At 38.0% G+C, this 72089-nt stretch overlaps 4 protein-coding genes across 7 annotated transcripts; 1 reads left to right on the top strand and 3 right to left on the bottom strand.

Annotated features, from left to right (window-relative positions):
• Positions 1 to 29022: 29022 nt before the first annotated feature.
• On the bottom strand, positions 29023 to 29861 carry LOC127090419 (ras-related protein RABE1c). The gene is made up of 2 exons (XM_051029398.1): positions 29618 to 29861; positions 29023 to 29492 (listed from the first exon to the last, which is right to left on the bottom strand). The coding sequence occupies exons 1-2, from the start codon at positions 29859 to 29861 to the stop codon at positions 29023 to 29025; spliced, it is 714 nt and encodes a 237-aa protein (XP_050885355.1).
• Positions 29862 to 34984: 5123 nt separating this feature from the next.
• LOC127090402 (uncharacterized) lies at positions 34985 to 37075 on the bottom strand. Its single transcript, XM_051029397.1, has 2 exons — positions 36468 to 37075; positions 34985 to 36297 (listed from the first exon to the last, which is right to left on the bottom strand). Exons 1-2 carry the CDS (start codon positions 36631 to 36633, stop codon positions 34985 to 34987), a joined length of 1479 nt encoding a protein of 492 aa, XP_050885354.1. The 5' UTR covers positions 36634 to 37075.
• Positions 37076 to 45784: 8709 nt separating this feature from the next.
• LOC127097051 (uncharacterized) lies at positions 45785 to 47469 on the top strand. Of its 4 annotated transcripts, none has more exons than XM_051035775.1 (4): positions 45785 to 46238; positions 46332 to 46453; positions 46875 to 46988; positions 47106 to 47469. In XM_051035775.1, exons 1-4 carry the CDS (start codon positions 46002 to 46004, stop codon positions 47161 to 47163), a joined length of 531 nt encoding a protein of 176 aa, XP_050891732.1. In that variant the 5' UTR covers positions 45785 to 46001; the 3' UTR covers positions 47164 to 47469. The 4 variants fall into 4 exon arrangements, with proteins under 4 accessions (XP_050891732.1, XP_050891672.1, XP_050891613.1 ...); XM_051035715.1 differs by having other exon boundaries at positions 45787 to 46238; positions 47070 to 47469; XM_051035656.1 differs by having other exon boundaries at positions 45787 to 46238; positions 46836 to 46988.
• A 393-nt stretch (positions 47470 to 47862) lies between these two features.
• Positions 47863 to 56443, bottom strand: LOC127096948 (probable translation initiation factor eIF-2B subunit delta). Its single transcript, XM_051035501.1, has 7 exons — positions 55727 to 56443; positions 51510 to 51644; positions 50765 to 51120; positions 48940 to 49684; positions 48727 to 48823; positions 48590 to 48644; positions 47863 to 48187 (listed from the first exon to the last, which is right to left on the bottom strand). Exons 1-7 carry the CDS (start codon positions 56214 to 56216, stop codon positions 48125 to 48127), a joined length of 1941 nt encoding a protein of 646 aa, XP_050891458.1. The 5' UTR covers positions 56217 to 56443; the 3' UTR covers positions 47863 to 48124.
• Between the last annotated feature and the right edge of the window lie 15646 nt (positions 56444 to 72089).

Raw genomic sequence — 72089 nt, 5'->3', positions numbered from 1 at the left:
CAACCGGAGGAGTCTGAACAGTAGGTACACCCCAAGGGAAAATAATGTTTCCAGCAGTAGCAGGGGCAGTGAGATTCGGATGAGAGAAGAAAGCACCCTCATTGGAAAAATGAGCAACAAAGTTTTGGGGCATTCCCCGAGGGTAGGCAGCAGCAAGCCTATTCATGTCAGCAGGGACCAATTGGTGGTTCCCATTAGTTGGTACTTCAGTCTCCACCGATGTTTCATGGTAGCACCAGCAGTAGTAGCAGGATTGGTCACCCCAGCAGCACGGGTGATGTTGTCATCAGCAGGATTAGCAGAGACAGGAGTCCTCTTAGTCTGGAGAAGTTCCAAGATGGCCTCCATGTTCCCTTGTGTAACACCCCAAAATTTGCCCTCCTCATTCATGCATTCATTTAGCATTTCATATTGCATTTCATCATGTCAATCAGAATTAGATCCGAAGAAAAAAAAAAGGAAAAAAAAAGGAAAAAAAAATTCTTTACAAAAAAAATAAATAAATAAATAAAATATAATAAAATATAATAAAAAAAATTTGGACTTGGGTCTCTCTCATTTGAGCCCACAAAACCATGAAATTCAGTCTATAAATAAATACCAAGGCTTCACTTGAGAAAAAGGAAGAGAAGCAAAATACTCTGAGGTTTCCTTGAAACCTGGAGAGAAACCTGACAGAGAACTCAGAGTAACCCCCAGGCAGCTCTGAAAAATTCAATCTGACTCACACACTTTCATTGCCTTGCAAACCCAGCCGTGCCATTTGATTTCAACTGGTCTCTCCCATCAGGTTTGCCTCATTCCCATGATTTTATGCTCTTAATTTGGATCATCTGAATGTATGAGGTATGATGGATGAATTTCATTATGTTTTTGCCCACGGGTTTAATTATGCATGAATGGGTGAAACCTATGCCTTGAATGTTTAATCACATGATTTCTGAAATGTATGCCACAGGGTTTGAGGTTTCTGAAACCATACTGTTATTCATGAAAAAAATGCTTATCGTGTTTCACTAACCCTTTTGTTGAGTTTTTGTGAGGGCTCACAGACTCTTGCAGAGATGGTTTGCATGGTTTTCCCACTTTATTTGTGGGATACCCCCTGGAGGTTCATTCCGATTACCTGTACTGACTCACTTTTCTTTGATGGCATTAGCTTGGGAGGTCCCTGGGTTTCTTACTCCTTTAATTGCTGTTACTTCGGATCTTCATCCGTGTGGTACTTTTACCTCTTTTCCGCATTTTATCGCTTTCTTAGCTGGAAGACCTCGATAGGAGACATTTGTTTTCTTTTGTTTATTTACTTCTGAGCCCCTTGTTGGCACATTTACTTTATACATGTTTGTTTTGTATGTGTTCGTATCCCTGCAGGTAGCGCGGTTCCTTCATCAAGGACTGCCTTTTTGCCCTTGAGCATCCCAAACCCTAAAACCCAAAGCAACACGTTTACTCCTTCTACTACAGGCGAGTAAGTCTCCAAAGGTCGAGCATCCGGTAGATTGCGTAGTGACGTCGTTCGTCCAAAACCCAATCCACAACCCCATAGTTAGCCGAACTACGTTTTGCTCTGATTCTCAGGCCAGATGAGATACGTAGGCATAAGACGCGATGTCTTAGCGAGCACACATCCCCCCAACCCATTGGTATAGTGTTGATCACACCAGAAGGGGGTTCATATGCCATTTGGTGCCAGAATAACTTTTCCTTGCACCAACAATGAAGCCGAATACGAAGCTTGTATCCTAAGACTTGAGGAAGCCGTCAATATACAGATTAAAACCCTGGATGTATACGGGGATTCAGCTTTGGTCATCAATCAAACCAACGGGAAATGGTGCTATGCTGGAACTACGTACCCAGAATTGACGTATCTCGGTCAGAGACGAATGAAGAAAGCATTTGGTCAGAAAGTGCGCCCTCGGGGGTATCAAGTTGGTGAATTGGTACTCAAAAGATTTCTTCCTCCTAACACAGATCACAGGGGCAAATGGACACCGAACTACGAGGGTCCATACGTGGTTAAATGAGTTTTCTCTGGCGGAGCTCTGATGCTGACAACCATGGATGGCGAAGACTTCCCGTCCCCTGTCAACTCAGACGCAGTTAAAAAAATACTTCGCATAAAATAGACCCGCTGGACGATAAAAAGAATAGTCCAGGCAAAAAAAGGGCATCCCGACGAACCAAAAAAAAGAGAATAAAGAGGTTCGGGCAAAAAATTAGGGATATAAAAAAAGAGTACACCCGGTGAGTCGAAAACCCAAAAGGGCGGCTCAGGCGAAAAATGGGTATCCCGGTGGATTGAAAACCCGAAAAAGAGGGCGATCCAGGCAAAAGTTAGGGAATAAGCAATCGACTGCGATCTGAGTTCATCAGTGTTATATCACCATTTCATTCAATCCGGCAATCTTCGAAGGTAAAAGATCGACTAATCATCCACTTCAGAAAGCAAGATGAGCAGAGCGTCTTGAGGACATACGAGTCATAGCAGAGTCGAAACTCAGTGGGACCCCGTATCCACATTGCCATTAGGATAGTTCTCTTTTTATAGCGATCACCTCTTTTCAGGGATCAGCTTCCTGATACCCTCGCCTATTCCTGGCACAAATTTTCTCCCCAGTAAGAGTCGAATAATTCAGTTAAAGAGCCTCTTTATTTTTCATTTATCAGTTTGTTTGCAAAAATGTCCGAATTTTTGATAAAACATATTGCATATGAACATAATGGTGGCTTTTGCAGATGATTCGCACAGGAAAACATTAAAATTGCTTTGAATGTGCTTAATCCCGAACGGTGAATTCAAACCGAGTAATTCCCCCGAGGCATACGTGTATTTTTGGTTGCAGGTCACAGGAACCGGATGCCAAGTCATGAATCCTCATCCCCAAGCGGTTGACAAAGTCTCTCCTCAGTAGAGCATGTTCCCCAACAGAGTTGACAGTATCCAGACTGTCTATCCCCAGTAGAGTTGACAGTATCCAGACTATATATCCCCAGCGAAGTTGACAGTGTCAGACTGTATCTTCCTAGCAACAGCGGAGTGGTTGCATACCCAACGGACAAGAGGGTGGTGTTCCCAGTGTTCATCTCATCCCCAGCAGATTATTTCTAACAGATTTGTTCTAATCCCCAGCTTGAGGATGATTAGCAAGTTCATATCCCCAGCAAAGGTCGTTTCCTATGACATTTCCCCAAGAAGTGTTTTCCCCACAGACTCTCCTCACAGAGCCTCGCCGAACAAAGTTTCCATAGTTGATACTCCCCCCGCAAGGTCAACTTTTCAAGAAGCCAATTTATTTTTGGTGGCTCATTGGTCCCGGCAGACGGATCATTCCCCACAGAGCATTCAAGGATTGATACAGCGATCTGTTCCCTACCGGAGTTTGCTTCCCCAAGCAGATTTCTTTTTACACCATGCATAACATTTGCATTTGCATGCATATTATATCAAGCATACACATAAGCTGATAAACAGGTTCTTCCAAGCAGACTGAAGAATTACTTTACAACCAAGGTCATGAGATCCAGCCAGAGGATCAAGCGTGAGTGATCCAGCCTGAGGGTCCATTTCAAAGATTCAGCCTGAGAATCGTGTTCCAGTGATCCGGCCTGAGGTTCATTTTGAAGATTCAGTCTGAGAATCGTTTTCCAATGATCCAGCCTGAGGGTCATTTTGAAGATTCAGCCTGAGAATCGTTTTCCAGTGATCCAGCCTGAGGGTCATTTTGAAGATTCAGCCTGAGAATCGTGTTCCAGTGATCCAGCCTGAGGGTCATTTCGAAGATTCAGCCTGAGAATCGTGTTCCAGTGAGCCAGCCTAAGGCTCAATTTGAAGATTCCCCAGTGAATTCGCCTACAAGCTTTATTTCCCCAGCAAGCCCAAGTCTAATTGAGGAGTCGTTACAACATGTTCTAGCCAGAAGATCGAAAATCGCAAAAATTCAGATCTAGCCAGAAGATCGAAGTAGATTCAGCCAGAGAATCGAAACAAAGAATATCTAGCCAGAAGATCGAAAATCGCAACAATTTAGATCTAGCCAGAAGATCGAAGTAGATTCATCCAGAGAATCGAAATAAAGAAGATCTAGCCAGAAGATCGAGAATCGCAACAATTCAGATCTAGCCAGAAGATCGAAGTAGATTCAGCCAGAGAATCAAAGGAAATAGATTCAGCCAGAGAATCGAAACGAAGGAGATTTAGCCAGAAGATCGAAGAAGATCTAGCCAGAAGATCAAAATTGTATCCAGCCCGAGGATCAAAATTAATATCCAACCAGAGGACTAAATTGAGTATAGGTTCAGCCAGAGGATCGAAACTCCAGATTAAGCCAGAGGATCGGAAGAAAAATAAACAGCACGGTGTATTTCCGCGTTTTTGTGGTGTTCTCGGAGCGCAAATTTTCGGTCTGTCTTTGGTATTCAATCACAGCTCACCCCGTTTGTCTGATAAGCTGTTCGCTTTCATCCTACTCGGTTTAGTTGATGATTGAATAGGGGCAACTGTAACACCCCAAAATTTGCCCTCCTCATTCATGCATTCATTTAGCATTTCATATTGCATTTCATCATGTCAATCAGAATTAGATCCGAAGAAAAAAAAATGAAAAAAAAAATGAAAAAAAAATAATAATAATAATTTTTTACAAAAAAAATAAATAAATAAAAATAATAATAAAAAAATAAATAAAATATAATAAAAAAATTTTGGACTTGGGTCTCTCTCATTTGAGCCCACAAAACCATGAAATTCAGTCTATAAATACCAAGGCTTCACTTGAGAAAAAGGAAGAGAAGCAAAATACTCTGAGGTTTCCTTGAAACCTGGAGAGAAACCTGACAGAGAACTCAGAGTAACCCCCAGGCAGCTCTGAAAAATTCAATCTGACTCACACACTTTCATTGCCTTGCAAACCCAGCCGTGCCATTTGATTTCAACCGGTCTCTCCCATCAGGTTTGCCTCATTCCCATGATTTTATGCTCTTAATTTGGATCATCTGAATGTATGAGGTATGATGGATGAATTTCATTATGTTTCTGCCCACGGGTTTAATTATGCATGAATGGGTGAAACCTATGCCTTGAATGTTTAATCACATGATTTCTGAAATGTATGCCACAGGGTTTGAGGTTTCTGAAACCATACTATTATTCATGAAAAAAATGCTTATCGTGTTTCACTAACCCTTTTGTTGAGTTTTTGTGAGGGCTCACAGACTCTTGCAGAGATGGTTTGCGTGGTTTTCCCACTTTATTTGTGGGATACCCCCTGGAGGTTCATTCTGATTACCTGTACTGACTCACTTTTCTTTGATGGCATTAGCTTGGGAGGTCCCTGGGTTTCTTACTCCTTTAATTGATGTTACTTCGGATCTTCATCCGTGTGGTACTTTTACCTCTTTTCCGCATTTTATCGCTTTCTTAGCTGGAAGACCTCGATAGGAGGCATTTGTTTTCTTTTGTTTATTTACTTTTGAGCCCCTTGTTGGCACATTTACTTTATACATGTTTGTTTTGTATGTGTTCGTATCCCTGCAGGTAGCGCGGTTCCTTCATCAAGGACTGCCTTTTTGCCCTTGAGCATCCCAAACCCTAAAACCCAAAGCAACACGTTTACTCCTTCTACTACAGGCGAGTAAGTCTCCAAAGGTCGAGCATCCGGTAGATTGCGTAGTGACGTCGTTCGTCCAAAACCCAATCCACCACCCCATAGTTAGCCGAACTACGTTTTGCTCTGATTCTCAGGCCAGATGAGATACGTAGGCATAAGACGCGATGTCTTAGCGAGCACACATCCCCCCAACCCATTGGTATAGTGTTGATCACACCGGAAGGGGGTTCATATGCCATTTGGTGCCAGAATAACTTTTCCCTGCACCAACAATGAAGCCGAATACGAAGCTTGTATCCTAAGACTTGAGGAAGCCGTCAATATACAGATTAAAACCCTGGATGTATACGGGGATTCAACTTTGGTCATCAATCAAACCAACAGGAAATGGTGCTATGCTGGAACTACGTACCCAGAATTGACGTATCTCGGTCAGAGACGAATGAAGAAAGCATTTGGTCAGAAAGTGCGCCCTCGGGGGTATCAAGTCGGTGAATTGGTACTCAAAAGATTTCTTCCTCCTAACACAGATCACAGGGGCAAATGGACACCGAACTACGAGGGTCCATACGTGGTTAAATGAGTTTTCTCTGGCGGAGCTCTGATGCTGACAACCATGGATGGCGAAGACTTCCCGTCCCCTGTCAACTCAGACGCAGTTAAAAAAATACTTCGCATAAAATAGACCCGCTGGACGATAAAAAGAATAGTCCAGGCAAAAAAAGGGCATCCCGACGAACCAAAAAAAAGAGAATAAAGAGGTTCGGGCAAAAAATTAGGGATATAAAAAAAGAGTACACCCGGTGAGTCGAAAACCCAAAAGGGCGGCTCAGGCAAAAATGGGTATCCCGGTGGATTGAAAACCCGAAAAAGGGGGCGATCCAGGCAAAAGTTAGGGAATAAGCGATCGACTGCGATCTGAGTTCATCAGTGTTATATCACCGTTTCATTCAATCCGGCAATCTTCGAAGGTAAAAGATCGACTAATCATCCACTTCAGAAAGCAAGATGAGCAGAGCGTCTTGAGGACATACGAGTCATAGCAGAGTCGAAACTCAGTGGGACCCCGTATCCACATTGCCATTAGGATAGTTCTCTTTTTATAGCGATCACCTCTTTTCAGGGATCAGTTTCCTGATACCCTCGCCTATTCCTGGCACAAATTTTCTCCCCAGTAAGAGTCGAATAATTCAGTTAAAGAACCTCTTTATTTTTCATTTATCAGTTTGTTTGCAAAAATGTCCGAATTTTTGATAAAACATATTGCATATGAACATAATGGTGGCTTTTGCAGATGATTCGCACAGGAAAACATTAAAATTGCTTTGAATGTGCTTAATCCCGAACGGTGAATTCAAACCGAGTAATTCCCCCGAGGCATACGTGTATTTTTGGTTGCAGGTCACAGGAACCGGATGCCAAGTCATGAATCCTCATCCCCAAGCGGTTGACAAAGTCTCTCATCAGCAGAGCATGTTCCCCAACAGAGTTGACAGTATCCAGACTGTCTATCCCCAGTAGAGTTGACAGTATCCAGACTATATATCCCCAGCGAAGTTGACAGTGTCAGACTGTATCTTCCTAGCAACAGCGGAGTGGTTGCATACCCAACGGACAAGAGGGTGGTGTTCCCAGTGTTCATCTCATCCCCAGCAGATTATTTCTAACAGATTTGTTCTAATCCCCAGCTTGAGGATGATTAGCAAGTTCATATCCCCAGCAAAGGTCGTTTCCTACGACATTTCCCCAAGAAGTGTTTTCCCCACAGACTCTCCTCACAGAGCCTCGCCGAACAAAGTTTCCATAGTTGATACTCCCCCCGCAAGGTCAACTTTTCAAGCAGCCAATTTATTTTTGGTGGCTCATTGGTCCCGGCAGACGAATCATTCCCCACAGAGCATTCAAGGATTGATACAGCGATATATTCCCTACCGGAGTTTGCTTCCCCAAGCAAATTTCTTTTTACACCATGCATAACATTTGCATTTGCATGCATATTATATCAAGCATACACATAAGCTGATAAACAGGTTCTTCCAAGCAGACTGAAGAATTACTTTACAACCAAGGTCATGAGATCCAGCCAGAGGATCAAGCGTGAGTGATCCAGCCTGAGGGTCCATTTCAAAGATTCAGCCTGAGAATCGTGTTCCAGTGATCCGGCCTGAGGTTCATTTTGAAGATTCAGTCTGAGAATCATTTTCCAGTGATCCAGCCTGAGGGTCATTTTGAAGATTCAGCCTGAGAATCGTTTTCCAGTGATCCAGCCTGAGGGTCATTTTGAAGATTCAGCCTGAGAATCGTGTTCCAGTGATCCAGCCTGAGGGTCATTTCGAAGATTCAGCCTGAGAATCATGTTCCAGTGAGCCAGCCTAAGGCTCAATTTGAAGATTCCCCAGTGAAGTCGCCTACAAGCTTTATTTCCCCAGCAAGCCCAAGTCTAATTGAGGAGTCGTTACAACATGTTCTAGCCAGAAGATCGAAAATCGCAACAATTCAGATCTAGCCAGAAGATCGAAGTAGATTCAACCAGAGAATCGAAACAAAGAAGATCTAGCCAGAAGATCGAAAATCGCAATAATTCAGATCAAGCCAGAAGATCGAAGTAGATTCAGCCAGAGAATCGAAACAAAGAAGATCTAGCCAGAAGATCGAGAATCGCAACAATTCAGATCTAGCCAGAAGATCGAAGTAGATTCAGCCAGAGAATCAAAGGAAATAGATTCAGCCAGAGAATCGAAACGAAGGAGATCTAGCCAGAAGATCGAAGAAGATCTAGCCAGAAGATCAAAATTGTATCCAGCCCGAGGATCAAAATTAATATCCAACCAGAGGACTAAATTGAGTATAGGTTCAGCCAGAGGATCGAAACTCCAGATTAAGCCAGAGGATCGGAAGAAAAATAAACAGCACTGTGTATTTCCGCATTTTTGTGGTGTTCTCGGAGCGTAAATTTTCGGTCTGTCTTTGGTATTCAATCACAGCTCACCCCGTTTGTCTGATAAGTTGTTCGCTTTCATCCTACTCGGTTTAGTTGATGATTGAATAGGGGCAGCTGTAACACCCCAAAATTTGCCCTCCTCATTCATGCATTCATTTAGCATTTAATATTGCATTTCATCATGTCAATCAGAATTAGATCCGAAGAAAAAAAAACGAAAAAAATAATAATAATAATAATTTTTTACAAAAAAAATAAAAAAATAAAAAAATAAAAAAAAAATAAAAAAAATATAATAAAAAAAATTTGGACTTGGGTCTCTCTCATTTGAGCCCACAAAACCATGAAATTCAGTCTATAAATACCAAGGCTTCACTTGAGAAAAAGGAAGAGAAGCAAAATACTCTGAGGTTTCCTTGAAACCTGGAGAGAAACCTGACAGAGAACTCAGAGTAACCCCCAGGCAGCTCTGAAAAATTCAATCTGACTCACACACTTTCATTGCCTTGCAAACCCAGCTGTGCCATTTGATTTCAACCGGTCTCTCCCATCAGGTTTGCCTCATTCCCATGATTTTATGCTCTTAATTTGGATCGTCTGAATGTATGAGGTATGATGGATGAATTTCATTATGTTTTTGCCCACGGGTTTAATTATGCATGAATGGGTGAAACCTATGCCTTGAATGTTTAATCACATGATTTCTGAAATGTATGCCACAGGGTTTGAGGTTTCTGAAACCATACTGTTATTCATGAAAAAAATGCTTATCGTGTTTCACTAACCCTTTTGTTGAGTTTTTGTGAGGGCTCACAGACTCTTGCAGAGATGGTTTCCCACTTTATTTGTGGGATACCCCCTGGAGGTTCATTCCGATTACCTGTACTGACTCACTTTTCTTTGATGGCATTAGCTTGGGAGGTCCCTGGGTTTCTTACTCCTTTAATTGCTGTTACTTCGGATCTTCATCCGTGTGGTACTTTTACCTCTTTTCCGCATTTTATCGCTTTCTTAGCTGGAAGACCTCGATAGGAGGCATTTGTTTTCTTTTGTTTATTTACTTCTGAGCCCCTTGTTGGCACATTTACTTTATACATGTTTGTTTTGTATGTGTTCGTATCCCTGCAGGTAGCGCGGTTCCTTCATCAAGGACTGCCTTTTTGCCCTTGAGCATCCCAAACCCTAAAACCCAAAGCAACACGTTTACTCCTTCTACTACAGGCGAGTAAGTCTCCAAAGGTCGAGCATCCGGTAGATTGCGTAGTGACGTCGTTCGTCCAAAACCCAATCCACAACCCCATAGTTAGCCGAACTACGTTTTGCTCTGATTCTCAGGCCAGATGAGATACGTAGGCATAAGACGCGATGTCTTAGCGAGCACACATCCCCCCAACCCATTGGTATAGTGTTGATCACACCGGAAGGGGGTTCATATGCCATTTGGTGCCAGAATAACTTTTCCCTGCACCAACAATGAAGCCGAATACGAAGCTTGTATCCTAAGACTTGAGGAAGCCGTCAATATACAGATTAAAACCCTGGATGTATACGGGGATTCAGCTTTGGTCATCAATCAAACCAACGGGAAATGGTGCTATGCTGGAACTACGTACCCAGAATTGACGTATCTCGGTCAGAGACGAATGAAGAAAGCATTTGGTCAGAAAGTGCGCCCTCGGGGGTATCAAGTCGGTGAATTGGTACTCAAAAGATTTCTTCCTCCTAACACAGATCACAGGGGCAAATGGACACCGAACTACGAGGGTCCATACGTGGTTAAATGAGTTTTCTCTGGCGGAGCTCTGATGCTGACAACCATGGATGGCGAAGACTTCCCGTCCCCTGTCAACTCAGATGCAGTTAAAAAAATACTTCGCATAAAATAGACCCGCTGGACGATAAAAAGAATAGTCCAGGCAAAAAAAGGGCATCCCGACGAACCAAAAATAAGAGAATAAAGAGGTTCGGGCAAAAAATTAGGGATATAAAAAAAGAGTACACCCGGTGAGTCGAAAACCCAAAAGGGCGGCTCAGGCAAAAATGGGTATCCCGGTGGATTGAAAACCCGAAAAAGGGGGCGATCCAGGCAAAAGTTAGGGAATAAGCGATCGACTGCGATCTGAGTTCATCAGTGTTATATCACCGTTTCATTCAATCCGGCAATCTTCGAAGGTAAAAGATCGACTAATCATCCACTTCAGAAAGCAAGATGAGCAGAGCGTCTTGAGGACATACGAGTCATAGCAGAGTCGAAACTCAGTGGGACCCCGTATCCACATTGCCATTAGGATAGTTCTCTTTTTATAGCGATCACCTCTTTTCAGGGATCAGTTTCCTGATACCCTCGCCTATTCCTGGCACAAATTTTCTCCCCAGTAAGAGTCGAATAATTCAGTTAAAGAGCCTCTTTATTTTTCATTTATCAGTTTGTTTGCAAAAATGTCCGAATTTTTGATAAAACATATTGCATATGAACATAATGGTGGCTTTTGCAGATGATTCGCACAGGAAAACATTAAAATTGCTTTGAATGTGCTTAATCCCGAATGGTGAATTCAAACCGAGTAATTCCCCCGAGGCATACGTGTATTTTTGGTTGCAGGTCACAGGAACCGGATGCCAAGTCATGAATCCTCATCCCCAAGCGGTTGACAAAGTCTCTCCTCAGCAGAGCATGTTCCCCAACAGAGTTGACAGTATCCAGACTGTCTATCCCCAGTAGAGTTGACAGTATCCAGACTATATATCCCCAGCGAAGTTGACAGTGTCAGACTGTATCTTCCTAGCAACAGCGGAGTGGTTGCATACCCAACGGACAAGAGGGTGGTGTTCCCAGTGTTCATCTCATTCCCAGCAGATTATTTCTAACAGATTTGTTCTAATCCCCAGCTTGAGGATGATTAGCAAGTTCATATCCCCAGCAAAGGTCGTTTCCTACGACATTTCCCCAAGAAGTGTTTTCCCCACAGACTCTCCTCACAGAGCCTCGCCGAACAAAGTTTCCATAGTTGATACTCCCCCCGCAAGGTCAACTTTTCAAGCAGCCAATTTATTTTTGGTGGCTCATTGGTCCCGGCAGACGAATCATTCCCCACAGAGCATTCAAGGATTGATACAGCGATATGTTCCCTACCGGAGTTTGCTTCCCCAAGCAGATTTCTTTTTACACCATGCATAACATTTGCATTTGCATGCATATTATATCAAGCATACACATAAGCTGATAAACAGGTTCTTCCAAGCAGACTGAAGAATTACTTTACAACCAAGGTCATGAGATCCAGCCAGAGGATCCAGCGTGAGTGATCCAGCCTGAGGGTCCATTTCGAAGATTCAGCCTTTGAATCGTGTTCCAGTGATCCGGCCTGAGGTTCATTTTGAAGATTCAGTCTGAGAATCGTTTTCCAGTGATCCAGCCTGAGGGTCATTTTGAAGATTCAGCCTAAGAATCGTTTTCCAGTGATCCAGCCTGAGGGTCATTTTGAAGATTCAGCCTGAGAATCGTGTTCCAGTGATCCAGCCTGAGGGTCATTTCGAAGATTCAGCCTGAGAATCATGTTCCAGTGAGCCAGCCTAAGGCTCAATTTGAAGATTCCCCAGTGAAGTCGCCTACAAGCTTTATTTCCCCAGCAAGCCCAAGTCTAATTGAGGAGTCGTTACAACATGTTCTAGCCAGAAGATCGAAAATCGCAACAATTCAGATCTAGCCAGAAGATCGAAGTAGATTCAGCCAGAGAATCGAAACAAAGAAGATCTAGCCAGAAGATCGAAAATCGCAACAATTCAGATCTAGCCAGAAGATCGAAGTAGATTCAGCCAGAGAATCGAAACAAAGAAGATCTAGCCAGAAGATCGAGAATCGCAACAATTCAGATCTAGCCAGAAGATCGAAGTAGATTCAGCCAGAGAATCAAAGGAAATAGATTCAGCTAGAGAATCGAAACGAAGGAGATCTAGCCAGAAGATCGAAGAAGATCTAGCCAGAAGATCAAAATTGTATCCAGCCCGAGGATCAAAATTAATATCCAACCAGAGGACTAAATTGAGTATAGGTTCAGCCAGAGGATCGAAACTCCAGATTAAGCCAGAGGATCGGAAGAAAAATAAACAGCACGGTGTATTTCCGCGTTTTTGTGGTGTTCTCGGGGCGCAAATTTTCGGTCTGTCTTTGGTATTCAATCACAGCTCACCCCGTTTGTCTGATAAGCTGTTCGCTTTCATCCTACTCGGTTTAGTTGATGATTGAATAGGGGCAGCTGTAACACCCTAAAATTTGCCCTCCTCATTCATGCATTCATTTAGTATTTCATATTGCATTTCATCATGTCAATCAGAATTAGATCCGAAGAAAGAAAAAAAAAACGAAAAAAATAACGAAAAAAATAAAAAATAAAAAATAATTTTTTACAAAAAAAATAAATAAAAAAAAAATATAATAAAAAAATTTTGGACTTGGGTCTCTCTCATTTGAGCCCACAAAACCATGAAATTCAGTCTATAAATACCAAGGCTTCACTTGAGAAAAAGGAAGAGAAGCAAAATACTCTGAGGTTTCCTTGAAACCTGGAGAGAAACCTGACAGAGAACTCAGAGTAACCCCCAGGCAGCTCTGAAAAATTCAATCTGACTCACACACTTTCATTGCCTTGCAAACCCAGCCGTGCCATTTGATTTCAACCGGTCTCTCCCATCAGGTTTGCCTCATTCCCATGATTTTATGCTCTTAATTTGGATCATCTGAATGTATGAGGTATGATGGATGAATTTCATTATGTTTTTGCCCACGGTTTAATTATGCATGAATGGGTGAAACCTATGCCTTGAATGTTTAATCACATGATTTCTGAAATGTATGCCACAGGGTTTGAGGTTTCTGAAACCATACTGTTATTCATGAAAAAAATGCTTATCGTGTTTCACTAACCCTTTTGTTGAGTTTTTGTGAGGGCTCACAGACTCTTGCAGAGATGGTTTGCGTGGTTTTCCCACTTTATTTGTGGGATACCCCCTGGAGGTTCATTCCGATTACCTGTACTGACTCACTTTTCTTTGATGGCATTAGCTTGGGAGGTCCCTGGGTTTCTTACTCCTTTAATTGCTGTTACTTCGGATCTTCATCCGTGTGGTACTTTTACCTCTTTTCCGCATTTTATCGCTTTCTTAGCTGGAAGACCTCGATAGGAGACATTTGTTTTCTTTTGTTTATTTACTTCTGAGCCCCTTGTTGGCACATTTACTTTATACATGTTTGTTTTGTATGTGTTCGTATCCCTGCAGGTAGCGCGGTTCCTTCATCAAGGACTGCCTTTTTGCCCTTGAGCATCCCAAACCCTAAAACCCAAAGCAACACGTTTACTCCTTCTACTACAGGCGAGTAAGTCTCCAAAGGTCGAGCATCCGGTAGATTGCGTAGTGACGTCGTTCGTCCAAAACCCAATCCACAACCCCATAGTTAGCCGAACTACGTTTTGCTCTGATTCTCAGGCCAGATGAGATACGTAGGCATAAGACGCGATGTCTTAGCGAGCACACATCCCCCCAACCCATAGGTAGCCGAGCTACGAAGACTCTGATTCTCATATTCAGATGAGATACGTATGCAGTGGATGCGACATCCGCGCGAGTCATTTTCATTTAACCCTTTTTTTTGGCAAACAACACAAGGTAAACCCACACCCTTTAGACGAAAACTACACAAGTGGATCCCGTAGAGTACTACGGATGCATAGGGGTGCTAATACCTTCCCTTCGCATAACCGACTCCCGAACCCAAGATTTGGTTACGAGACCCCGTCTTGTCCTTTCCTTTTTCAGGTTTACTTCGAGCGTTTCCTTTCCCTCCTTTGGGATGAATAACGCACGGTGGCGACTCTTCTGTCTTTTTCTTTCGCCGGTTGTTTTTTTCGCGCACTGTATTTTTCAGGTTGCGACACCTTGGAAGAGGTTCATTCTGCCATGGACTTGGGTGAGAGATTCACGGACAACAGCATTGTCAGCTTCAAAATTAGTCATGATCTTGGATTTGTTTGCTCGGGTGAAATAGTGATGACGAGTCATCGTTTTTGCTGCGGAAAGATGGCGATGGTAAGCATTTTGTTTTCTGGAAGCCTATGACATATAAATGCGTGAATGCATGCATGTATGCAAAAATTTGATATGTGCATATTTATTTATGTTATATTATTTTTTGTAAAAGGAAGAAATTTCCAAGGAACCGTTGAGTTTGTCTATCAACATAAGCAAATATAAAGCATAAAGAGAGACAATTTATGAAGCCAATAGCCAAAAAACTCTTTTATTCATAGATCGCGAAAATGGAATACAAGCACATATCAATAAGTTGCCCATTGGGCTACAAGAGTCTCAACACCAACCCTATCAGATATCAACCTAGAAACAAGAAGGAAATATAGATCAAGCCCAAAGGGCACTATTCAGAAACATCTCGACACAGCTTCTGAGAAATTCATGTGGCTTGTTCGGAGAATGGGGTCAGGCGTATACTCTTTTCTCCCCATACCATGCTTCCTTCAGGTGGTAGATCGTGATCAGGTTCATCTAAAGTGCTTCTCACAAATTCTTCCTTCTGATTGAGGAGTTCTTCAAGATGTCCATTATGTTTCTTCAGACGGTCATTCTCTTGTTCGAGTAAGTTGGTGTCTTCTAGGTTCTTGCACGATTGCTCTTTTAGCTCACGAATCTCCTCAAGTCTCTGGTTTAGCTCATACTGACTCTGGCAAAGAGTGACCTCTAACTGCTTGGTGCGGCTTTGCTCATCCTTCAGCCCTTTCTTGCAAACTTCCAGCTGGTCTCAGAGCTTCTTAGTTTGTTCTCTGTAATTAAGCTCTGCTTTGCAAGCCTGGTATTGAGTCTCGACTAATTGTTTCTTCTTTGCTGTCAAACTAGCATAAGTTCCCTTGAGTGTATCGCCCATCTTTATTCTTTTGAATACCTCAGTTTGCACTTCGCCATCTGCTTGACGCACCCTGTCTCTTTTCTGGTTCAAGTTGAACTTTAAAGTTTCTTTCTCCAGAGAGATCTTACCAAGTCTAGACTTGAGATTGACGTTCTCTTTCTCTAGGGCTTTGATAACTATTTTCAGCTCATCGACCTCAAAAGTTTGATGGATCGCTGGTTCAGGAGGCTTGATGCTCATGGAAGGTTCAGATGAAAATGGCAGCAAAATCTCATTCACGATGTCTTTTACCCATTTGGTGTAAGCTTCCTTGGCAATGCAATTCTTCTTACCGATTTTTGCTCTCCCTTGAGGACAAATTCCTCCCCAAGCCTTGATGATCTTCTTGACTAACTATGGATCTTCAACCCCTTCATACAAGATGAAACCTTCTACACCTTAGAGATCGGCCTTGTCTACCATGAGGTATCCCTAATGTCATAATTCCAACCTCGGATTGTAATTGATTCTCCCTTTCGTACCAAGAAGACGTACATTAGGAAAATCACCATAGTTGAGGATGAGTTTGACACTGTTGTAGATTCGAGAATACCAGGAGATGTCTTCGGCATTCAAGGACATGATCCGCTGAGACCATTTTAAATTGTCTTTGTTTTCAACGAAATAACCTTTGTTGGGTAGATGTGAAATAAACCATCTATACAACAAAGGGGTACAACAGACAATGGTTCCTTTCTTCTTCTGGGTTCTCACGTGGATGGAGTAGTAAGTATTAGCAAGAAGAGTGGGAACAAGGTTCTGAGTTAGAAAGATGTGAATAGCAGCCAGATCCACGAATTCTTCCATGTTCAGAAATAGTACGATCCCATATATTAGTAGAGTTAGACTGGCGTTGAAGGTCGTCCAACTCCCAGCTTCGGCGAAGGCAATGGCTTTATCCACTAGAAACTTTGAGGTGAAGCCATGAATTCCACCCTTAGGCTTCAAGTTTAGCTCCACTTCCTTCTTCCCTATGTGGAGGGCTTCAGCAAGAACTTGGTATTTGGGGAGTTCCTTAGTGCGAACATAAGGCACTTGGTTCTTGATCCTAATACCTAGAATATGTGAATAATCTTCCAATGTAGGTGCCAACTAGTAATCTTGGAATGTAAAGCATCTCAATAGAGGGTCGTAGAATTGCACCAGAGTGTTCACAGCAGTAGTTTCCATAAGACGTCTTGAATTCATCTTTGTTTCCAATAACTAGACGTGCCCTCAATCCTCTCAAAACAGTCAACCAAGGCTCCACATACTTGTAACTGTGAATGCTTCTCCTCTCGGAATTCATGCTTTGTCTCGAATGCTTAGTCAACAAACCGGGCTCTTTCCTGGAAAAGAAATGCATATGCAAAAAAATAAATTCATGATGAATGATAATGTAATGATGGAATGATATAAGTCACGCAAATTCAAAGCTCTGATACATTCTGAATAATCTATATATGCCATTTGTTGTAGATCCAAAAAAATTTACGCAACATGAGTATCGAGGTAGGTAGAGTCTATGGCTTCCTGCAATAAAAACCCATATCCCCCTCACAGGTGTGGACTATGCTCCAAGGTGGTCCCTAGAAGGCCTCCCAGAGTCATCAACTCTAAATGGAAATACCTTGTCATAGTGAATACTCACAGGACAAAAGTACTTCCAAGTGAATCTAGTCTGGGTGTGGTTCTCGTGACAACCTAACGCGTGAAACGCAAGCGTACACGACTATCTACAAGTCTATCCTATGTGTATACTAAGCTCGATTATAGAGCTTTCCTCTCATGTAGTATATCATATCCCAAACAGTAGCATAACAGATAATATCCATAATAATAACTAGAACAATAAAGTAAATGCAATAAATAAAGCGAGTAAATCTACAGAAGCAAGCATCTAAGCTAACGGAGAAGCAATCAAAATTAGGCTCGACTCCTTTTAGCGACTAGGAAGTACTCCAAGTAGCGAAGTATCCCCAACAGAGTCACCAGCTAAAGCTCACGAAAATATACACGAACATATCGCACGCTCGAACATACAACAGATTTGCCATCGAACTTTATTTATCCCCAAAGGAAAGGGAAAACATCGATAAAACCCCGGGGAAAGAGATATACTGAGTAAGGAAGTCGGTTATGCAAGGGGAAGGTATTAGCACCCCAAACATCCATGGTACTCCATGGGAACCATTTTGATTATTCTCGCTTAAATAGGTGTGATATCTAAAGATTACTCACAAAAGAATGGGGAAAGGAAAGAAAATAGATAAAGTGATTGGTGAGGGTTAGAACCCGCATGCCTACATATCCTCATAGTGCAAAGAGGAATTCAGAGCTTTGTAGTTCAAGGAACTAGAAGTGGGAGATGGAAAGAAGTGATAAAGGTATGGTCTAAACCAAAGAATTGTATGATTTGAACTCCAACAAGGGTGAAAAGATGAACCCAAGAGTAAACAGGTATGAACCAATAAGTGACGGCCTACAACATAGTATCACTGTATTGGGACAACCAAAAAGAGAGGAATTAGGTGTTTGGGATACGAGCCAAACAACTCTTAGTTCCCAAGGAGGTACAAGATGGAGCACAAAGGTATAGTCTATTTGGCTCAAAGAATATCAGTGGAGTGAATAAAGGTAGAATAATGAATGTCATCGTGGAGATTAATGGTGTGAAGTGACTAAGGTCACAGAAATTAAATATCATGTGACAAGTGACTGAAGAGGTATTGTTTGAAACCAAAAGGTGAAAGTGTATTGGAATCCATAGGAGAAATGCGGACTATACGTTAAACGTCCTAAAAGGATGTGTATGGAATTCCAAAGGAAATGTATTTCGATGTCAAAGGAATAACATGTCACTGGGTGAACGATTTATGATCAAAGGTATGTAATGAATAATGATAGATATGGGTGGTGCCCTAAGGCGGAGGAGAAATAATTAGCAGTATGCTCGCCAAGGATTGGTATCCTCGTGCCTACGTATTCTCATTGTGCAATGAGAAAGTCAGAGCAATCGTAGTTCAGAACTACAGAATAGAAAGAGAGGCATACATTGATGAAAAGTGTAACTTGAACCAACAGAATGGTATCAAGGGAACTTGGAATCAAAGAGTAAATAAGCCTTTCAACCAAAGGAATGAATTAAAGGTCTGGGTTACGAGCCAAATAACTCTTGATTAACAACATGAACTGGTGTTACAACATATCAAAGGCGTAAAAGTGGGGCCCATGAGAAAGTATCATTGTGTACAAGGAAACAGTATATCACTGGATGGGGAACAAACAGTTCGAGATCAAATAAGAATGGTATCTTGGATCCAAGAAAGGAATAGACTCTTAATCAAAGAGCAAAGTGGCGTCTTAGCCGAAAAGAATGAGTTAAATGTTTGGGTGACGTGTCAAACAACTCTCAATTGAGGAGGTGGACGGTCGTTGAACCGTCCTAAAAGGAAAGATAAGGAGTCCAAGGAGAAGTATGATTGGTCTCAAAAAGATGGTATTGATTGAATGAATGAAGAATGATTGATTGATAAATAGGGTAACTCGCGAAGAAACTGGATTCTTCTGCCTGCGTATCCTTATAGTGCAATAAGGAAATCAGAGCTTTCGTAGTTTAGCCCACTAAGGCTGAAAACAAGGATGCTTGAAGGAAAAAGAATATGATTGAATGATTGAATATGAATAGACTTGATAGCTATTAGATAAGAATCACAATAAAGTCTATGAGTAAAAGTGGATACGATAAGCAACGAGTCAAACTTCTTGCACCCAAAGATATCCAGAATGAGTGTAGGAAAGCTCCAGTCTCATTCCTTCTTTACTACTTAAGGCTCGTGGCATGTAACTCTTGTCTTAACTTTCAAGTGGAGAGAGAAGAATCTTTGTTGTTGTTTCTTGTAGTGATGAAGACCTTAACAATCGTTCGATTCGAATCGCACTAAAGTCTATGAATAAAGGTGAATACGATTAGCATTGGGTCATTCGTCCCGTATCCAAAGATATTCAGACTGGGGGTAGGAAATCTCCAGTCCCATTCCTTCTCCATTGCTTAAGGCTTGTGTCGTACAACTTAATTCATGATTGATAAGTCGTTGATGTAGTCCTTGCTTGTTGTATGATGTTTTATGAAGGGAGAGAGACTTGTCAATCGTATGATTAGAATTGTGCTAAAGTCTATAAATAGAGGTGAATATGATGAGCGTTGGGTCATTCGTCCCATACCCAAAGATACTCATAATGGGGTAGGAATTCTCCATTCCCATTCCTTCTCCATTACTTAAGGCTCATGCCACACAATTCCAACTTTGATTTAACAAGCTTTTGCAGTTTCCACCTTTGAAGCACTTGTATAATCCACTGCTTGGTATGACTGAGGATGCCTTGATTGAGAATCTGACTCGAGGTTTCGAGCTCCAAAACTTAGAAGAAAAAGTCTCATTAAGTGACCAAGATTCTTTTGGTCACGCAATTGGACTCTGGATTATACAAGTTCAAAGGATTTAATTAATCAAAATTGCTTTTGATCAATTTGAATCATGGGTTTGATTTGATTGGAGAAACTAGGTTAGCACCTAATCTAATGGTTAGAATTGAATTACACTATCCTAAGGAGTCATGTCATGGTTGATTACAAATTCTATGTTAGAAAAATCCTAAGGGAGCATGTGATTATATGGACAAATGCCCAAAATCACCCCCTAAAGGGTAAAATGGTCTTTTGACAATTTTATAGTTATTGAATCAAGAATTTTAATTATGCGAATTCTAGTTAAGCTTGATTAAATTCTAAACTACTCTATTGCTAAAATGCTATTAGATTCTAAAATATTCCAATTTCTAAATGTTAATATTCCTAAAAATTCCTATTCAAATCTAGAGTCTAATCTAAATCAAGAGTTTTAGCAAACCTAACAATATTTCTAATATTTGGAAATCCTAATTAACTCCTAATTGACCTACTTAACCTAAATTCTAATGATCAAAATTATCTAATTAAAAAAATTAAATAACAAACAAAGGGCAAAGAAAAGAGAATGGGCCTTTGTAGAACAGAGGGGGTGTAGGTCTGGTTTGTGTGTATACTGCAAAGTGAGGGCAGGATAGGGTCCAAATGCATGGGCTTCAGTTGCCAAAGCCCAATGCTAAACATGTTCTCTTCATCTAGGGGGTGCAACGTGAAACTGGTGTGGGATAGAAATTTCACTTTGGGCTTGGATGAACCAAGACCAAATAGGATTAAGCCCAAGGGTTGGGTTTTGACTTGGAAAAAGCCAGCAGAATTTGAATATGCCCGCACGCCTTTCATGGCAGCTCAGACCACTGGCGTCGGAACTTCACCATGGACCACCCTGCCGGAAATCGCTTCTGGCGGCGGTGGCTACCGGAAATCAAAAAATCTACCTTCGACCTTGCCTTGACCTCCTGGTCACGAATCCAACATCCAACCTCTCTAATTTCTGGCCTAGATCTATAACTGAAACCAAACCCTCTAGAATCCCAAAAAAATCAGATCCAAAATACACCTCCATGAACAAGATTCGATGTTCCTCATGAAAGGGTTTTGCAACAGCGTGGTGTAAGGTTCAGCATAACAACCAAAATGCAATGAAATGATGTAAGTTGACCTACCTCTGAAGCCGAGACTTGCTCCGACGAGTGTTGATCGGAGAAGATGAAGACGAAAAATCACTTGCACAAACAGGTACGGTATTTCCTTCATCTTCTTCTGATTTGCTTGTTTTCCAGTTCTTCTTCTTAAGAAAATTTGTAGCGTGGTGAGGTTAAGCTCTCTCTTCTTGAAGCTTCAATGTGAAGCTTCAATGGAGTTTTGGAAATTGAGATTTGAGTGTAAGAGGGAGAGGATTCAGAGAGAATGATTGCAGAGGATTGAAGGTGATGATTGCCAAAAGTTCCCCAAAATGGTGGTGGGGATGTGACTTTATAAAGTTTAGGCTTGGGATTAATGTGGCTTGGAACTCAGGTTTGGAGTTAGTTAGGTGAGGTCTGGAGTTAGCTTAGGAGTTAGTCGAAGTGAACTCAGTGAGTTTAATTGGTTAACTCACTGAGTTGGAAGTTAGTTGGTTAGATTAGTTAATTGGTTAATTTGTTGGTTGGTTTTGAGTGATTCCAATGATGACTGATTATAGCAGGTTGGCCTTAAGTGGATTTGGCTTTGAAGTTTTGTTTATGACCTGTTATTCAATTGGCTTAGGTGCAAGGTATAACAAGTAAGCTTAAGTGTGACTTACGATTGTAGGTTAACAATTGTGTGGTTATCTTGTGCAAACTGTGATTTTGGTTATCTCTGTGCAGGTTTAAGTGTGACTCGCAGTTGTGAATCATTGTGATTGTTTTGGCATGACAGGAATTTATATTTTGTAGTGTCTCAGCAGCTTGTAGCATTGTAATTCTGCAGTGGGCCTTATGACTATTATGCTCATGGTTTCCTGGTGTTCATGCAGGTACGTGTTTGATTTGTACGATTGAGTTACAAGCCTTGGCTATCTTTGATGACAGGGGTTCATGTTCAACCTACAAGTCCAACTGTCATAGCAGTGTAACCAAGCCTCATGTGTAACTCACTCAAGTGTTAAACATGACTTGTCCATTTGCAAAAATTCCTGTAAAAGAAGCTATGAGTCGACTCAAATAGGACTTATTCCAGGGTTGAGTTGACCTACGACTCGACCTGTTCGGACCCGTGACGACATGGTTCAAAGGAAAACGGAAAATGAGTCGATGTAAGGAGTGGGTGAGTCGACTCAAACAAAATTTCCCAGAATTGAGTCGACCTGTTCGGACCCGAAGGGACAAGGTTCAAGAAAAAAGGGGAATGAGCTGATGTAAGGCGTGGATGAGTCGACTCACTCAAGTTTCCCAGAATTGAGTCGACCTGTGAGTTGACCTGTTCGGACCCGAAGGTTTTGCTTCTAGTCATGAGTCGACTCACAGAGCTAAAACTTCCAAAAATGAGTTTTTTTTTGCAATGTATTATGACATTTCCTTGCATTTTTTGTATGTAATGAATATTTTATGGATGAAAAATGAATGGAATTAGCCAATTGAATGAAAATGGATTGACTTAATACATGAATATGTCACTTGCAATGGATCGAATCATGATTTGAAATTAGGTATGGATAGACATAACCTGTATGAACTAATTTGAAATGGATTGCATAAACTCAAACCCAAGATCCACAACTAACTCGTGAAAGAAAGAAACATGAACCTTAGCAATACCTATGGACCAAGCAGTAGTGGCATAACAATGATCAGATGAATGGATGGAAGTTATGAGACCAAGGACTTGGGTTATGACTAATAGACTCAAGCACCATTGATGAAAGCACAATCACGGAGACAAAATGAATGGACCATGCATGGGAGGCTGAGTGAAACACACACTGAGTGAAAGATCACATGAGATTAGGGTTAGGAGACACCATTAGGGTTTTCATGCCCTGAGGGATTCCATAGTAAGGTCTTCATGAATGTATGTCCCACAGATCACGAGATTGGGGTTTCCAACATCACCAGATGAAAAGTCAAGCCATGAGGCCCATTAGGACACATCTTCCTTGATTAAGGTTTAGTGAAGCGTAGCCTTCAATCCAGGTCTTTGAATCAGTCAAGATACTTCTCAAATAAAGCCAAAGTTCCATGATCCCCGTCCTTAGGAGATTAGGGTTTTGGAGGTCTCTGAGCCTTGGTGCAAGTCCAAACCAAGCATTTCCAGTTATCGTACAAACAAACCACAACCCTACAAGCCAAGCACTTGGAACCCATGGTAACTAATGGTGATTATGCATGAGTTATTAATGTATGCAATTGAACCCTAGTCAAATGATTAGATGGAGATATGGAGAAAAGGGGAGGGAAAACTTTGGGGTACAACATTAACATAGTCAGAACTGTTGGTGCTAGGCCTGTGATGAATGCAACCAAGAATTATTTTGAACCAAACTCTTAGGTTGTCTGTTAAATACTTAGCACTAGGACTTTTATCATCCTCAAAGTTGGTTTCGGCTTTAAAGATTACTAGGGAGATAGAGGCTTCTCTTTTATAATTGATCTTGGCACTATGAATACTTTTGGCTTTTCCATTGTGAGAGATTAAATCAGCAATGGATTTTTAAGTTATGATAATCTTCCTGTTCATGACGTAGGAAGTTATTGTTTCCTTTTCAGCAGTAGCACGCACCCAAAACTGCTTCACCAAAACTGGGTACACATGGCCAGTTAGTCTCTCAAAGAAGGTTTTCCAACCTTGAAGTTCCAGGGTTTCAGAGAAATCAAAATCATTGCCTTTCAAGTTTTTGAAGTCTATTATAGTTTTGTAGAGTACCAATAACTCGTTGACAGAAGTGTGTAGAGTTAATTTTGGTGTTCCTTCCATGATGGGATTGTTTTCATCAGCCATTGATCGATCGGGAGAGAGTTGTTGTTGAGAAGCCATTTATGAAGACGAAGGAGATGAAGAACAGTTGTAGAGAGGGTGTTTTAGATTTGAAAGATAGTGTGAGACTATTGTGCGCGTAATGTGAAAAGTCTGAGTGAAGTGGGGTTATATCAATAAAAATTCAATGATGATAAGATGGAAATACGCAATCATAGGGGGAAGCATAAGAGTTTAACCTAATTCCAAGAATTGTGAAACCCAATGTGTCACGCTTTTATCATGCATGCTCAGAAAGTGGGACAGTTGTCACCATTTAGAACCACATGGAATCAAATGATATGACAACCATTTAATGCAACGACTGTTCAGAATCAGGAAAACGAATTGATAAGATTACTTCTGATCAGAACCTTTCTGATTCATGAAAACTTCCTTACTTCAGAAAGCTCATGTTTCAGAGTTAACAAAAACATTATCAGAATCTAATCTAGAGTTCTGAAGACTTAAACATTCTTGTCGCACCTCGAAAAAATGGGGATACGACTTCAAAGCGAAACGCGATCGCACGCTCGCAATGATGGACTGAACAGAGTCGCCACCGAACTTTATTTATTCCTAAAAAGGAAAGGGGAAATATCGATAAAACCCAAGATAAAAGAAAGGATAAGATATGGTCATCGCAACCAATATCAGGGTTCGGGAGTCGATTACGCAAGGGGAAGGTATTAGCACCCCTCACGTCCGTTGTACTCAACGGGAACCATTAGGTCAGTTGTGCATTAGTGTTAGTTAAAATATTAAGCTTTTCTAATTATTAGGTGGGAAAGAAAGAGTAAAAGAGAGGAAAATGTTTTTGGATTTTTGACGAAGGACTAAACCTAAGTTTTTTATTAGTGGGCCTGACAAGATTTACAAATCCTGCTCCTACGTATCTCAAAAGAGAAATCAAGGCTTACGTAGTTCTGGGTAGAAAATGTTTGTTTGTTGGTCGATTTTAGCGAAAACTATACTGTATTAATCGACGAAAACATTGTTTTACCCAAAACAGATGAGGAGTGGACGCATACCACACATCAAACGGATTTATAAATCTACATTCGGAAAAGCGTCATTTATCTCTACTCAACAATCGTGGCCGAAACATTGTTTTGTATCACTTAAGACAATATATCTTTCATTTATGAAAAAGGTTTTTGATTAATCGCACGGCGGCGAGAAAAAAGTTTGATTGGTTGGAGGTATTTTGAGTGATAGCGAGAACTTGGATGAGCGAGATATACATCTCGAATCCTAGCCTCAGGAGTGCATGGTATACACCATGTTCCATTTCCATCTTTATTGAAAGAGGTTAAGATAGGAATTAAGTATCTTGGAATTTGATTGAGAAAGGGTTTGAAGAAACCGCATTGACAATTTTAGACAATGGCGAGAGTTAAGATTGGCGAGGCATACGTCTCGAATCTTAACCTCAGGAGTGCATGGTATACACCATGTTCCATTTCCACCTTTATTGAAAGTTTTAAATAAGAATTAGGTATTTTGAGTTTTGTTGTGAAAATGACTTGACCTAGATCAAGTATTAATGGACGTTTAAGAGAAATTTGAATGAGTGTTTGAGAAAAAAAACAAAGTGGATGAATTTGGATGATGGCGAGAGCTAGGATTGGCGAGATATACATCTCGAATCCTAGTCTCAGGAGTGCATGGTATACACCATGTTCCATTTCCATCTTTATTGAAAAGATCTTGAATATGAATTAATATTTTTTGAGTTTTTATTAGAAAAAGTGGCTTGACGTTGGATCAAGCGTTTGGTGAAAGTTTGAAAGAAATGGAATAAAATAGGAGGGAGAAATGAATTGATTCGTTTATTGAGAAAATACTCGACGTTGGATCGAGTCATTATTTTTGTATTTTTTTGGAAATGGTTGATTTTATTCTTGTGTTAGTAGCTAACTAAACAACCAAACAATAAAGAAATAAAATAGTACAAGATTATTACACATCGGGGGAGTGGGGTACATTTTGTCAAATGGGGATTAGAAAATCATGAAATAATTAAATCGGACCCAAACAACAAATAATGCATGAGTGTAAGTGCAAGAGAACCGGCTCATTGTAAGAAAGCCCAAGAGTAAGCTATGTGAGGTTGATGGCGATGCTCAAAAGCAATCGACTTACAAGGGTGTGAAAATGGGCTCGACATTGAATCGAGAAAAATATGATTTTTATAGTTTTAAAATGGTTTTGAATGAATGATGAAATTAAAAGAAAGCAGATCAACCATGAGTGTAATAAAAACATAAACAGAAAATAAAATGCTAAAAGAAAATAAAATGCTCAAAATGGGTATCGAACCCACTACACTAAAGACCATAGAAACCAACCCTCTCCACCAGGCCACTTATGACTAGTTGTTATTATAATACTAATTTAGCTATATAAACCAAGATAAATTAAAAAAAAGAATTAAAATAAAAAACTAATAAAAAAGAAACCTGTTGGACTACCCTAATAAATGATGGAGGAACCAAAAAATTAAAACTCAACCGCATGTTGGGTTTTCAAAAGAGAAATGGATTGGGAATACAAAACAATACACTAATATACACCTTTTTAATAAAACAGAGGAAAACTAAATACCGTTAATTAAATTTCTGGTTTAAAGCATGTTTTTTTTTGAAAAAATAAAAATAAATGAATAAAAAGTATAAGGAACAGTAATGAAAATCCTCTCATCCTCCTCACTCGCATCTTTCCGTCTCTCGCATGAATCTCCCTCACTCTCAACGCGCTCTCAACCTTCGCCCAATCTCCCAATCGCGACCTCAATCTATCAAATCACCTCTCATCAAAGCTCGCCATCGCCCTCCCTCATCGCTCAAGATTTTTCTCTCGCTCTCAATCTCCCTTTCGCTCTCGATCGCTACCCACGAACCCTCTCACGCTCTCAAACTCAATCAGTCATTCTCTATCAAATGCTCAGAGGAATCCAATCGAAAACTCACCTTCGGTGACGGTAATGACGAGCTCAGGTAAAGCTGGAATCTCCCATTCACTTCTTCTAATGCTGGTGTTCTTTTTCTCTTAGGATTAGGTTTTGATTCTTGCTTTCAAGTTTTCAATTCCGCCTCCTTCTCCCCTTTTTTCACTGATTTCTTTCTCCTATTTATGCTCTGTGAATTAGGGTTTCAATTGGTGCCCTTGTGTTCAAAAGCGTATCTCTGTAAAATCCTCTTTTATCTGCTCAGTTTGGATTGACCTGTTTAATGCTAAAACCGAAAACGGTATTCTGAACTCAAGCTTTCTTCTTCGCTTTTGTCTCAACTCTATTTTGGGTAATCTTCTGAATTTTACTGCCTTGCTGAGTTAATGTGTCCTTTTACTGCAGTGAAACACGATCAAATGAATGGAGAGGGGTTCTTTGCAATGCATTGAGGTTGGTGTTGCTTTACGACGAGTGCAAGTCCTTGGTCGAGCTTAGCTTTGACTTTCCTTGTGTTAATGCTGTAATTTTATGTTGAAGTGATGAAGTTGCCTTGTTCGAGTAACAATTGGATTAGTTTGGGATTTTGGTCTGTTTATGGTGCTCAATGCTCTCACATTACGGCTTATACGGTACGAGACTCCGTGGATCAAACTTCTTTCTTTGGTTAGTATCTGTTTCTTATCACTTGTCTTTAACCCCGCCTTTCACGTTTATCGCCGAGTCGGTGAGCTTATGAATAATTGTTGCATCTGATGTTTGTGCAGAATTCTTCCGGATTGCAAGCCCACGAATCCTCTTCCAACATGAACATTCAAAATAAGTTCGGCAGAACTGCTATTACCCATTGCTCGGCAGCAGTCGCCGAGCATACCCAAGACTGCTCCAAGTTGTGAACATAACTCTGAATTATTACCAACTTTTTCTATCTAACTACGAATGTCTTCTGCACATAGGTTGAGTCTTGATTTCGCACTTCCTAAATTCTGAGCATGGAATGCCCTCATGGCCTGTTGTACTAAGAAAGAAACTCTTTCCATAGATACATCTTTGTATATAACCGACTCGTTATTCTCTGTTGCTTCTGTTGTGTTGTGGCTGCATTCGGTATGCTTAACTGATGTGCCTCGGTTTGAAAACTTGTTTGAAACGACTAAGCTTGGTTGTGCTATGACAGGTACTAATGGATGCAGGACTAATCCATGGCCATTTCCTGCAGGATAATGATGGTGTGATGTTGTTGCAAAGCAAGATGACATAAGCTGCGACAACAATAGTGGTTAAACTGTCATGGAGCTCCTTGACCAACGGTTAGGGAATTGGTTAGCTAGTTATGAATTTTGTTAATTTGTGGCTTTTGGTCGATGGTTGATTATATTTTTGTAACACGTTTCCGCTGCAGGTTTGAGGTCTGTTAAATGACCGGATTGCGGATTGGTTCAGGTCGGAGAGGCAGATACCTTGGCGCCAGAAAGCTTCCCATATCAGGCCCGTGACAGATAGGTAGAGCATGCAATGCTTAGAAGTTGTGATGCAGTTGCAAAGAATGCGTAATAGGCCAAGGGTTGCATTTGAAAACATTGAGAAATCCTTTCCAAAACCTCGTCTGCTGTCGCATCAAAATTCCAATTGAGGGAGTTGGACTGAACTTACGCATCAAGATTCAAACAGAAGAGAAGTTCACTGAACCGCTGTTGACAGGATTCGGCAATTGCAGGGTAACTTCAATTTCTGTTTTTTTCTCTAAAACATGCTCCAAAATTTCCTCTAATTTTCTCTTGCGAGTTTGACGGTTTCATTAGGCGAACTGGTTGCTGCAACAGCAGCAGCAGCTTGAGGTTGGATATTTTCTTGATTGTCGTAGTGAATCTTTGCAGGTTTTGAACGGAGGTTGAGTTGTGAATTGGTTAGAAATTCAATTGTTCATTCGGTTAGAAGTTGAGAAGTGGTTAATGTCTGTTGGGGATTCAGTTGAGATTGTTTTGTGAGTTGTTTGGTTAAGTTCAACATGTATTGGAATTTCTGTTGAGTATTTTCGAATTGGAGAAAATTGGAGAGTGCTTCTTAACCTCATCAACGTTGTTCACAAGTGAAGCTTTTGGATCATCTAATGAAATTGCTACTATCTTCTCTTCTGTTGAGGTGTTAAGGGGCGCATTGCAATCCTATTGTTGCATTTGGAAAGGTTGCCGGTGGTTCGGGTCCTGAATCTGTGTCTGCAAGCCTTTGCTTGATGTCTCTTGCTATTGAAAAGAAAACCTCCGCCACGTTCATGTTTGTTTTTGCACTGGTTTCAAAGAACTTGATACCATACTCATCAGCAAGAACTTGACCTTTGGAGGTAGGTACAGCCCTTTTACTTTCATCCATATTAGCCTTGTTTCCCACAAGTATCTTGTTTACATTGTCAGAAGCATGTTGTTCAATATTGCGAACCCAATTCCTAATATTATTGAAAGATGCTTTATCAGTAACATCATAAACCAGCAAGATACCCATGGCTCCACGGTAATAAGCTGTAGTAATAGTTCTGAATCTCTCCTGGCCAGCTGTATCCCAGGTTTGCAACTTAATGCGTTTGCCATCAAATTCAATGGTTATTATCTTGAAATCAACTTTATGTTTTCGTTTTTCTTATTCTTTCTCATTTATCTCTGTGTAATATGATTGTGAATGCAGTGTACGAGTATATATTTCTTTGTGTTTGGCCTCTGGGAGCAAAAGTTCAGAACCTCGTTGCAAAGCTTTTGTACAGATTCATCATCAGGTACAGAATCTCTTCCCTTGCATCTTATCTTGACATGGCCAATCCCTTCCTTTGTCCAATCTGATAATGGATAGTAACGAGTAGTATTTGTCAGATCAACCACTAAACCAAGTTCTCTACCTAAAGCTCTCTGTTGAAGAATTGCTTGCTTGTTACTGATACCGTTGTGGTTAATATTGTGCAGGCAGTTTGTTATTTGTTGCAGAAAACAAGTCATAACAGTTCTGAACCGTTGGTTTTGTGGAAAGGTATTGGTCAAAGAGTTTGGACCGTGATCACATTTGGAGACACACCGTCCGCTCATGGATGCTTGGAATCTTCCTATCTTGGGATTATTGCTAATGAGCTAGGAGTTTGGCTATCATATCAAGTTGAACTATTATGGAATTTTGTTGTGATTTTTTGGTGAAATTTGGGAATTGGTTGTAATGTAGAAGTTAGTTGTAGGATATGGAAATGGATATGCAATGGTAATTAAATGTAATTGGACATGAAAATGTATGTATGAAAATGAGTTTGGAAATGTTTGAAAGCTAAATATTATTGAATGTTATGAAATGTGTGTATGTACTATTTTAATTTGAAAAGAGCTATGGATGGAAAATGGATCATGTTTGTGAGATTTTGCTTTGTTATTATTATTATTATTTTGACATGGTTATTCTAAGGTAATTGGATTGTTAATGAATGAAATGATTATTTGGACATTTGAATGGTGTAATGAATGTTTGAATTTGGTTTGAATGAAATGAATTTGTGGTTGTAGAAATGGATATGGATTTTAGAAATAATCTGAGACTAATCAAAATGTCAATTAAAAATCAAAAAAATCAAATAAAACTAATTAAAATCAAATTAATCTATAATTTGTTAAAATTACTTTGATATCAACTCTAACATTTATTTGGAAATTAAAATCAATTAGAGTTTGAATCATTAGTAAAACACAATTAAAATTAACTTGAAATTTGGAATTAGATTTACTTTGAAATTAAATTAAAATTGAAAATTAAAATCAAATAACTAAAATCCATTTTGTAATCACAAAGCACCATGACCAAAAAGCTAAATAATAACCAATGTTTATCACAAAATATGGATTTGGGAATGGATGATTGCCTTTGGTCCTGAATGTATGCAAATGAACTTTAGGCCAAGTGCCAAATAAAAATGAAAAAATGGAAAAAAATTCAGGACCAAAATCGGGGTATGACAGTTGCCCCTATTTAAGTATCTTCTACTAGAGAATATGAAGCAGGACACTCTTCATATGATCATAGTGGGAGATGGTTAAATACTAAGAAGACCCGGATTTTGATCCTGAATCCCCATGACATGATGTGATATGATATGATATGATATGATATGATATGATATGCATGAATGCATGAATATTTTTTTGTAATTTTTATCTGCTAGGGATATGGTGGACCCCTGACAGGAGATGCTACTAAACAGACCAAGCTGGGGAATACTGATGATCCACAGGGAGACAGACAAATGGGGTAAAAAAACAACTTGCTGGGGAAACAGTCCTGCTGGAGAATCAGACACACACTGGGGAGTATTCAAAGTGAGATTTGATAAACGACACTTAAAATACAAGGGATTTCGGTAGTAAGTTCACATATGACTTACCAAACCCAAATAAAGGAAAAGATGCTACAACAGGTTCATATATGACCTGACAACGCTGGGGAATATCAAGAAGTTCTGACAGCAGGTTCAGGTATGTCTTAACAAACTCAGAAGAATTCAAGAAAAGTGTATCAACATGTTCATATATAACCTGATAATACTGGAACAAACATAGAGAAAGGCTCTTCAGAACAGGTTCATGTATGACCTGACACCGGAATAAAGCTCAACAACAGGTTCATACATGACCTGAATAGTATTGAACAAACAGAGAAAAAAAATCTTCAGTACAGGTTCATGTATGACCTGACACCGGAATAAAGCTCAACAACAGGTTCATACATGACCTGAATAGTATTGAATAAAAATTGGAAAAACTCTTCAGAGCAAGTTCAAGTATGACCTGACCCCGGAATAAAAGCTCAACAACAGGTTCATACATGACCTGAATAGTATTGAACAAAAATTGGAAAAACTCTTCAGAGCAAGTTCAAGTATGACCTGACCCCGGAATAAAAGCTCAACAACAGGTTCATACATGACCTGAATAGTATTGAACAGAAATTGGAAAAACTCTTCAGAGCAAGTTCAAGTATGACCTGACCCCGGAATAAAAGCTCAACAACAGGTTCATACATGACCTGAATAGTATTGAACAGAAATTGGAAAAACTCTTCAGAGCAAGTTCAAGTATGACCTGACCCCGGAATAAAAGCTCAACAACAGGTTCATACATGACCTGAATAGTATTGAACAGAAATTGGAAAAACTCTTCAGAGCAAGTTCAAGTATGACCTGACCCCGGAATAAAAGATCAACAACAGGTTCATACATGACCTGAATAGTATTGAACAGAAATTGGAAAAACTCTTCAGAGCAAGTTCAAGTATGACCTGACCCCGGAATAAAAGCTCAACAACAGGTTCATACATGACCTGAATAGTATTGAACAGAAATTGGAAAAACTCTTCAGAGCAAGTTCAAGTATGACCTGACCCCGGAATAAAAGCTCAACAACAGGTTCATACATGACCTGAATAGTATTGAACAGAAATTGGAAAAACTCTTCAGAGCAAGTTCAAGTATGACCTGACCCCGGAATAAAAGCTCAACGACAGGTTCATACATGACCTGAATAGTATTGAACAAAAATTGGAAAAACTCTTCAGAGCAAGTTCAAGTATGACCTGACCCCGGAATAAAAGCTCAACAACAGGTTCATACATGACCTGAATAGTATTGAACAGAAATTGGAAAAACTCTTCAGAGCAAGTTCAAGTATGACCTGACCCCGGAATAAAAGCTCAACAACAGGTTCATACATGACCTGAATAGTATTGAACAGAAATTGGAAAAACTCTTCAGAGCAAGTTCAAGTATGACCTGACCCCGGAATAAAAGCTCAACAACAGGTTCATACATGACCTGAATAGTATTGAACAGAAATTGGAAAAACTCTTCAGAGCAAGTTCAAGTATGACCTGACCCCGGAATAAAAGCTCAACAACAGGTTCATACATGACCTGAATAGTATTGAACAGAAATTGGAAAAACTCTTCAGAGCAAGTTCAAGTATGACCTGACCCCGGAATAAAAGCTCAACAACAGGTTCATACATGACCTGAATAGTATTGAACGACAGGGAAAAAATCTTCAGAGCAGGTTCAAGTATGACCTGACACCTGAATAACAACAATTGGACTCTGACCGTAAGCAATGGACTACAACCACCCTTTAACGGATTTTTCCAACAAAAATTGGACTTGAAAATGACTGCGAAAATCGGACGTTGGTTTAAGGGCACCAAATACAAACTGGAATCAAAGGTCAAAAGATCTAGGATCGACAACAAGACCTGGGTCAATGCAAAATGAGCACGAAGTACATTTCGGCTATGCATGATTTGAATTTCCTTTTATGCATGATATATGAATGATCATGATTATGAGAATGCTGACACTGGGAGTTTGTAAAGGCTTTTTACGGAAGCTCATGATTCCTCAACACCGAGAACTCAACCAAATATTTTATGATAGATGTTGTCAAAGGAGGATCCTATCCAGTTGATGGCCACAGCTTAGCCAACGGATGCTTTTGTAGGATTAATGAATCGTGCTAGCATAATTTTCGGGCACTCGTCTTAAACTCAATAGTTGTTGACGTATGACAGAATTTATTTGAGCAGTTTAAAAGCACGAAGAAAGAGGTTCTGCCCCTCTGTGGCTCATCTTGCCCCAGTTTGTTGGGACTTTGGAGATGTTCACTTTGAAAGTGAGTTTGGAAACAACTTGCCATGAGACTACCTCGAGATGGCTTGCCCCAAGTGTTTGTAACTTGCAGTAGTCTGATCTTGACTATTATGGAATTTTGTTGTGATTTTTTGGTGAAATTTGGGAATTGGTTGTAATGTAGAAGTTAGTTGTAGGATATGGAAATGGATATGCAATGGTAATTAAATGTAATTGGACATGAAAATGTATGTATGAAAATGAGTTTGGAAATGTTTGAAAGCTAAATATTATTGAATGTTATGAAATGTGTGTATGTACTATTTTAATTTGAAAAGAGCTATGGATGGAAAATGGATCATGTTTGTGAGATTTTGCTTTGTTACTCCCTCCGTTTTTTTTAAGTGTCGTTTTAGAAGATTTTTTTTGTTCCTATTTAAGTGTCGTTTTGATGTTTTAATGTTACAATTTGTCAATTATACCCTTACTATTTAAATAACTCAACTTTATATTTTCCATAAATTTTTCTTTCTTAATATATGTAATAACTCACTCCACATTTTCCATAAAATTCTCTTTCTTAATACGTACTCTCATTCCCATACATAACTCCCATTCCTATTCAAAGTATTGGCTGGTCAATAAAAATTAAATTCAAATGATAGCTTCCAATGTTACATAGAAAAATGTATTAGCATTAAATTTTGTCAAAGGAACAAATTTACCAATTGAAGACTTAAAATTCTATAAAAAGGATCAGTAGCATTGTTTAAATTATCAAGTGCAAAACAAAAGAGCTCTGGTGGAAACAACAAAAGACTCCATGGTTGTTCAAAAAAAAGAAAGAGTGGAAGACTCATTGGAGCAAGAAGAAGGAGAAATAGTGGAAGACTCTTTTGACAAGATACAAGAACAAGATGACAACGAAGATGAAGTATTATCAAGAGTTGTATTGGATTTTGATTTAAATGAAGAGGCAGATTATGAATTTGATTTGAACAAATTTCCTGAAGAAGAAGAAGAAGAAAACAGAAAAGAATCTTCCCAGCATGTTGAGTTTCGACCTGTGATAAAAAAGATGATAAAAAAACTTCTTCCAAAATTTTATTGAAAAATATTTGTGAACTAAGTATGGAGTATCTATTTTAGATTTGGCTTAAGTGCATAAGGTATAGGAGTTGTTATTTAAGAAGTCATTGTTATTGTTTTTTTTATTTACTCCTTGTTATTGCTTAATAAGTATGGAGAAGAATTCCTTGTTATTGCTTTTTTTATTGATACAATTTAGGAACTGCATTTCTTACGTTCATTCTTATTGTATTTTTTTTATTGAATTCCTATATTTGCTAAAGTTTTGGAACTTAACTTGTTACGTGCAGGAACATTATTTTTTTATGGCTAAAGTTTAGGAATTTTAAAAAAAAAAAACTATTTGAAATTTTCAAATGTGACTACATCCCAATTACAATAAGTATTACTCCATGTTTAAGTAATTTTTGACTTCTTGTACTAATATTGGATCACACTTAATTTGAATTGGTAGTTGTCCTACTCTTTCAAGCCTTTCCTTATTTACATGAGGAATTTTATATTTATTGGAACCTTTCTCTTTCATGATCTCTATCATGCATAGTTGCAATGATACAAATATACGATTGGACTTAATTGAAGGAAAATTTTCAAATGACTTCACCACTGCACTGATAAGTTCATCAATAGTTTTCGGTGCTTCCTTGTATTGCAATGATTGTATAGCCGAGAAAAAACCAAGGTCTAAGATATTCAAATCTGGAGAGTTTGCAGGCTGACACATTAAACGAATATCAAACCCATCCTTGGTGGCAGCTTCACGGAATAAAGGATCATCATGGTTTATATGCGTCCTTGCGTTATCCTGCTGGATAAATATTGTTGACTCAAATTCATCTCTTGGCCATTTTTCTCTTATAGCGGGTAGAACTTTGTCAATAAGGAATGATCTTACCACATCTCTATTTACCGTAGTTATTGCTTTTGTTACCACTGTTCCCGCAACTCTGTTAATACTTGACCTTATAGCCGGTTCATGGGTAACAAACGGAAAAACACCAATTTTACCCGAAAAAGTTTCATTTTCTTCTGAGTCAAATCGTGGTCGAGTTTGAGCAACTAAGAACATAACTTTGGCAATGAAATTTTTGCTCTTACATGTCCGATATGGCTCATCTTCATCTGGGAGCAAATAATACTTCTCGGATTTTTTAGTCATATAAAACCATTTTTCATCAATATGAATAATATTGTGCATGCTCTTAAACATTGGATCATGTGGTGTACCTTCAAGCATTGATAAACAAAATTCCAGCCTAGATATTTTGTTTTCTTCTTTCAACAGTGGTTTTATGGCATTTGAATTACGCCGTATAGCCCCTGATTTTATAAGCCTGAACACCGATGTTGGATTGGTTTTCAACGCAAAAGCTAAAGATCGAATGTTTGTTCTTTGACTGAAAGGAAGTTCACGAATTTGATTCTCATCAATTGAAATTCTCTTACGTCCACAATTTTTTGTCTTCCTATGAGAGACATCACGTGTTTCACTTTCTTTTGCTCTTTTCCAAATACGTTGAACAGTTCTTAGAGGAACCGAATTTGATGAAGCCACCTCATTTGTAGCTCCTTTACGTAATTTTCCATCAACGTTTTTTTGTAGTAGCTCATGATAAATATACATGCGTTCTTCATTGCTTAAGATTCTTAATCTCTTTTTTTCTCTAGGTTCTGCTTCAACATTTTCTGCAATATACACTGTAAATTTTTAAAAAAACAAAACGATTACTAGAAACAAGCAAAACTTAGATTTGAATTACGCCACAATATGATTCCACCATTATTTTACATAAAAACATGAGATAAAAACATGAGATAAATTATAGGAATTAAAAGTAACCAAACACACATGAAATTAAAAAATATACCTGTGTCATTGTTTGTTTCAACCTCCTCTTGTAAGTTATCTTCACAGGACTCATCAATATTATTGGTTGCTTCAAACTCCTCTTCTAAGTTATCTTCATCAAACTCATATAACTCAAATATATGTTGGTTTGTTAATGATGTTTCTGTATCACTATCTAAATCCATATTTTATGAGTTGTAAATATTTTGAACTTATAATATGAAACCATACTATATGTACTACTGGTTTTAATTTTTCGGTGGGAAACTTAAGTTTTTATTAAAATAATTGGAGGGAATATTTTTTCCTTTAGCCATTCATTGAAACAATAAGCAATAAGTTTTCCTTTAGCCATTAATGAAAATGCAAGCAGTACGTATTCCTATAGCAAGCAATATTAATTCCAAAAATTTAGGAGTAGTTGAAAAATGCAACGGAAGAGAGAGAGAGTTATGTGGAGAAAATTATGGAATTAGTTATTTGAAGTAAATAATTTAATGAGTACTTATATTAATGAATTTTATTTAGAAAGAGAAAGTATATGGTGGATTAAAATGAGGGTACAATGGGAAAAAAATTATAACAATTCATTTATCTTGGTTGGAGAGCTTTATGCTAAAACGACACTTAAAAAGAAACGGAGGGAGTATTATTTTATTTTTTTTGACATGGTTATTCTAAGGTAATTGGATTGTTAATGAATGAAATGATTATTTGGACATTTGAATGGTGTAATGAATGTTTGAATTTGGTTTGAATGAAATGAATTTGTGGTTGTAGAAATGGATATGGATTTTAGAAATAATCTGAGACTAATCAAAATGTCAATTAAAAATCAAAAAAAGCAAATAAAACCAATTAAAATCAAATTAATCTATAATTTGTTAAAATTACTTTGATATCAACTCTAACATTTATTTGGAAATTAAAATCAATTAGAGTTTGAATCATTAGTAAAACACAATTAAAATTAACTTGAAATTTGGAATTAGATTTACTTTGAAATTAAATTAAAATCAAATAACTAAAATCCATTTTGTAATCACAAAGCACCATGATCAAAAAGCTAAATAATAACCAATGTTTATCACAAAATATGGATTTGGGAATGGATGATTGCCTTTGGTCCTGAATGTATGCAAATGAACTTTAGGCCAAGTGCCAAATAAAAATGAAAAAATGGAAAAAATTCAGGACCAAAATCGGGGTATGACAATTCTGAAATACATATTTTCATTCTTGACATAAATCCATAAATATGTTTTTCAGAATGAACACGAAGCTATCTTCCGCAAAGGGTTTTGTAAATATATCAGCCAATTGATGGTCTGTATCAACAAAATTTAGATGAAAAATACCCTTCTGAACATTGTCACGTAAAAAGTGATGTTTAATTTCAATATGCTTAGCCCTAGAATGTAAGATAGGGTTCTTAGATAAACAAATAGCAAAAGTATTATCTCGGAGAATAGGAATGTTACTCTCAGATATATGGTAATCTTCCAATTGACTTTTCACCCAGAGTATCTGAGTGTTGCACCCAGAAGTTGTAATATATTCAGCTTCAGTTGTTGAAAGCGCAATTGTTGATTGTCTCTTGCTCGATCATGAGATCAGATTATCAACTAGAAATCGGAAACTTCCAGAAGTATTTTTCCTTTCTATTATGTCTCCAGCATAGTCAGCATCACAATAGCCTACTAATTTGTATTCACTTGATTTTCTATAAAACAAACCAAGGTTAATAGTACCTTTCAGATACCTAAAGATTCTCTTAACAGTGGTTAAGTGAGTTTCCCTAAGATCTGATAGGAAGCGAGCACATAAGTAGACACTGACTAAAATATCAGGACTAGAAAAGGTTAGATACAAAAGAGAGCTTATCATACCTCAGAATAGCTTCTGATTAACCTTACTGCTTACCTCTTCTTTCTACAGAATACATGTGAGATGCATTAGAGTCTTTGCTTTCTTACATTTTGATAAGTTAAACTTCTTCAGAGGTTCCTTTGTGTATTTTATCTGATGAATGTATGTTCCTTCTGAACGTTGGTCAATCTGGATTCCCATAAAGAACTTGAGTTCTCCCATCAAACTCATTTCAAATTCTGCTTGCATTGACTTAGCAAAATCCTTGCACAACGACGCATTAGCAAAACCAAAAATAATATCATCAACATAAATTTGCACAACCAGAATACCATTCTTAAAGGTTTTGCAAAAGAGAGTTTTGTCCATTTTCCCTCTGATAAAATTATTTTCCAAAAGAAGTTACTTAGTCTATCATATCAAGCTTTGGGAGCTTGCTTCAGACCATATAACAATTTTTTCAGTTTAAAAACAAAATCAGGATTTTGAGAAATTTCAAAACCAGGAGGTTGATGCACATATACTTCTTCAGAATTATATCCATTTAAGAATGCACTCTTAATATCCATCTGATAAAGGATGATGTTATGATTGACTGTAAAAGAAATTAAAATGCGAATATACTCTAACCTGGCAACTGGAGCAAAGGTTTATGTATAGTTTATACCTTCTTGCTGACTATAACCTTGTGCTACCAGTCGAGCTTTGTTTCTGACAACCTCGCCTTTACCATTGAGCTTGTTTCTGAAGACCCATCTAGTTCTAATGACATGGAAACCCTTTGGTTTCTGAACAAGATCTGATACGTCGTTTCTGGTGAGTTGATTCAGTTCTTCTTGCATATCCAGAATCCATTCATTATCCAGAAGAGCTTCATCAATAAATGTGGGTTCTATCAGAGATACCAAACCTAGAAGAGTCTCTTCAGAAGGTCTAAATGAAGATCTTGTTCAGACTATAGCATTTTTATCTCCCAGAATCAGTTCTTTAGAATGAGAGGTTATGATGAGTCGAATCAACGATAGCTTCTGGTTGAATCGTTTCTTCAGATTCTTTAGCTTTTCCTTCTAAGTCTTTTTCTCCATAATCAGTGTCCTTGGATTCTGAAAGATTGATCTTCAGATCTGCAAATTTCTCAACTAGCTTTGACTTTTCAGGGTCAAGCTTATCATTGAATCTAACATGAATTGATTCCTCAATAATTCATGTTTCTGTGTTAAAGATTATGTAGCTTTTAAAGTGTTAAGAATATCCTAACAATAAAGACTTTTGTGCTTTAAAATAAAACTTGCCAAGATTCTCTTTAGTGTTCAACATGAAATATTTACATCCAAAAGGGTGAGAGTAAGAAATGTTGGGTTTTCTGTTCTTTCATAATTCATAAGGAATCTTACCCAGAATATGTCTGATAGGAATCCTATTCTGAATATAACAAGTTGTGGTAACTGCTTCTGCCCGGAAATGCTTAGCCATATCAGTTTCTTGGATCATGGTGCGAGCCATTTCTGGCAAAGTCCTATTCTTCCTTTCTATAACTCCATTTTGCTGTGGAGTTCTAGGACAGGAGAAATCATGGGAAATACCATTTGAATCAAAAAGATTCTCAAAATGTTTATTTTCAAATTCGCCACCATGATGACTTATGACTTTGACTATTTTGAATTCCATTTCTGTTTGCACTAGTGAGCAGAAGGTATATAACACAGAGTGTAACTCATCCTTGTGTTTCAAGAACTTTACCCATGTCCAACGACTTTAGTCATCAACTATGACCAATCCATAATTCTTTCCATTGATGGAGGCAGTTTTCACTGGTCCAAACAAATCAATGTCCAGAAGTTCTAACGGTCTAGAGATAGAAATAACAGTTTTCACTTTGAAGGATGTTTTTAAAAACTTACCTTTCTGACATGCTTCACAAAGAGCATCTGAAGTAAACTTCAGGTTGGGTAAACCTATGACTAATCTAAGCTTATTTAGATGATAAATCCTTCTCATGCTAACATGGCTTAAACTTCTATGTCATACTCATTGCTCCTCATTAACAGACATTAGACATTTTACATTTTGATCTTCAAGATTAGAAAGTCTAATTTTATAAATTTTGTTCTTTCTCTTTTTGTTAAAAAGGATAGTACCATCTTTCTGACTGACAGCCTTACACGACTTTTCATTAAAAATGATATCATAACCATTGTCACTAAGTTGACTAATAGACAACAGGTTATGCATCAGACCATCAACTAAAAGAATATTAGTAATAAAAGGAATTTACAGTTACCAATAGTTCCAGAGCCAATGATCTTTCCTTTCCGGTTTCCTCTGAAACCAACGAAACCTCTAGGCTTAAGTTCCAAATATTTCAACCTAGACCTTCTACCTATCATGGGTCGCAAGCATCCATTGTCCAGGTATCATGACTGGTGTTTAAGCTGAGTTGCTAAGGATGTCTGCAACATAAATTATTTTATCCTTAGGTACCCACTTTCTAGGTCCTTTCTTGTTAGTTTTCCCAAAGTTTCTTACAACTTTGGGTCTTTTAGAAGAAGGATAATCATGGGGAATTTGTGCATGATACTTAGGTTTTAAAACTGAGTTCTTATCCTTTGTATGTTTTTGTGTCTGTGCAGAAATATCAAGCTCAGTGCCAGGCACAAAATGCACATAAAGAGGTTTTGGTTTTACCTTCTGGCTTTCGTCAGGTTTTATAGTTTTTGTACAACCTAAACCTTTCTTGTCATTTCTGCTAACTCCATAGATTAAGGAAGATATTTTTCTTCTATTTATGCTTTTAGCTAGAAAGTACTGGAATGCTCTGTCATATCTAATGACACAATCAGTACCAGAAGCTTCTGAGATTATTTCCTCCTCTAGTTTTGAAAATTTTCTTTTCGAAGCAGAGTTGTTACTTTCTAAAGAAACTACTTTTTTATTTAGAGGGTAAATATCTTTCTCAAGCTCACTCTGAGTTTCAGATGCAATTACTTGGACTTGTTTAAGGTCCTTGTATTTACTCTGAAGACTCTGGTACTTTTCCAGCATTTCAGAGAGACATGATTCAATATCAGAACTAGATAGGTTAGAAAATACCGCTTCAGAATTGGAGTCGGATTTTGATTCTGATAATACCTTGTCTTTTGGTTCTTCAGAACCTGTGGGATCATTTGTAGTTGCCATCAGTGCAACGTTGGATTTTTCTTCTTCATAAATTTCTTCTTCTTATTCTAAGTCATCCCATGTAGCCATCAACCCCTTCTTTCCTTTTTAAAAATTCTTCTTAGGCCTTCTGTCCTTTTTCAGCTTAGGAAAATCATTTTTGTAATGGTATGACTCCTTGCACTCAAAGCAGATAACTTTTTTTCCAGAACCTTGCTTATTCTTTCCAAACGAAGAATCAAAGCGAACAGCAGTCCTTCTGACTCCTCTGAACTTTCCTTTATCATTTTGCTTGTGTTTCCAAAGTATGTTGACTCTCTTTGAGATTAGAGATAGTTCATCATCATCATCTTCTGATTCTTCATCAGATCCTTTTGATTCTTCCTTAGCTTGATAAGCTTTTGTCTTCCCAGGCTTAGATTTTAGAGCAACGGATTTACCTCGCTTCTGAGGTTCATCTTCTTCGAGCTCAATCTCGTGACTTCTTAAAGAACTAACGAGTTCTTCAAGATTGATATTATTCAGATCCTTTGCTAACTTTAAAGCAGTTACCATAGGTCTCCATTTTTTGAGATGACTTTTGATAATCTTCTTAACATGGTCAGTTGTAGAGTATCCTTTGTCCAGAACTTTCAGTCCTGGAACAAGCATCTGAAACCTTGAGAGCATAGTCTCAACTGTTTCATCATCTTCCATTTTGAATGCCTCGTACTTCTGGATTAAGGCCAAGGGCTTTGTCTCCTTTACTTGAGCATTCCCCTCATGAGTCATCCTCATAGAGTCAAAAATGGATTTGGCAGAATCTTTGTTTGTTATCTTCTCATACTCCGTATAAGAGATAACATTTAGCAATATGGTTCTGGCCTTATGATGATTTTTGAAATCTTTCTTTTGTTGATCAGACATAGTATTTCTCACTATAATATTTGCTTCAGCATTCACTGGATGAACATAGCCATCGACTACAAGATCCCATAGATCAACATCTTAACCAAGAAAGAAAAATTATATTCTATCTTTCCAATAGTTAAATTTCTCACCATCAAAGGTTAGTGGTTTTGCATTGTAGTGATCTCTTTCATTATTGTTAACAACGTTAGCAGCATTAGCAGCAACCATGTTTCTTACACAAACTGGATCGGTACCGAACACGGTGAGGTGTTGATAAAACTTTTATCACAATCAGAATCGGAGCTCTGATGCCAATTAAAGATGTGTAAAACATAAGAAATAAGGGTTTGAATTGGGTTTTACAAGCAAAAGTTTTTTCCAAAACAAGAACACCACTACCAAGTTAATAACAAAGAGATAAAAACACAATTATTTTTATCCTGGTTCGCTTAAAACTCAAAGCTACTCCAGTCCGTTTATCTTGGTTCGCTTAAAACTCAAAGCTACTCCAGTCCACCCGCCAAGATGATTTTTCCTTATACACAAGGACTTAATCCACTATAATCAACAGATTACAATAATCACAAAGAATAACCTTCTTTGTCTTCTCAAGGATCCAACTATATCCTAGTCTCCTTAAGGACTCGCAAAGAACAACCCTCTTTGTCTTCTCAAGGATAACCTCCTCAAAGAATCAAACAAACAGTTTGAATAATATTTTATGTGTTACAAGTTGCTTCTATACAAGTAGATTTTACACAAATGAATAACAAACACATAAAGAAAAATTATGTACAAACAATTGATAGATTTTCACAAAGAAATAGACTTGTCAAAATATTGTGTTACTAGTGTTTTCTTCAAGTCTCCAAGTATCACTTATATAGCATAAGAAGAAGACCGTTGGAGGGCAAAAGGGGAAAAGTTCATAGAGCGGTTATCCAATATTGGATGGGAAAGGAGTGATACTCGTATTATCCTTCGCCCACAAAATCAGTGACATGTGTGATGTACAATACTGCCCTTCCCCATGAAATCAAGTAGTGGAAAGGATGTTCAATTTGTACTATGTACTATTTGATCACGTTCCCATTTGATCTTATTTTCAAGTTCATTGGATTTTGATGAAAGTTGATGAAACATGAAATGAAGAAACATAAAGCTGGACTCAAAATCTTTGGTCAGAACCTTGACAGCGTCAGTAGTCTGGCTTGAGATCTTCAGTATCTTCAGAATCTTCAGAGTCTTCATAATCTTCAGTCAGAACCTTGATAACTTCAATTGTCTGGCTTAAGATCTTCAGAATCTTCATATACAAAACACAACTTCAGAAGCTTTCCATTCTTCAGAAGTTTGGTGATCAGAGTCACGTCCAGAAGCATGAACTAAGAGAATATTGCAGCAGCAACGAAGTGTCTCCTCAGAAGCTTCTCAGGAGTGAATTAGCATAGAAGTAGAAAGATCATTGCAGCAACAATATTGAACATCTTTTAGAACTTCTAATAACTAGCACAGAAGCGAATTTGGAACACATTGTTCAGAAACTAAAGATGTTACACGTCATATATTCAGAATCAGAATTGGCTATTAAAGCTACACAATAATAGACAATTAGTGTAACAAAATTATTCTCACACAAATACAATATTGTTATCATCAAAACTCAAGGTATAGATGCAGAACCAAATCTTGTTCTAAAAATATCTCTTTAATTTTTTTCACAACTCACTTGGCTTTGGCACTCACACATACTAAAATGAAATCCTCATACATATTGTTAACCCAAGTATCAACAATATGATCTCTAACTTTTTTGTTTGTGGAATCACGATCATTCTCCATCCTAAAAGATTTAATGAAATAGTCAGTCAATTGTTTGTTTCGGGAAATCTCAACAAGTCCCAGAGCCACAAGAGACAGCAAGGAAAGAATGGAACCGACACACATGCCCCTAACAGTAAGACTATTGTGCCCCTCATCTCTTTTGGAGAAATCATTTGCACCTCTAATAGAAAGAAAGCTAGAGGGTTCACTATCATCCTCAATGAAACCCCTTTTGAACCCAGAGTTATCACTAACCACAACAAAATTCGCAATAGGTTGGTTAACTTATAAAGAGTCAACATTGGAAATTCTTTGGTTCATTATCCTAGTACCGGAAGAAGAATCATTGCTATTAGGTATGTTTATTACATTTGCAGATACATTTTCTATGTGGGTCATATCTAGAATAGTGAAGGAAAGCAATGAATTATAAACAAGAAAGAGAGATATGGTACTTGAAAGAGTAAAAAATGGAGATAACATGTAAAGAAGATGACTCAGAAGATGCGTTGAATCATAAAATGTATAACACATAAGGATAAAGATGATGAAAATGGTGTTGCCAAAGTTCAAAGAAGAAAGTTAAAGTGTATAGATGAAATAGAACTTGTAGTTTGTGTAAAGAGCGAAAAGAGTTTTGAAATTTTAAGCGGTTGTTATATAGGAAAGCGAGGCAGATCAATCAAAGGTTTGGAATGAAAGAAAATGGAAAGGAAAAAAAATAGTTGAATTTCACCTTAGGAATACAATGACCCTTGAGTGCATTTGAGTATCCAAAGACGAGACGTCACTCCATGGTCTAAAAACCTAGGGTCATGTGTCAAAGAGATCCTATGAAACATCTCAGTGAAAAGAATTACATTTAATGCATATGTTCCCTAGGGTATCCACGTTGGTTATGTCTCTTCCACTTCTCCAAGCAACAACTCTGGTGTGGGGAACAAGACTCAATTCTCTAAAAAGCTTTCCGCTACCAGACACGTCAAGAAATCTTAGAGACAACTGTTCTAGACCGAACAAATGTGACAATAAAAGGAGACCCACACCTGATCCAAATTTGGAAGACCTCAACCAACTCCATACAAAATGGAGCGAAGGTGAAGGAAAATGTATGTTTCAAACTCATTTATCACTCTCATGTCATTTCTTATTCTCAGACAAATTTATACATTTGAATGTTAACTTTATAGATCAACCCCTCTTCATTATACCAAAAATTCAAATTCACTTTAACAACTCATTACATCATCATTTATCGAACAATTATAGTTTCACCGCATGATAATTTTACGGAAAAACATTATTTTTTTTATATTAACATATCTATATGTATTCGCATCATACCTTTGGTCTCTTCACGAATTTAAATTTTTTGAACTCATAAACCATAAAACTTGGTAGTACTAGTTTTGTTTAGAGGCAAAGGTGGAGGCTAGAGTGGTAGGAGACCTCAATGGAGTGGTTGAAATTAGAGAGTTGTATCATGTCACGTCTGGAGCATTATCGATGTGTCAAATCATGACAAATGGTAGAGAGAAAAAAAAATCAAAAATTTTAAAATACGAGTATAAAATCCGGATTTTAAAAATAGAAGAATTGAAAATTAATTTGATTCACTCTTTTCTTTGTTCATAGTACTATTTATATTTCTATAACATAAGAACCGGCAATTCCACATGAGGTAGCAAAACAGGAAAATTTCCCTGTCATACATATTATATGATTGTGTTGTGCACGACATATTCAACTCATTTTCATGTTTTGATCACATATTGGAAAGAGACAAGTTAGGTAGAGAGAGAGAGAGAAAAAAATGGATGTGAAGAAAATAGTAGTGGTTGTAGAAGATGTAGATGCAGCTAGAACAGCTCTGAAATGGGCTCTATTAAACATCATTAGATACGGTGACATAATCACACTTCTTCATGTTTATAATTCCAATTCCAACACAAGATCAAAAGGTAGAAGTAGAAGTAGAGGTCGTCTTGTTCGTCTCAACGGTTTTCGATTAGCACTTTCGTTTCAAGATATTTGCAACAATTATCCAAATGTATGTATAAGCTGTTGATGAGTTTTTGTTGTTGTGATTGATGTTTTATGTTAAAATTAACGGAGGATATATAATGTTAGGATTGTGTTGCAGACAAAGGTTGAGATTATTGTGACAGAAGGGGACCAAGAAGGAACAAAGATTGCTGCTACTGTTAGAGAGATTGGTGCTTCTATGCTTGTTCTTGGACTCCATGATCATAGTTTTCTTTACAAGTAAGTCATTTTCATGAATTATTTTTCAATTTTACTAGAGAATTGAAAGGAAAATTAAACACTAAATTAGAGAGGGATTATATAGTTTTTATTTTCTTTTTTTAGATTTCACACTTGTTGTGTTGTTTTGGGTGCATTAATTAAAAAGGTTTGTGCCAGTGAGGTAGAAAATTTGGTCACCAAAAGATTTGGCAAATGCATGTGCTTTCATTAATGGTGCCAGAACATGCCAAATATTTTTGGGATTTTTTCCAGTAAAAGAAGCACTTTTATATCTTGCGTTTAGAAATCACTATGTTCTACTAGTACCTATGTAAATAGTAATTGTCTTTTCTCAAAATTACTTTTGTTAATGTTTTTCTTGATTTGTTAATTACTACAGATTTACAATGGCTCATTCCCACAATAATTTCAACTGCAGAGTACTTGCCATTAAGCAGTCTCATCATCATGATATATCATCATCGTCGTCAGTGGCTGTATTAGACAGTTCAACCAACTTTGACTTTTCTCAGATTGACATTTCTAGATTACAGTGAGTTTTTTCATTATAAAATCAGTCATAGTAGTGAAATATTCATCATCATGATACTGAGTTTTAGAGTTGCATTTGCAGAGTTCCTTATATCCCTTCACCAAAAATTCCATACAGAATATGTCCAAACCCATCTGCAATTATTTGGAGATCAAGAAGAGCAAGGAGAAGCTGATCATGCACGTTCTATGTTCAGATACTACTTCACATAAACATTGTATACAAAACAAAAGTACAATTAATTAAGATAGTTGTATAATTTAGTAGTTGTTTATGACATGTCTTGATAATTTTCTGATTGTATAAAAGGATTTGTTACACGAATCTTGGGCAGTGTAGATTATGTCCAAGAGGTTATGACATGCCTCACTGACGCACCACAATTTTCCTTACTTATTCATTACACGACAACCATGTGTCACTTCCACCATAACTTCTTCATGGAACTAGTTGAATTATAAAAATTAAGTGCATTGTCTCATTTCCTGTCCCACTTAATATATTATTGAGTAACTATTTTATGTCCTAGCTGTTGTCAGTTTTTAACTTCCATATAGTTTAATAAAAGGACACAGAATGAGACGTATTATTAAGACAAGTGATTTCACTTTCTTTATGTCACTATTTTTGTATGAATTTGTAGTATAAATAAAAGTGAGGGAGAAAAATCTGGATAAATTAATTATGACACTTCTATTAGAGGATCCAAGGAAAGTGAGGGATTTTTTTTTTCTTTATTCAAAATTTATTTTAAACAAATAAAAAAAGATATGTATAGAGGTTATTAAAATCCAGCATATCTACCTATGATTTGTTAAAGTTATTGGTAATACTCATTTTTCACTCTCAAGTGAGGGGAGTAAGAATCCAACAATAAGAAAATGAAAATACTCATTTGGAAAACTCATGCATACAATCAAAAGATTATTTGAAGTTTTGCTTTCTATCAATGAGTCTAGACAAATATAAGATGTACAGTTTTTACAACCTAATAGCAGAGTACTGTCAAAATAATCTTAGTAAAAAAATGTGTTTCTAATTAGGAGTTGCATGCAATCTCATCCAAAGGTCTTGATCAAAATTGGTATATCTCCAACGTCAGTCGTTTGGAGAGGTAAAGCTATAACTTTCTCTATCTATATCAAATAATGCTCTTGTCCATACTCACGCACGATCACAGGCACACTTGTAGTAGGGATCTGCAGCAAGAAAAACAGACAAGAGACTGTAAAAACTATACATTCGATTAAAACAATGACAAAATATAATGAGGAAGCAAAAGTATTGAAAATAACCTTGTTCATCAATGTTAAAAAAAAATAACCTTGTTCTCATCAAGAAACTGATTGAATTTAAGAGTTATGGACCAAAAGGATCAGTTGTGCTCATGCATAGAATAAATGGTGTAATTTTCAAGTTATTATATCATAAATAGCTAAAAAAAGGATCCATAAGCAAAATAATAGAGCTTGGAATTCTTAAAAACCCACATACAATGCAGAAAACAAGTGCTTAGAATACACCTAATTTCAATAGATGGTACCAGGTGGGTGACACACTGGATAACCCACAATCTGTACATTATACACCGATCAACTTACCATTCCATGCTCCGTAACAATAACTGAGACATAATCTGAAGGAGTAACATCATACCTGTCAATTGAATTAAAAATCAGTCAATCCAATTTTGGGGGGCTGTTCAACTTAACAAAAAAATGAAATATCTAAATCTTACATTAAATTCAAAAGCTGCAAATTCTTTTCATTTTCCCAATTGTCCAGATAATTGATATCCATTCTTCCAGGAACCGTGGCAACAGCACCAGGGTCACCTGCATGCAATTTTATGATTGTTAAATTTCTTTGCCAACTCCGTTTCAAAATAGGACTACATTCATGTCTGACAGAGCTGGAAAGCTCAATATAACAAACTGATGATCAAACTTGCCTATTTCATTGCAACATATTGAATCAAGTAGCACCCTTTCATGAAACTTAAAAGTTTCACAACAGATTAATACAGGAACACGAAATTCATGAGCCACCATTGCAATACATGCTGTCCCAACCCTTGAAAGTACATTTCCATTAGAAAGAATAGCAGAAGCTCCCAGAAAAACTTTTGTGACCTCGTGCATAATATATGAAACAGCATTTATATGAATATACGTACAACTCAGACCCTTGGCCATAAGCCTAGTAAGTAAGGCCTGACTTTCAAGCTTTGGTCGTGAGTCTACCACCACAACTCGGAATTGTTTCCCAAGATCGTGGGCAGATACAAGAATCATCTCAACAACACAAGACAGTCCAAATGCAAGAAGAACATCTCCATCCCTTACTTTAGGGGTGGCGTGTCCAATAATAACCTTTTCCGCAACAATTATTTTTTCATAAATGAATCGGTCAATATCAGAACAAAGTGTTGCTTTTGCCTCAGCATCAGTATGACTTATGGGCAACCTGGCAATTCGACTCTTCACAAACCTAATTGCATTTCCCATGCTAATAGAAAGTGGTCTGCATTCACTAATAAATGAAATATAACTACTGATTTTTGCAGTTAAATCTCTAATAAGTACTTTTTCAGGTGGAGTCGAGTAGTCTATAATAGCTTCCTGAAATGCTTTAAGCATTTCAATACAACGAGCATTAACCCCTGATATATCTCCGGCCATATAACGTAATCCAACCTGAAAATTGAATAAGCTAATGAGCACCATATCTAAATTGCCATTTTATTTATGTACATTTGCAAATTCATTGGACTGAAACATAAAAAGGGCTTAATAATGGATGATGAGAAATAAAAAAAAAGGACCAACTCAATTTTCTTAAAAGTGGAGGTCATGTCAAAAAATTTCCAACCCATATCTGTGCAGGAAGAAGAAATATTAGTGATGCAGGTTCTAATTTGAGAGAACAAAGCATGAATACTTAGACTAATATTATTTATAACTCAATATTCGTATATAAAAGAAATAATAAGAAATGTCAAGAAAACTACTATAACAAAAAATGGGAGACTGGATAGAAAAGAATGATATTAATTTCGAAAAAATTAACACTAAAATTGGTCTTAGACCCTCAAAAATATAAAATGTCATCACATTAATCTTCCTATGGTAGTCAAAATCAAGATTCTGCCTAAGGAGAAGGAGAAAGATCATGAAAGATGTCATTAAAACAAAAACTATAAAATCTTACCTAAAATTTGAATATACATTTTTGTAAATGATAATCAATAAAAATTCATGGTTCTACTTTTAGTTATTATGTTACTAATATATCTTAAGTTTGGGCTCCAGCTAAGATGGACATTTAAGAAAGTGATCCAAAAGTAAACCTCCCAGCTCTGGCTGGTTTTGTATGTCCTATTTCTTTAAGAGTTGGCTTAATTTAGAGTTTGGACAGGCTATGTTACAACCATCAACTTTAACAGAACTCAGAAAAAGGAACCCTTTTATTTTAAATTTCATACACAAGGCTAATGTGCCTTGGATTGGATGTAGATCTTTAAAGGAATGAAATTGAGAGTCCGTGTCCTAACAGAATTGGTAACCATCATTTTGGAGTACTCCTTGTGATGAGTAACTATGGATGACCAAATTGAGGATTTACTTGTATATTTAAGATTCCCATTGCAATTAAATTACATGTAACAAAAAATTATGGACTCTAGTGAATGACAAGAATAATTTAGTTTTAAGGTTAATGTTAATCTCTATATTTACATTATACTGAACCATCCATATAAAATTTCAAAGCAGTACCTTGAACACAGCAGGATGCACGGAGTCAAGTTGGAAAAGCTTTGACTCAAGATTAGGAACCTGAGCCTCATGTTCATACTGACGCAAATGCCGAAATAATTCAACTCTGTTTCTTGCTTCAGTTTGATTTACCAGTGCGCGCCTTTTAGCTTTTTCCACTCTGTTTTGATCATCAAATTGCATTCGTTGAGGAGGAGCCTCTTTTTTCCTCTCTTTCTCCAAAGGACGATTCCCAGATTTGTTATCAATAGTGACTGATGATGAAACTGGAGGACCATCTTTCTTTTGTGAAGACTGCTTTTTACTTTTAGCTAGGGCGGCTTTGCCAGATTCAGCAACTGCTGAACTTCCATTAGCTGGATACAGAACAACAATCAAACCAACCACAGACTGCAAAAATAATATGAAGGCGTAGAATTTCTGAATATCAGCAGCTAGAAAATAAACTAAGACATTAAGCAGCATCTACTAAAAAACCGAACTCTGTAATCTCTCTTTCAGGGCCAAATTTTGAGAACTTGATGGCATGATTATCAGAAAATTGATCTGTGTTTGGTGATTTGGTTCATTAAAGAAACAAGAAAGTCCAGTGTAACAAACTGTTGTCAATATTTAATGAGGATAAAAGCTAGGATTTAACTTTTATAGGAATACAGATACATGATATCAAACCAAAAAGTATGGGCATTTGACTTCTTAAACATATATCATGTATCAAATCATCCCCATAAGTTAAGTATATAACCTTTAGAAGCAGCTTTTGCAGCTCTTTGTGCCTCCTGCAAGGCTCGTCTCTCAGCCTTTGAAGTTTTTTCTTTCAATGGCTTTGAAACTGACAGCGGATCAGGGTGTACTTCTTTGACAGCCTCTTCTTTCTTTTCTGCAAGAAATTTGCTCAACATCATCAATAAGTAAGAGAATAAGACATATGCAAATAATTCTATGAAGAATCAATTTATATAAGAAGCGGACTAGCTTAAGGAAGTGGGAAGTAAAATTTTAAAAACCCTATGGTGAAAGAAAATAAAAAACCCAGGTTATACTAAAGCATCTCGTCCAAAAACAGAGTGTAAAGCATAAGCTGATAGATACAAATACAACAATAGCAACAAAATCCCTTTTCCACTGGGTGAGGTTGATTAAATGGATAAAATAACACCATAATCTACTACCACATGAAAAATGATAAAATAGAGAATAGATTGAAAAATAAAACTTGGTGCTACAACAGCATTTATCTTAAGAAAACAGTAATTAGGTGTATACTATACAGCCTTCATATGGATCACTTTTATTAATAATTTTCCAACATCCAAAATACCATCAGATTTTTCTGGCAATGGTGATAGATCGACAGCTAGATTAGGCACAAGATTGGCAACTTTCTACATTATTTTATATTTAATAAAGAAATTGTATAGACTTTTTCATTTACATGTCCTCTTGTACAAAGTTTAAATACACTTATAAGAAAGTTTCAAAATATAGATAGCTGATAGAACCAATTAGTATATTGTACTTAAAATGGGGAAGACTTCCCTTTGTTTACAACAATAGCAACACTTCAGGGGTCTGCCTACCTCCCAATGCCATAAGGCCCTATTCCTCTCAAATTACAAGATGATGCCCTCTCTAATCCTCCTATCTATTTATAGGCAGTATGCGTTATTTATTTGGCCTAACTACCTCTCAATAAAACTACTAACTAACACCAATGAATAAATAAATAAATAAATAACCAACTACATAACTAACAAGTTGAAAGGTTCAACTGGTACAAGGGAAGAAGATAAGAATTCTCTAGAAATTCCGAAAGCCACTCTCCAATTACAATTGAGTTCCAAAAACTAACTTTCCCTTCCATCCAATTACTATTTATAATTTTGTTTTACTAACAAAATTAGTTATTCTTCTGTAACTACTATGTATAATTTTGTTTTACTAAAAGAATTAGTTACTTATTTGTTACAACTGTAATAATTGTAGTTACAAGCTTAATTCCCACTTATACCCTTCCTAACATACACCCTACCAACAGCATGTCTATTAACACAATTAACAACTTCTTAACTAACAATACTCCCCCTCAAACATTCACCTTGTCCTCAAGATGAAAGATTATGTAAGATCTAAAAATGTAGATTCCAACATTTCTTATAACTCAGCATCTGCCATAGATTTTTCACCTGGATCCCATTGAAAGAAAGGTGAAGATTCAATTCTATTTGAAGTGTTAAACAGTGGCTGAAAAGTGCCCACATCCAATAGCAATGCAGTAGATATATTCTTGGACTTGTGCCATTTTCCACTAATATGAATATGACTCCTCAGGGCCACTATTGGCTCAATACCTCAAATTGACATACTGATTCAGCCAGCTTTTTCTTTTCACCCATTCTTGATTCTTGTTTATTTCTTGAATTTGTTTCTGCCCTTCTCACTTCTAATTCTTTGCTTTTATTTTGAGACGCCACTGGTTCTTGCTTCTCTTCTTTTTTAAGGGGCTGCTCCTCCTTTGAATCTTTTTCTTTAAAGAATTCTGCTTCTGTCACTATTTCTTCTTCCCCAGAATCTTGGATATAAATTCCAAATTCTGGTTTGAATTTTATGATGAATGAAAGCCTTCTCAAAGGTAAAGAACTCAGCTTTCTGATTGGTTTTCCTCCAGGAAAGCCACCATTGGTCAGCTTCTCCCTCAAGTCTCAACAAAAGTCATTATAGCCAATTTTCCTCTTGAATCTTGAATGTTTCAAGGTACCGACAAAATTAGATCAACCACCAATAAGCATCACTACTTCCATCAAATTTTGGCATCACTTCTGCCACCATCTTCTTGTCGAAAACTCCCATACAGCCGTTGAATCTTCCAGGATCAAAATTGCTCTGATACCAATTGATAGAACCAATTGGTACATTGTACTGAAAATGAGGAAGAATCCCCTTTGATTACAATAATGGTAGCACTTCAAGGGACTACCTACCTCCCAATGCCATAAGGCCCTATTCCTCTCAAATTACAAGATGTTTCCCTCTATAATCCTCCTATCTATTTATAGGCAGCATGCCTTTTTTATTTGGCCTAACTACCTCTCGACAAAACTACTAACTAGTCCCATTAACTAATTAACTAACTAACCAACTACTTAACTAACAAGTAACAACTTCTTAACTAACAATGGAAGACCTAACAATCTCATTTTCTGGCAAAGGCACGGGCTTTTTTCATTCAATGAATTTATGACGGATTTAGCAAAGCCACAAACTGACAATTATTTCAAGGTTCTTAACCTTTTCTAAATTTAAGATTCGAGTTCACTAATGCCATTAAGCATCCGTGTTCAACAGGCTTTAATTAGGCAACAAACTAATAGTCATAAAGACAAATTTATGCAAGTCAGTACACAAATGACACATCAGAAACCAAAACACAACCTTGTAAATCCTATGTTTGAGTTACATAAGAGCAAAACTGTATATGGAATACGGCTTAATTTTTAAGCAAGAAGGGAACTGACATTAGTTTGGAGATCATACCATATCACAAGTTGTATTATTCAAGTATCTTGAATTTATCTTAAAGTGATAACGAAAATGAGGGAGATCCAAATCACAGGATTCAACACCAAGACAAGTTGGTGAAATGAAAAAAAAAATCAAGAATTTTCTGTAATCAAAAGATTCCTCTCTCAAGCAAAAAGGAATATTTCATTGAATTGGTCATATTTAACTGTACCAACATCAATAAGTTTTTGGCATAACACTCATTGGTTTGTTTGGTTCATATACTCTACCTAGTCGACAAAGAGTTTAGTTGTTGTACAAGAAGTTAGAAATATAAAATCACTCACAGTCCTTCATTGAGCAACTTAAGCTTTAAGGAGTGTTGTCATGAATAGAACACCTGATGTGAGATGATGGGGCAAGGATTAGGATCAAGCACATCAAGATTAGGATTCCTATGGAAATTGAATGGTAAAAAACTTGTGGATTGAAGGGTATAACTTAGGGAAATTGAAGGGTATATCCGCCCCACCCCGATTTTTCACTGACTTTTGCGGGCACGGGAATTAACATGAATTTTTGTAACTTTTAGGCTTTACCGTTGGATCCGCCCCTCCCTCGAGGGCGGACCAAGGTGTTAGGCTCGCACCCTCTACTATGTCTACCCCATCCCGCTCCATTTTTTGCAAGGCGGGCATGCCCATTTACCACCCCTAGTCATCCCACTATACAATATCCCACTTTTAGGATAAGCTGCTCCGCGCCGCTATCCGAGATTGAGTACCATGGTTAGAAACATAAAACCACTCATGCCGCTATCGAAGATTGAGTACCATGGTTAAAAATATAAAATCACTCACTGTCCTTCATTGGACAACTTAAGCTTTAAGGAGTGTTTGTCATGAATAGAACAACTGTTGTGAAATGATGGTGCAAGGATAAGGATCAAGCACGTCAAGATTAGGATTCCTATGGAAATTGAAGGGTATAAAACTTGTGGATTGAAGGTTCATAGAGCATATGTGATGTTCAGGGGGATTTGCTGGATGTAGACGGGGATTTTGCTAGAGTTATATTGGTGGCTGACTTGGATGCTGTAAACAATACCTATTGGTTCTGCATTTGAACATAGTGCTATTATTCAATAACATACAATTTGGTATAAAGTGTTCTCAAGTGGCGGTTATAGCACGAATTTGAACAAAGTGTTATTTTCTGATGTCCGCAATGAACAACACAAAGTTCCAAATTCAACAATGTGATATTAAAGATAGAGTAAACCTAAACAATTGTGATATAGAAAGGTCACAAAATATTACACTCGGTTTTTTGAGATAATGTTACTGATTCCAAAGCTTCAAAATAACATTCTATAGAATTTCAATCCTAAATCACTCCCAAGATTTATAAAAACAAGTCATACATATCCTAAATTGAATTCAATCACAAAAATCAACATACCAGTGCCTCCTGGAAGATTTTTCACATTCACCGCTACAACAGGGAAGATATTTTCCGCCAAAATTTCACGAGGCTTCACAGACGGCAAATCCAACCCTCCGCCAGGGAAACTTAACTCGCTGCCACGAAACCATCCGACGCCAGAGCGATCCTCAGAGAACTCTCCATTAATGAAGCCGGCACTGCTAGAAGAAATCGAATCCGCCGGCGAGGTTCCGAGCAACGATTGTGAGGGATTGTAGCTCCCTACCGGCACCTGATCGTCGAGTTCCTGGCGTCGGAACTTGGACTCGGGAACGGGGACGGCGGCGGTTCGTTCGGTAAGCTGACGTGGAGGAGGTATGATGACGGGAGATAACGGGTCGGATAGTGGAGAGTCCGGAAGTGGCGGGGATTCAGGTTCGGGCTTGTCAGGTTCGGTATGAGCAAAGAACCCAACGCGCCTTACTTTGGGGTCGATAACGACACGTGAGGCGCGTCGAACGTCCATGGCGCGTGGATGGTAATGAGTACGAAGAATGAAAAATAATTCTATTTGATGATATAGAAAAGACGAAGATTCAGTTCACGAACAGCAGTTATGCCTGATACCTCAAGAGTAAATATGTTTTTGTGTTACTCTGGTAACAACCTTGAAAATTTTAGAATTTCTGTGCGTTGGTGGATTCATTTTATTTTAGGAAAAATATCATTCACTTTCTCCTTCGGTTTTAGAAATACAATTAAATAATCAAGATTTTTTTACACACCCGTGACTAAGAACGGCTCGTTCGCCGAAACGTCGGCAGATTCATTTAATGATCATTTCTAAATAAAAATGTACTTATTTTACTTCCACATTACCACAATGGACGTATTTAAAAATCAGATTGTTCATAGGAACATCGCCTTTGATTCCTAAAACACCTTTGTTGTGTTATATTTGTGAGATTCATATAAGTTGGGCGATTTCAGTGTCTCTCTAATGGGAATGCAGATATTCAATAGTCTCTAATAGGTTTTCTATTAAAAGGTTTCTATATATACTTGTCTTTTAATCGGAAAAGGGAACATATCATAATTCACTTATAACACTCAAAACACAACATTTATATCCAGAGTCTTCTAATTCGCGTGAGTAGGTCCTCTAAAATTATTGTAACATCATTATACATGGATTTCTCGCCGTTGTGGGCAAGTCTTAAGCATACTCGTCCTTGTAGGGATATCGCGTCCACCTGTATTATTTTATCAGTACAGTGGCGCTCACCGTGGGGATGCATTAAAAATAACCTAGGTCACACCATTTTCATTACAATCACTTTACTCACTGCACCCTATTAACCATGAAAATTGGTAAACAACCGTTGATCTTCCAAATTAAAATATTTTGGTTGCTTACAGGATCGATCAGATTGATCCTAGGACATGTGCTAATTGTTTTTAGGGTGAAGTCTGATGAATTATAAACACTTCGACAATGTTCATACTTAAAATAACTTGTTAAAGAATGTAAAGGAAAAATAACGCAAAGAAGACAAGGAAAGTGCTGGAAAGTAAATGGCGACGAAGATAAATTTCTGAAAAGAAAAGATTGATTAAATTGCTTTAAGTAAAAACATAATGCAATATCAAACGTATATTTTTCTCAATTTACACTTTCTCTACACATAGATACTTTGGGCAAGTTGATAAATTTGTATACACTTGAACACGCATACCCTGATCCTAACACTAAGACCTCATATTTATATCAATCGAAATAACCGCTTCCAACGGCCTATTCACCAGATTGAGACAAGTGACGCTCTGCATGTATGTAACTGCCCACTACACCCCACGTATATCCTTAGCAGTTAGTTAAGAACAAAGAATCCCCTCCCTCATTTAAATTCAAATCCTTTGTCGAACTATCACCAGTATGCTTCTGTCGAAAACATCTGCAAAACTGCTAGAAATATTTCTAAGTCCACACAGTATCTTTACTCTTGCATCAAGGTATCTTCGACTGGAATTTCAAAATATATAATTTTGTTGAAACATCCAATTTCTTCACAAGAAACTTTATTTCCTTAATTAATTCCCTTAATCCACATTAGGCGTCGAAATTGGGAGCTAACAAATTTCCCCCAAAAAATGTCATTTTCGACATCTAGAAGAAAAATGCATTTTTTGAGACTATCGTTCGACGCCTTGAACAATTCTTGCATAGCTTCGACGCCATTAATGCTCCAATGTTGAAAAAACTATTCATCTTCTTTCAGCTGGCCTATGACGTCAGAACCATCATTACCTTTTTTCCAACATGTCTTTTCAACCCATGCGTAAATCTTTTTAATCATCATGTTTCCTAAACCCTAGAAGATCGTGGGATTAGGCTTTAATTACCACTATCCCACTATGTAATCTTGGAGAGACACTTGCCCCACTCGTTTGTCAACCATTAATACTGATTTGAACCGATTTCTCTTCCCAAAAACCTATAGAAAGCGTATTTCTTACTAATTCTACTTTTTCACGCTTTCTGAAATCTTCAAGTACTTCAACTCTTCATCTTCTTCAAAACACCCTCATAAAACCCATATTTTTCTTCTTTCTTCAAACCTTTAACAAAAATGGCCGCTTCAAGCAAAGTCCCCAAAGAAATAACCAAGGTTGTCAAGGTTTCCATTAAATAAACGAAGACCCCAAAAAGATCTCAGACCTTCCTCCTTTTGCCACGCTTCATGGTCCAGTGCTGATGGGTAACCAACAATATATCCCTGAACCAAGAACTGAAGAACAGCGAAGAATTTATGAATCTCAGGTACTCATTCCAATCACAATCTCTGGAAAAAATCATGCTTTATTTGGATCTTTACCTGATTTGAACATCGATTCTAGTAAACTTAGGGACTTTTTCCCCACCTACCATAGATGTAAACCGATAGGCCATGCAAAAAAACTTAGGACTGAAAGGACTACCACTGGTGAGGAACCCCGGTCTTTAACAGATAAAACTATAGACTCACGGTTTATGAACAATGACTTTAGAGTCTTTTGAGCGACCCCCCATTCAAAGATCTAACTGACTATCTAAGCTGGCTAAACAAGATAGGAAAAACCAAATCTCAAACCTGGAAGGACATTGGAATTTATGACCTAATTATGTTGTTGAAGGTAGGATTGGATTACAGTTCGACTTTATTAGTTTCTTCCTTGTACTTTTGGGACAGTACTCATTATACCTTCCACCCACCCTCTTTGACATAGCCGCTATCACAGGGCTAAAACCAACTGGGAATACATATGACCCAGATGTAGAATTTGATGACCCCATAGCCTTCTCCACCTCTATGGCTGCCTACTCAACCCACATAGCATATTACTATGACAAAGATACTGACACCGTCTCCGATATAGAACACATTGCTTTCTTGGTTTTATGGTTATCCCACTATGTCTTTTGTTCTAAGTTACTACAGGTTGCCAAGAAATATCTCACTTTGGAGAACCAACTTCATTATGGTCACGACGTCTACCTGAGCGAAATGATTTTGGATAGCCTCTACGAATCTTTGAGTGATAGTGTCACTTAACTTAAAAATCGGGGAGGAAAAGGAAATCTTCTCCTTTCTGGTTGTTGCAACTTTGGCTAAACGCCACCTTCGAGGCAAGTCTTCCTAACAAGAGCCTCATCAACAAAGAAGTTGAGGAAGTAAAAAAGAGAAGGGTCAAAGAAATCCGCTTGGCTCAACTAACCCCAAGCGATGAAGGGAAATCCATTCGACCTACATTCATGAGTTATGTCGTGATGTTTGCAAAACGTCATGAGTTCACGTCGAACATGGCCCCTTTCGCAGCCAGAAAATACGGTCCAGAATGGTTCACGAGACATTTCCCATCTCCCACCAAAAACCAAGAAACATAATCCCTTTTAGTTTGGGAAGTCTTTCTAACTCCAAAACTAATAACCCTTAGGTTAAATCCGTCAAAGAGTCAGGTCACCTGATTGCTTATCAGCCTAATCTCATGGCTCGACAATTTAGGTTGATTCAGGTTCTCCCAAAATGTCTTTATGACAGAAAAAGAACCCTCCTTCTCTATAATGCAAATCACAACGAAACCACCACTCTCAAACAAATAACTCGATACACTGGCAAAACACACCTTACCCCAGTTAGCTTCGAGCTGAACTTCCTTTGCACTCCAGAATTTGGGAAGTGGTGGTCATAATATTATGCTGAAGAGTTTTATGATGCTCACTCATTCACTCATCACTTTAATAAATCTTTCCTCTTTGTGCAGGAAAAAATCAAGAAAGGTACTTACACACATATCAAAGAAATTCAAGCATTCCAAAACTACTTTGAAACTGCCTATAGGCCCGGTAATCTTAGTCGAACCATCCGTGAGGCAACTGTCACGCTGAAGGAAAAAAGTTCAAAGAAAATGGAGAACTTAAAAATCCCTTCGTACGTTTCTCTTGAGAAACGATATGAAACGGCTTTCAAAATGTATCCTCTTAAATTTCTTCGACTGCCAAACGCTGATTTTGGAGTGGCCTTTACCCCTCCATTCCCAGACTGGTTCATCTGTGGGGATTCTATAAAAATCCTTCGACAATAATCACAGAAAAATGCCCAGCGGGCGGTTGCGACTAAGCATACTTTAGACTGTTTCAAAGGGCATCTTCATATAGGGATCGAAGATGTTCGCATTGAATCAGATATATATATATGAAGGTGTGGAGTGGGGGGCCTTTCGAATCACATCTCTCTGTTAGGATATTTACTCTTGACTCGTAATAACTGCTCTGTTTTTCCTTTTAGCTACCAGAGTTCCACCCAAAAAACCAACGGCGAATAAGTTGGTCGAAGCAAAGGACGGGGGAGGTAGCATGACCATAAAGGTACATCTTTACTTTGCCCATTACTTTTTGTCATGTATAATGGCATTTCTAACACTTTGATATTTTTATTTAGGTCGCTCAAAGGCAAAAATGAAGAATCTGAAGAAAAAGACTCAACCAGAAGCTATCGTTGATCCGACTCATCAAAAGAAGAGTAAATCAAGAACCTCTCACTCTGAAGAACTGATTCTGGGAGATAAAAATGCTTCAGTCATAATGAGATCTTCATTTAAACCTTTTGAAGAGACTCTTCTAGGTTTTGTATCTCTAATAGAACCCACATCTATTGATGAATCTCTTTTGGATAATGAATGGATTATGGATATGCAAGAAGAGCTGAATCAATTCACCAGAAACGATGTTTGGGATCTTGTTCAAAAACCAAAGGGTTTCCATGTCATTGAAACCAGACGGGTCTTCAGAAACATCTTGCTGGTTTCCTTTACCAGTCTAATCGTTGTAGCCTCCTCTACCTTTGTTGTTGAACCACTTCCCTTTGCCTTTATTTTTTCTTGTTGATTGCGCCTGCAAAGCCACATCATTTTCGACTTGCTTGCAGCTCTTTCAACCATTCTTTGTTCATGAGATTCAAGCGTCCCTTGAAGCTCTTTCTTTGTCAATGTTGACAAGTCTTTTGATTCTTCTATGACTACTACCACGTGATCGAATTTTGGGGCCAATGACCTCAAGATTTCTGCGATAACTAATCTTGATGTCAACACTTCTCCATATACCTTGATTTGATTCACCAGTTTCGTAACCCTAGTGAAAAAATAAGTTATGCCTTCACTTTTTCCAATCTGAAGCAATTCATACGTTCTTTTGTGAGTTTGTAACCTCACATATTTCACCTTCTTAGTGCCTCCAAATGATTTCTTCATAATTTTCCATACTTCTTTTGTTGATTCAACATCACTGACCTTTTTTAAATTATCTGGATTAACGCATTGATGAATCATAAAGAGGGTTTTATAATCTTTCTTCTTTAATATGTGCAACCTTTTCTTCATCTGTCGCGTTTCCTTCAAGCGACGTCACTCCCTCCTTCACAAGATCCTAAAGATCTTGATAGCAAAAAAAAATTTTTGTCTGCTTGCACCAATTCTCGTAATTCTGATTCTTCCAAATTGGTATACTTGCTAGAAAATATTCATTCAGATGATAGTGCTCTGGATATTAGATGTTGGAATTTTTCCAAATTCCGATATGAAATTTCACCAAATCTATGGAGAATTCTGAACCAAATCTTGATGAATAAGAATCAATCTTTCTGATTGATTACTCCTCTTTTTATTCACTTTTTACTCGAGTGAATCAACCAACCTTGGTTGCAAGATAATTATGGTGTACAATGATTATTGAAAAGGAGAAAAAAGATGAATTGAGGAAGAAAAAAGAAATTAGGGTTTTAGAGAAAAAGGGAAGAAGAAGAAGAAGAATTTTGCAGAGAAACTTATCTGCTTTTCACACTGAAATTTTATTCAACTATGCAACTGTATTACAATCAATGATAGGGTACCTCCATATTATAGGTTGAGATTTCTTACACACAAAGTAATCTCTAACTAACCTAACTAACTCAACTAAAACAAACAAATAAAGTTAAGTCAAAACTATGTCGAGATACACTTCTTCGACATTTCGAGATTTCGACAACTCCTTGTTTTTGTCGAGCAACACGCTTCGATACAAGGAATTACATTCTCAACAATTATGTGGTCGATTATGTGGTTTATACAGTATAAGCAAGTTCAATAAATCTTCAAGAAGTCTTGTTATCTCTCGATGCATATTTATGGCAATAAGCTATTACCGATGAGATAGATTTTCTAGAATTTAGAAGGACTTGACACTTAGTAGACTTGTCCCCTGGTTGCAAAATAATCAATTGTAAATGGGTTTTGAAAAATAAACTAAAACCTGATGGAATAATTGATAACTACAAGGCTCACATTATAGTTAAAGGTTTTAGACAAATAGAAAATATAGATTTCTTCGATACTTTTCTACATACACTAAAATTACATTCATTAGGATATTGATTTCAATTGTTGATATATATATATAACTTAATAGTACACCAGATAGATGTTAGAATAACTTTTTAAACGATGACTTAAAAAAAGAAATCTATATGGACCAACCAGAAGAGTTTGTGATTCACAAGCAAGAAAACATGGTTTGTACGTTAGATAAGTATTTTGTATGGTCTAAAACAATCATCGAAGCAACGACATGAAAAGTTTGATGACTTAATAATATCAAATGTGTACAAACTAAATGAAAGTGAAAAATGTGCTTATTAAAAATTTGAAAATAGCATTTGCACTATCGTATGTCTATATGTAGACGACTTACTTATATTTGGATCAAACATTCGGGTTGTGAATACTGTGAAATCACTATTGTACAACAACTTTGATATGAAAGAACTCGAAGAAGACAATGTGATTCTTGAAATCAAGATCACTAGATTCGACAAGGGAATATCTTTGGACCAGTCTCACTATGTGGAGAAGATCTTAAAGAAATATAATTACTTTGACCATAAACCTGCTTACACACCATACGATTCCATTGTAAAACTATTTAAGAACACTGGTAACAGTGTGTTCACGGTGAATTTTGGCGAACAACCTCTGGTTTTCCAAAACATGTAGAATTGGGTTACTTGCAGGATCAACCACACAAATCCTAGGACATGTGCAAATCTAAATAACTTCGTAAATCTCTAGAACGACTTTTGTACCTTTTATTTGGCTTATCAAGTTTTTATGTCGAAAGGTATTGATTTAAAAACGTTTAAATAGATGTAAATTTGACAATATAAGATAAATGGCAGAAAATAACTGACGAGACATAAAGTGTCGAAAGAAGAAATGCAGAAAAATAATTGACTAGTAGATGTAAAGAGAAATTGGTAAAGAACTTTAAACTTTATAAAATAAAACTTTGAAAGAATTGGTGTTTGTTTACACATACATGTTCCAGATATGACTCTTTTCTCTCACACGGGTACTTTGAGTATTTGCAGGAATTTTGTACAAGTAATTTTTCACACACTTTTTCAGATAACAACTATCCTATTTATATACAAATAAAACAACTGTTACTAACGAACAAATCCTAAAATTGTGACACTTGGCTTTCTTCCTTTCGCCAGATGCTTCCACGCATCTTCTGCCAAACGTCACAACTCTTTTGAATTTAAAATCTCACTTTATGTCGAAATGACGTCTCTTTCCAGACTTTGTCGAATTGTCGAAATACCATAATATCATCCATACCTGTCAAAAACGTCTTTCCATCTGCAAATACTTTATCGAAATGTCGAACCATCATTTTGTCGAAGTGTCGAACAACACTCATCAACTGAACTGTTAATCTCATGACGTCATTTTTCGAAAGGATCATTCTCCATACTAAATCTCATGGCGTCAAAAACGCATGTATACTAATTACCCCCCAACAAAGATGTTTCGACCGTTTTTTGGAGAAACAGTCATTTGTTGTCAACCAGTGTTTTGATGCCATGTCATTTAATTTCATTATTCCCAAGTTTTTGTAATCTCAATTTCCAATACAGATTTCATCATTAAACTTTCTCCAAAATGTCTATTGGTTATTACAAAGTACATGATTAAATTCTCCTTCACACATTTCTACTCTTTAGTTAACTGCTTTATCACCAGTTCAGAGTCACCCATTATTTCGACTCTTGTTGCCCCCAATTTCAACAAGATTTCAAGTCCAGCAATCAAAGCTTCATATTCTGCTTCATTATTTGAACACAGACTTTCAACTTTGTACTTGAATTTTGTTGGAATTCTGTCAGGAGAAATAATCAACATCCCAACGCCAGTTCCATTTCTATGACTGGAACCGTCAAAATACAGTTTCCAAGGTTCTAGTTCGACATATTCTACATCTTCATCTATAGAATGGTCAGCTATAAAATCAGCAACCACTTGTCCTTTCACAGCCTTTAAAGGCATATATTTCAAGGAGTATTCCGTTAATGCTAAAGCCCATTTTCCAATTCGACTATGTAAAATGGATTTAGATAACATATATTTTATTACGTCGAAATGGGAGGAAATATATACATCAACAGGTTTTATATAATGCTTTAATTTCATACAAGAGAAATATACACATAAGCATAGTTTTTCTATAATACTATATCTAGTTTCAGCATCATTCAGGACTCTACTGAGATAGTAAATGGCTCTTTCGACGCCATTCTCATCTTCTTGACACAACATACTTCCTAATGTTTTGTCTGATGCCGAAATGTACAATCGCATACTTCTTTTTCTGCAAGGAGACATTAGGATTGGGGGACTAGCCAGGTATTCCTTGATTTTGTCAAAGGTCGCTTGTTGTTCTTGCCCCCATGCAAAGTCTTCCTTCTTTAGTCGAAGTAGAGGAGAGAAAGCTTGCATCTTCCCACTAAGATTGGAGATAAATCTTCTGAGGAAGTTGATCTTTCCTAGCAGAGACTGCAAACCCTTTTTGGTTAATGGCGCTTTCGCCTCCATTATGGCTTTGGCTTTGTTTTCATTTATTTCGATCCCCTTCTTGTGGACCACAAAACCTAAGAAATCACTCGCCTGCACACCAAAAGCACATTTAAGCGGATTCATTTTCAAACCAAACTTCCTCATCCTTTCAAAGGATTGTCGAAGATGATCTATATGACTTTTTCCTGAAACAGACTTAATTACGATATCGTCAATGTACACTTGCATGAAAGTTTCAATAAAGTCATGAAAGATAGAATTCATAGCACGTTGGTAAGTTGCTCCAGCGTTCTTTAGACCAAAAGGCATTACTACCCACTCGTACGTTCCTATTGCTCCAGGACAGCGGAAAGCTGTTTTAGGAACATCTTCTTCAGCGATAAAAATTTGATTATAGCCAGAGTATCTGTCTAGCATACTTAGATACTCATGGCCTGCTGCGGAATCTATAAGCATTTCTGCCACTGGCATGGGGTATTCATCCTTTGGGTTAGCCGAATTTAAGTCTCGAAAATCAATGCATACCCTAAGTTTGCCATTTTTCTTAACTACAGGAACAATATTTGCAATCCATTTGACATACCTGGTTGTGCGGATGAACTTGAATTTTAGAAGTCTTTCGACCTCTTCTTTTATTTTCGACAGAATTTCTGGTGCGAAGCGTCGTGGAGTCTGCTTTACTGGCTTCTTTCCTTCCATTATTGGTAGCTGCAGTTCGACCAAACTTCGGTCTAGCCCAGGCATCTCGTCGTAATCCCATGCGAAGCAGTCTTTGAACTCTTTCAGCAACTGGACTATTTCGACCTTGACCTAGGGGTCCATTTTTACGCTTATGTAGGTTGGTCTATTTTCTGCCCCCACTCCTAAGTTTATTTCTTCTAATGGATCCTGCGCCACCATCTTCTCGTCAGTTGACCCTGGATCTTTTTCGAACCCTAGAGGTTTGTCGTCATAAATGGCGTCAAGCTTTTGGTGTTGCCATTCGCCCATTTGGTTGTTATCATGATCTTCTGCAACGTCTCTTTGGGGACATCGTTTATTGGAATTTTCTTCGTTGGCTTCGACAGCCATGTATTTTACTTCAGCCTCAAGGGCCTCTTTGAGTTTGTTTTCGGCTATGTAAGCCGTAATTTTTTCGAGCGCTGATTCTTTACTCGTTATCGTCAAATTCGCTTCCCCATCCTGTTGGCGCTATGTGAGTAGTTCCCCACATGTACGATTCGCCAATTACTTCTTTGTCCCACTGGAAACCATGTGTAGGATGCAGGTACATGGAGCAGTAGGCGTTGTCTGTTGCCTTTAAGTCGAATTTGGCTGGACTGCACGGAGGTATGTGAGCCAGGTTCTTGTCGAAACTTTGACTGTTGACATTGTTTATCTCTGTCATGAAATAGCTTTGATCAGCCTCAATGTTTTCGACGATCCCGTCTGGCATCCATATGGCTATTCGCTGATGCATTGACGAGGGTACGGCTCCTACGCCATGAATCCACTCCCTTCCAAGCAGTAGGTTATAATTCGCCCTTGAAGCAATGACCATAAACATCGTTGGCCTTGTTATGGTTCCAACCGTCAAATTCACCTGGATGACGCCCATAGTGGTTCCTACTTTCCCTTCATAGTTCGACAGCACCATGTTATGAGGTTTTGCGTCTGAATCATCCTTCCCAATCCTCTTTAGCATAAAATGGGGCATCAAATTCACTGTTGCTCCCCCATCCACCAGTATCTTGTTTACACCAACATTCTCCACCTTTCCTTTTATGAATAAAGGCTTCAAATGTGCTTTCATGGAATCATCTGGCCTTTCGAAGAAAGCATTCTGCTCTTCGACGCACCCATTGTTCATTACGTAGTAGCATACGGGCCTGTGTGTCATTGTTTCTTCTTCCATCTCGTCTTCTTCGTCTTCGACTTCCATTACTCTATCATAATCTCTAGGAAGGACAGAAACCACATTGCAGACTACATTAAAAGACGCTTCTGAATCAGATTCGAAGTTGTCAGTTATTTCGTCGTCTTCCTGCAGCTTCTCTTTCGACGATACTGGTTCGACCATGCTGCCAGGATTGATCTGGTGGGTAGCCTCTTTTCTGCTTGCTATCTGGGGATTGTTGCTAGATTCTGCTTTGTCCTTGCTGTCAGCATTTTTTCCATTCATGCTTTTTTCTGCGGTCTCTTTTTCTACCCTCTTCTGCCTCTGGAATCTTCTCCACTGGGATCTTGACATAGGGTTTTTTCCTTTATAGTTTTCTGAAGGTGTATACATGCGTTTTCGACGCCATGAGATTTGGTATGCATAATGGGTCTTTCGACAAATGACGACATGGGATAAACGGTTTGGTTGATAAGTGTTTTTCGATATTTCGACAAAATCGAAGCTTCGACATTTCGACAAGATATCTGCAGATGGAAAGGCACCTTTGACAGATATGGAGGATGTTATAGTATTTCGACAATTCGACAAAGTCTAGAGAGAGACGTCATTTCGACGTAAAGTATAAATATTCAAATTCAGAAGAGTTGTGACGTTTGGCAGAAGACGCGTGGGAGCATCTGGCGAAAGGAAGAAAGCCATGTGTCACAGTTTTAGGATTTGGTAGTTAGTAACAGTTATGTTATTTGTATATAAATAGGGTAGTTGTTATCGAAAAAGTGTGTGAAAATTTACTTGTACAAAATTCCTGAAAATACTCAAAGTACCCGTGTGAGAGAAAAGACTCATATTTGGAACATGTATGTGTAAACAAACACCAATTCCTTCAAAGTTTATTTTATAAAGTTTAAAGTTCTTTACAAATTCCTTTTACGTCTTCCAGTCAATTATCTTTCTGCACTTTCTTTTCGACACTTTATGTTTTCGTCAGTTACTTTCTGCCATTTATCTTATCTTGTCAAATTTACATCTGTTTAAACGTTTAATCAACATCTTTCGACATAAAATATTTAGAGAACAAAAAATGAAAGATACGAGAGTTATTCTAGATATCTTCAAAGTCATTTAGATCTGCACATGTCCTAGGATTTGTGTGGTTGATCCTGCAAGTAACCCAATTCTACAAGTTTTGGTAAACCAGAGGTTGTTCGCCAAAATTCACAGCGAACAAATTAGCACATCCGGTGGGACAGTGCAGAAATCTAGAAACTTAGATAATCGTTAGTCAAAGTTTTTTCTTTGTTGTATGAGACTGAGAAGCGGTAAATTAGCCGTATCCGACGTAGAAATACCTAAAAGAACAAGAGTAAGGAAAATGGCAAACCAGCCAAATAATCCAAACGAATCCATACCAGTATCCAACCCTACCCCTTCGACGGGAGGCAGTGTAGGACCAGTCCCTGTGTCAGAGGTTATGCCTTCGTCAATAGGGTCAATACCAGCGGTTTCAATTTCGCAAAATGCGCCTAGTTCGTCCGTTAGGGCACAACAAATGCCTGTTGGGACACCTCCTCCTGTGGGAAATACTTCTAGGCCTTTTGTAACAAATTTCACCATGCCTCCGCCTGGTAGGGAACAACCCTTTGGAATGCCAACTTCGGTAATGGCAAATTTACACAATTCCCCATTACTATATTCTGATTCTATGGTCAATATGTCTTCACCATTACAAGGGTCAGGATATGGCGGAAACATGAGTAGACTAAATCAACAACAACTTTACGTGCCGCCAATAACAAATAATTCTGTGCAAGTAATTAGGCAACAAATGGACGAGAGTAATCATGATATGGTCCAAATGTTGACACAACAAATGGGAGCGGTGTTTAACCCTCTAATACAAAATACCACCCAAATAAACCAATTGTTGGCAGCGCAAATGACGCGCATTGCTGATTTCTTTGGAGTCCCTCAAACTCGACACAGAGAACAAGTGGTTCATAAACCAGTGGTAGCGGTCCAGGAAGAGCCTACGATAAACCAAATACCGTTGGACAATCCTCAAACAAACGTCAGAAACCAAGAGGATGCAGTCGAACAGCGTCGTGTCGAAATCCCTGTTCCATAAGAGCCTAGAAGGATAGTAATCCAGAGAGGCCAAGACGCGGATGCTGTGTTGCAACAACGGATACGGTATAATAATCCGCCTGTCGAAAACAATTTGGCAGCCATGGTCGAAACGATAATGGCACAAAATGGGATGAACATGGGATTACAAAGGCCTAGTTACGCATCCCCACTGTCGGAATATATTCTGCAAGAAGAACTGCCACCAAGGTGGAAAGTTCCTAAGTTCATAAAGTTCTCAGGGGACACTAGTGAGTCCACCATAGAACATGTGACACGTTATCTGATCGAAGTAGGGGAAATAGCCCGTAATGAAAATTTGAAAATAAAATATTTCCCTAGTTCCTTAACGAAAAACGCGTTTACTTGGTTTACATCTTTGCCTGCAAACTCAGTATATACGTGGACCCAATTAGAAAGGCTGTTCCATGAACAATTCTACATGGGACAAACAAAAATAAGTCTGGAAGAATTAGCCAGTGTTAAGAGAAAACACTCAGAATCAATAGATGATTATTTAAATAGGTTCAGATTGCTAAAGGCTAGATGTTTCACCCCGGTGTCAGAACATGAGTTAGTCGAAATGGCAGCAGGGGGACTAGATTATTCTATAAGGAAGAAACTAGATACCCAGTATCTGAGGGATATGGCACAATTAGCAGATAGAGTGAGAAAGGTCAAAAGGTTAAGGGACGAAAAATTCAGAGCAAATAAGAATAAAAAAGAAAGAGTGGCCTACGCAGGGGTTCGCCAAGATGATGAGTACGATGAAAACGAACCAAGTAACTTCGACGAACAAGAGATTGACCTAGAAGAACTAAAGCAAGGCCCACCTTATTCGTACAAAGTACTAACTCCGTCGAACGGAAACCCAGTCGAAACCAACGATAAGTTCCCCAAAAGGACTTATACGTTCGACATCACCAAATGTGACGAAATTTTCGATCTGTTGGTTAAAGATGGTCAATTAATAAAACCTCCAGGCGCTAAAGAATCGCCTATGGAACAACAGAAAAAGAGAGGTTTTTGTAAATACCATAATTTTCTGGGCCATAAGACGTCTCGTTGTTTCCTTTTCAGGGATCTCGTTCAAAATGCTATCTGTGACGGAAGGCTGAAGTTTGGTGACAAACCAAAACAACAGATGAGGATCGATTCGAATCCCATACAGACAGTTGAAGCCCACTACGCTGAACCATCCATCGTGAACATGGTGGAGGTCGAAGTTGCTTCTGATGGCAATTTGGAAATGGTGGAGGCCCCTGGAAGTTTCGACACAAACATCAACATGGTTGAGATTGCTGATGATCTCGCAAGCCATAACAAAGTTGTGTTACTGAAGGCTTCGACAACCAGAAAAGAATGGAAACTACTGAAGGTTTCGACGAGAAGGACAGTGATGACACTGTCGAAGATGTGAAGTTTCGACAAGGAGAGAATTGGGACCGTTTGGGACAGCCAAGTGGGAAGTATGATTATCTCATGAAGTACAATGCACCGACAAGCTCTCAGATCGACATCTACACAATCCAACCAAGCGGTTGGGGAGATGTTTCTTCAGACAACAATGAAGAAACAATTGAGGCAATTGAGCATCCCCCTAATACGAAAAAGAAGGTTACTGAAGACCTCATTATTGAAAACAGGGCTACTGAAGGCCTTGATCTTGATCAAACAAAGACAGGTGATGTCGCAAACTGCGTCAACACTATGGGGCCTTTCAGTGAAGAAATCACAAAAATTAAAGCGGAAGCTGTTAATGGTCCTTTGAAGCCCGTGGTCAGTGGAATTCTGCGTAGGATAATGGAAGACCCCAAAAGGAATTGGAACGAATGTTGTTGCAAACATGGTCCCAAGAACATATCTTGGTGCTGCTGCCCAGGGAAAGAGTTCGACCAAGCACCAAAAGGTGTCGAAGGCGAAGAGGAGAGACTCATTAGAAAGATGAACGAATTAAGCATCACTGACGAACAAAATGTTGGGGTAAACATGGTGGAAATATCTCAGAGGGACCAGGCCGAAGTGGGCGAAGATCATCGTCGAAAGGAGCACCAGAGGCTGGCGTATCCTAAAGAGGAGGAAAATTTAATAGAATTCATCAAGAGGTGCCAAAGGATGAGAACCGAAGTAATGATATGCCCACGCTGCAGGGCAATCTTCGACAGGAAGGCATCAACCAACCTGGAAGCAGTGGATAAAGCCAAGAGGAAAAAGAATTAGGAAACAGTAAGATATGACCAAAGGAGAAGTGATCACCACCAGTGGAGGCATGGAGAAAGACGTCATAACACCTATAAGCCATCTAACAAAGCAACGGACGACAAATGGGTTCAACCCATTAGAGATGCCCAGGGGCAGAAAAAATGGGGAAAGTTTGAGGTTCAGAGAGGCGCTTCGATGGAAGGCAATAAGGAAATAGAAAAGCACAAGCCAAGACCATATCCTTCGGAAAATTACAAAGGCAAAAACCCCATGTCCAGATCCCAATGGAGGAGATTCCAGAGGCAGAAGAGGGCAGAAAAAGAGGTTGCAGAAAAGAGCGTGAATGGAAAAGACATTGACAGCAAAGATAAAGCAGAGTTTAGTAACAATCGTCAGATAAGGAGCAGAAAAGAGGCTTCCCTCCGGATCAATCCTGGCGGCATTGTTGAACCTGTGGCGTCGAAAGAGAAGATGCAGGAAGACGACGAAATAACGGACAACTTCGAATCTGACTCAGAATCATCTTTCAATGTGATCTGCAACGTGGTCTCTGTTCTCCCTAGAGACTATGATAGAGTTATGGAGGTCGAAGATGAAGAAGACGAGATGGAAGAGGAAACAATGGCACACAGGCCCGTTTGCTACTACGTTATGAATAATGGATGCGTCGAAGAGCAGAACGCTTTCTTCGAAAGACCAGATGACTCCATGAAAGCGCATTTGAAGCCTTTGTTCATAAAAGGAAAGGTGGAGAATGTTGGTGTG

Source organism: Lathyrus oleraceus, chromosome 1 (assembly GCF_024323335.1).
Source record: "Lathyrus oleraceus cultivar Zhongwan6 chromosome 1, CAAS_Psat_ZW6_1.0, whole genome shotgun sequence".
NCBI classification, from domain to species: domain Eukaryota; kingdom Viridiplantae; phylum Streptophyta; class Magnoliopsida; order Fabales; family Fabaceae; genus Lathyrus; species Lathyrus oleraceus.
This window is presented reverse-complemented; position numbering and strand designations above follow the sequence as displayed.

Excerpts from the sequence above, each read along its gene's own strand:
- LOC127097051 (XM_051035595.1), top strand. The coding sequence starts at position 46,002 with ATGGATGTGAAGAAAATAGTAGTGGTTGTAGAAGATGTAGATGCAGCT. Across the intron at positions 46,239-46,331 it reads TTTGCAACAATTATCCAAAT|ACAAAGGTTGAGATTATTGT; the intron begins GTATGTATAAGC and ends ATTGTGTTGCAG. Across the intron at positions 46,989-47,069 it reads ATTGACATTTCTAGATTACA|AGTTCCTTATATCCCTTCAC; the intron begins GTGAGTTTTTTC and ends TTGCATTTGCAG.
- LOC127090402 (XM_051029397.1), bottom strand. The coding sequence starts at position 36,633 with ATGGATTTAGATAGTGATACAGAAACATCATTAACAAACCAACATATA. Across the intron at positions 36,298-36,467 it reads TGAAACAAACAATGACACAG|TGTATATTGCAGAAAATGTT; the intron begins GTATATTTTTTA and ends AAAAATTTACAG.
- LOC127096948 (XM_051035501.1), bottom strand. The coding sequence starts at position 56,216 with ATGGACGTTCGACGCGCCTCACGTGTCGTTATCGACCCCAAAGTAAGG. Across the intron at positions 51,645-55,726 it reads AAATCTTCCAGGAGGCACTG|AAAAGAAAGAAGAGGCTGTC; the intron begins GTATGTTGATTT and ends AATTTCTTGCAG. Across the intron at positions 48,188-48,589 it reads TTGTTACGGAGCATGGAATG|ATCCCTACTACAAGTGTGCC; the intron begins GTAAGTTGATCG and ends TTCTTGCTGCAG.
- LOC127090419 (XM_051029398.1), bottom strand. The coding sequence starts at position 29,861 with ATGACTTGTTTTCTGCAACAAATAACAAACTGCCTGCACAATATTAAC. Across the intron at positions 29,493-29,617 it reads TGAATCTGTACAAAAGCTTT|TTGATTTCAAGATAATAACC; the intron begins GCAACGAGGTTC and ends GAAAACATAAAG.